At 48.4% G+C, this 56,618-nt stretch overlaps 1 protein-coding gene and 2 long non-coding RNA genes across 9 annotated transcripts; 2 read left to right on the forward strand and 1 right to left on the reverse strand.

The window, feature by feature from the left end:
• Positions 1-7,908: 7,908 nt before the first annotated feature.
• On the reverse strand, positions 7,909-38,093 carry CTCFL (CCCTC-binding factor like). Of its 5 annotated transcripts, XR_012018751.1 has the most exons (12): positions 37,994-38,093; positions 35,555-36,105; positions 34,879-35,104; positions 30,187-30,357; positions 29,745-29,878; positions 27,131-27,251; positions 25,517-25,666; positions 23,494-23,654; positions 20,494-20,676; positions 13,678-13,801; positions 9,270-9,519; positions 7,911-8,738 (listed from the first exon to the last, which is right to left on the reverse strand). XR_012018751.1 is itself a non-coding variant. In XM_072801533.1 (11 exons), exons 2-11 carry the CDS (start codon positions 36,092-36,094, stop codon positions 9,395-9,397), a joined length of 1,935 nt encoding a protein of 644 aa, XP_072657634.1. In that variant the 5' UTR covers positions 36,095-36,105; positions 37,994-38,093; the 3' UTR covers positions 7,909-9,394. The 5 variants fall into 5 exon arrangements, 4 of the variants coding, with proteins under 4 accessions (XP_072657634.1, XP_072657635.1, XP_072657636.1 ...); XM_072801533.1 differs by having other exon boundaries at positions 7,909-9,519; XM_072801534.1 differs by lacking the exon at positions 37,994-38,093 and adding an exon at positions 37,733-37,837 and having other exon boundaries at positions 7,909-9,519.
• Positions 24,468-29,017, forward strand: LOC140618687 (uncharacterized). Of its 2 annotated transcripts, none has more exons than XR_012018752.1 (2): positions 24,468-25,001; positions 25,278-29,017. It is a non-coding gene; the product is annotated as an uncharacterized lncRNA (long non-coding RNA). The 2 variants fall into 2 exon arrangements; XR_012018753.1 differs by having other exon boundaries at positions 25,281-29,017.
• Positions 38,094-48,598: 10,505 nt separating the features above from the next.
• LOC140618688 (uncharacterized) lies at positions 48,599-53,969 on the forward strand. Of its 2 annotated transcripts, XR_012018755.1 has the most exons (5): positions 48,599-48,932; positions 49,102-49,344; positions 49,782-49,897; positions 50,647-51,248; positions 51,554-53,969. It is a non-coding gene; the product is annotated as an uncharacterized lncRNA (long non-coding RNA). The 2 variants fall into 2 exon arrangements; XR_012018754.1 differs by having other exon boundaries at positions 50,647-53,969.
• Positions 53,970-56,618: the final 2,649 nt, after the last annotated feature.

A 56,618-nucleotide genomic window follows, 5' to 3' on the forward strand; every position in this document is an offset into this window, starting at 1 on the left:
AAACCAGCCAATGCGATCCATCATATAGTAGACACAGAGAAAGCATATAATCATCTTAATTGATGCAGAAGAAGCACTTGACAAAATTCAACATTCATTCATGACGAATTCTCAGCAAACTGGTAACAGAAAAGAAATGGCCTCAACCCAATAAAGGGCATTTACAAAAAACTTATAGCTAATATAATGGCCTATAACTCAATGTTCTTCCCCCAAATTGGGGGCAAGGCAAAAATGTCTATTCTCACAACTCCTGTTTGGGGTCATACTGGAGGTCCTAGCCAGTGTAATATGGCAGGAAAATAAAAAACAGACAGATTGGAGAAGGAGAAATAAAATTGTCTCTATTTGCAGATGGCATGATTGTCTACAAAACATAAAGGGGTCTACAAACAGACCACCAGAACTGATTTTAAGTGAGTTTAGCAAAGTTGCGGGATACGAGGTCAATATACAAAACTCAGCTGCACGTTTCTATACTAGCAATGAATGATGAGAAATCAGAATTTCAGAAACGGCACAATTTACAATAGAATCAAGACCCAAAACAAACCAGACAACCATGAAGAACTTTGGTATAAATCCAACATCTGTGCAAGATTTATATGCTGAAGACTACAAACAGTGATGAAAGAAACCAAAGACCTCACTAAATGGAGAGATATACTGTGTTCGTGGATTGAAAGACCATATTGTTAAAATGTTAAATTCTTTCCAAAAGGATCTATAAATGTATATCCCCCCCCCGCCACCAAATGTCTCAGCCACATTTTCTTGTACAAATCAACAAGTGTATTTGATGGTTTCTAGGGAAAGGGAAAAGATCAAAATTTAGGAAAAGAAGAACAGTGTTGGAGGACTCACATTTTCTGTTTTGATGCTTACGCTAAAGTTAGAATAATCAAGGCAGCCTGGTACTGTTGAAAAACTGGATCAGTGGAACAGAATGGAGTCCAGAAATAGATCCCCACATGTGTGGCCAATTTGCTTTGGGCACAGCTGCAAGGAGAATTCAATGGACAAAGGATAGCTTTTTCAGTAAGTGGCACTGTGACAATTGGGCATCCACGGTGAAAAAAATGAACCTGGATCTACACCTTGCAAATTTGACTCAAAATGGATCACAGACTTGAACACAAAGCATAAAATTACACAACTTCTAGAAATAAACCTAGGAAAATATCCTGTGGCCTTGAGTTATGCAAAGCTTACACGTGCCACTCACAGAACGATCCATCAAAGATAGGATAAATTGGATTAAATAAGATAAAGGTTTTTAAAAAATCTGCTCATTTGAAAATTCCATGAAGAGAATGAAAAGGCAAGACCATGAGAAAGTATCTGCAAAACATATATCTGATAAAGAACTTGTGTCCCGAATCCGTAAATAACTCTCCAACAACCCAATTTTTAAAAATAGTTAAAAGGTTTGACCATTTTACCCAAGAAGATAGGCAGATGACAAAGAAGCCCATGGGAGCATTTTCAAAATCACTAGTTATTGGTGACATGCAAATTAAAACCACCAGGAGATATCACTGCATACCCACCCACGAGGATGGCTAAAAACAAAACAGAGCAAACTCTGACAAAACGAAGGGATGGTGAGGCTGAGGAGCACTTGGAATGCTCATCCCCGGCTGGCGGGAGGCCAGAATGGGACACTCACTTGGGGAAACAGTTTGGCAGTTTGTGAGGAAGTTAGACATACATCTACCTTATGACCCAGAACTCTCACCTTGAGAGCAATGAAAATACATGTTTATGCACCAGTGTTTATAATGGCTTCATTCATAATCTTCGCGGACTGGGAACAACTTGCATGTCCTTGAGCTGGTGCACGGATAAGAAATTGCAGAGTGTCGTACAATGGAATGTGACTCAGAAATCAAAAGGAAGGAACAGTGATCCACACAGGAGCAGGGCTGAATCTCAGAGGCATTCTGTTGAACAAGAGAAGCCAGACCCAAATACGTAGTGTGGCTCCTTCTCTGTGACACGCGGGGAATGAAACCAGTAGTTGCTAGGGGCGCGGAGTAGGGTATGGCTGGCTACGAAGCCAGATGGAGTGACAGACGTGCTCTGAGTCTTGACCGTGATGATTTGTCAAAACTTCATCGAATTGTACACAAAAGGAGAATTACACTGTACGTAAGTTATACCTCAAAAAAAAAATATGTAAGAAAAAGGAAAAAAAAAGTGTCCTTGGACAATGGCACTAAGAAATCTGGTATCCATTTCACTTAGATAAAAAGTGTGATTGGTAAACGAATTTGCATTTGGCCGACATTTGAAGGCCCCACCTTCCCATGACTAATTTCTGATTTTTCATGGAATTTTTTTTTAAACAAAAAATTTGAAAACTATGAACAAGTATCTATCTATAGTACACATCCATCCATCCATCCATCCATCCATCCATCCATCCATTCATGCTGGGATCACCCTACCTGGCTAAATAAAAGGTAGGAATAATTTCTTTTACAAGATTTTATTTATCTATTTGAGAATGAGAGAGCACTAGAGAGAGCAGAGAGCATGAGCGGGGAGGCCAGGAGAGGGGAAGAGGGTGAGGGAGAAGCAGACTCGTCGCTGAGCAGGGAGCCTGATGGCCAGGGGTGGGGGGTGGGGGTACTCGATCCCAGGACCCTGGGATCACGACCTGAACTGCAGGCAGATGATTAAACGACTGAGCCACCCAGGCGCCCCTGAAAGGTAGGAATAATTTTTAAGAAGACCCAGCTGGTCTCTTTCTGAAATGGGTCTGTATGACTCAGAGCGGAACATTGCCCTGACATAGGACAGGAAAGCTTGCCAGGTCAGACAAATGCATTTTCCAGCGGTCAATTAGTCTTGTTCGTGCTCTACATGATACATGTCCTGTCAGCCTGCAAGAGTAACTCGTTGCCGACGGCAGATCCTGAATCTTCTGGCCATCTCCCTCCCCTTCCCACGGATTATGCTCTGTCACTGTAAAACAGCTGTCACACTCTCAGGTCACCTGAGTGTGTGATCTCAGTGCTAAACCATGGAGGAGGCCCAGCAAATTCCACAACACGGGTCACATGTCACTTCCAGAGCTCTGCCTTCTTCCATTCCTTCTGGAACAAAACCAGTTGACAGGTCACCAGAGAGATGCTGAGTCGCTCTTTTGGTGTAGAACCACCTAGAATGAGATGCTTAGGGCCTGGCTCCTTAAAGCATCTTCAGTTTTTCCAACATTTGTGCAGACAGGGAAGACACCAGCCTGGAGAGCAGGTGGCCGCCTCCCCATGTCCCCCCAGGGCTGGCTTTGCACCAGAACTGGTTATGGAAAATGCTCATTCTCAGGTGACAGCCTTGCAAGATTCTAATTCTGTGGGTCTTCAGGGGTCTGGTCCCGGAGTCTGTACTTTTCACAAGCTCCCTGGATAACACCCCCCCCCCCCCGCCCCACCCAGAGATTCCTGAACTACTGTCAGTTGAGGGCCTTGGGACAGCTGGAAATTCCCCCCAAGGTGACGGGATCAGGTGAAGGTCAGGTGTGTTGTGTGGCCAGACATAGGCAGAGCTGCACTTCAGGAGGAGCCCTGCTAAGCCAAAGCAGATGGAGTGACCAGGTGACCGGCACAATGACAAGGACATATCCAAGTGCCAGGTGACGCTGCTGCGAGCAAGACCCAGGCACTCGGTACAGGCTGCCGCCCACGCAGGAAGCCCCCCCACCAGACTGGGGAGCCCCTGTAGACCACGGGGGCGTGCCACCCCCTGGCTCCTGCTGCCTGACAGACAGCAGGACAGACAGCAGCCCCCGCGACTCCTTCCTCTCTACCCCACGCTCCCACCTCCTCCAGCAAAGGCACCAGGCTGCAACCTGGCAGCTTGTGAACAATAGGGCTCTTTGCAGTTTCTTGAAAAACTACTTGCATTTAGATTTGGTTTGGACATTCAGCAGTCAAAACAGGGGTCATTCGTGCGGGATCGTGTATCAACATTTTGGGGATCATGTTCTAAATTCCAGGCTGACAAAGTAAAAAAAGATGGAGGTCACCCGTTGTGGCCACTTCCAGGGAAGGTCATGCGGGGCTGACCCCGTGGCCTCCAGTGTTGGCCCCGGCGGGCAAGTGTTCCAGGGGTCTCACTGCTAAGTGGGACGTGTCTGCCGGTGAAGTCTGATTTTCTCCACCTCCTCCAAAAGTGTCCTACTTTCAAATACTAGCTTTTTGAAGGAGGTGGCATCAGAACTGGAGGCTGGTTTAATGCTGCTCCATGGCTGGGACAGAACCAGCATGTTTATTCTTGGATTTCCCTCTTTTTTTTTTTTTTTTTAAGATTTTATTTATTTATGCATGAGAGACAGAGAGAGACAGACACAGGCAGAGGGAGAAGCAGACTCCCTGTGGGGAGCCCGATATGGGACTCGATCCCCAGACCCTGGGATCACGCCCTGGGCCAAAGGCAGACACTCGACGACCCAGCCACCCAGGTGCCCCTTGAATTTCCTTTAAAATCAATTTTTGAACTCCTGAGGGCAGCTGTATTTGAATCTTCCTGTACCAGCCGCAAACCCGGGCAGCATGCCTCTGCAATGAAACTGGTTTCTTTTTCTGCTTAAGACAAATTATTTAACTGACAAAATGGTTGTTTTTATCTAATAGAGAAATCCTAGAATCTCTTTAAAAATGGTTTTGTCAGTATTCCTGGATAATTTCAACGCTGCCAGCATGTTGCTCTCATTTTGGCAGGGGGAAAAGAAGTTCTCATGCGGAGCTTCTCCCCGCAAAAGAGTGCATGCTTCCAGTCTTCGGGTGGCTGGCAAGGGACAGGGCTGCCTCAGGAAAGGTTAAACAGCCTTTTCTACCAATTTAGTGACTGGTGCTGATTGACTTAAAGTGATTCATTGTCTAGCATGATATTTGCTGCTGTTATTTGACCAATTCTGCTAGTCCAGGCCTCGGGATGTAATTATAGTCACTATCAGGATGAGTCTTTTAATCAGCGACCTCTGGACTCATATACAAACTGTCATATTTCATTAGCAGGAAGTGACAGCCACGTGCTGTTTCAGCTCATTTGCTTGCTCCTTTGGGGAATATTTCACCATGACAGCTATTTGCAGCCTCCCTATATGGTCTCCTGTGGCTGGCTTCCAGCCACGGTGACTCAGTTAAGAGGGGTTTTATTGTTGTTTTACCAAATTTTTGATCCTCGCAAGTGCAGTGAGCGTCCCACGCAGGATTCTCCCTGTGACCCCGTGGAAAAACAGGCATGTGAGTCTTTTGAAATCCCAAACCATGCATACTGGAGGACAGTGATTTAATGAGACGAGGCTCATAATCATAGCTATGCCTTGGAAGTGACACCGAAGTGATCACAGTGGCATCATCCACTGAGCAGCCACTTTGAATCTGCGTTTTGTCTGATACACTCAATTAATAATCAACTGCCAGAAGAAGATGGGGGGCACGTGGAAACAGTCGATTATTTGAGGCTTTGACCGGACGTGCTTAGTAGCACTGCCCATTAACGCTGGATTGTCACAGAGAGAATACGTTCGTAGGGGTTGTTTGCTGAGCTTCTCAGTGGTTATCAAGAAGTGTTAACGTTTCTGGGGCACCTGCGTGGCTCAGTGGTTGAGCCTCTGCCTTGGGCTCAGCTCATGATCCCGGGGTCCCGGGATCGAGTCCCGCATCGGGCTCCCTGCATGGAGCCTGCTTCTCCCTCTGCCTGGGTCTCTGCTTCTCTCTGTGTGTCTCTCATGAATAAATAAAATCTTAAAAAACAAATAACAGTGTTAACATTTCTAAAGGAAACACCACCTGGAAAATAAGCATCCCTTGGCATTTTCAGGAGGTGGGCACTTTATAATATGAACCGCTCCCTGCCCCGTCCCCAAGCCTTTCAGTAACTGACTTTGAACAATAAATGGCATCCTGTCAGGCCTTAGGTTTGTTTAAAAAGCATCCTTTGGACAGTAAAGCTGTTGTCAAACAATGTTGTAATCTAAGCACCCTTCCCCCTAGACAGAGACGTTAAATTGTGCAAGAGATGTACATTCCAGAATGGTTTCCTGCTGGATCTCAGAACCTTTTCGAGGCGCTCTGAAACGCAGAGCCGAGGGATGATGTGAAGGCCCCTTTCTGCACCGCCCCGCGTGCGAGAAGCCTTCCTGCTCTTCTAGAAGACGGATCGCTTTCTGTTCATCTTTCTGTACCGCACAGAACTGACCAAACTAACCGCCGAGACTTTGTTATACCTCCGTGTTCTGATCAGTCTCCAGTAGCTGCCGGGGCTGTCCGATGTTGGAAAAGAAAGAAATGCCTGCCCTCTTGTGGGGACTGTTGTCCTGGCTCCTGTCACGGAAATCCCACGTATTCCTGGAGCACTTGAGGCCTCGTGCACTTGAGGAGGAACAGATGAGTCTCCCTTTCCCCCCCGGGGGTCTGTCTGGTGGGAGCCTGGGCACGACTGCATCAAAGCTGAGCGTGTGCATTTGGTCCTATGTAATATTTCCTCTAGGTGTGCCGCATGCAAAAAACCCCCCACAAAAAAACCACCATAAATTACCTATAAAATACTTACCCCTCTTTTTAGTTTCTAGTAATTAAATATCCACAGAAGGTTATAAAATAATTTCAGCACATCAGACCTGCATATCAATAAAAGGTTATAAAATAATTAACAAGCACAGCAATGACTAATATTCACTAATATTAATTAATTAATATTAATTCACTAATATTCAGAGCTCTTGGTGGAGTGGAGATACACACTGGGCTTGCATTTTTCAAACACGCTTCTTTTTAAATTAAAAGAACTTAATTGTAGTAAAATACACAGTGAAAAAATATTTGCTCTCTTCACCATTTCTGTGCATACAGTCCAGTGCGTACAGTCCATTACATTGTTGTGCCACAGGTCTCCAGAGCTTTCACTGTCTTGCAAAACTGAAACTCTACCCCCATTCAACACTGACTCCCCATTCCCTCCCCCCAGCGCCTGGTAACCACTGGGCTACTTTCTGTAGCTTTGAATCGGATGAACTTCAAGTACCCCAGGTAAGTGGAATCCTATGGTGGTATTTGCCCTCTGGGCCTGGCTTATCTCATTGGGTATAATGTCTTCAAGGTTCATCCCTCATCAGAGCTTCCTTTTTAAAAAAAAAAAAAAGATTTTATTTATTTATTCATGAGAGACACAGAGAGAGACAGAGAGAGGCAGGCAGAGACACAGGCAGAGGGAGGAGCAGGCTCCATGCAGGGAGCCTGATGTGGGACTCGATCCCAGGACTCCAGGATCACACCCTGGGGGGAGGGCGGCGCTGAGCCACCCGGGCTGCCTGCTTCCTTCCTTTTTAAGGCTGAATTATGTTCTCCCATATGGAGAGAGCACATTTTATTTATCCATTCATCCAGTGATGGACATTTGGGTTCCTTCCACCTTTTGGTTGTTGTGACTATTGCGCTATTGCCACATGCATGGGTGTGCAAGTATCTCTTCAGACCCTCCTTGCAATTCTTTTGGGTATATAACCGAATTGCTGGATCACGCGGTAATTCTATTTTTCATTTTTTGATCAACGCCACTATTCTCCACAGTTTACATTTGGCTGCACCAGTTTACATTTCCACCACCAGTGCACAAGGCTTCAATTTCTCCACATCCTTACCAGGCAAAGGTGAAGATTTATTTTTTATTTTTTATTTTTTTAATTAATTAATTAATTGATTTTTAAAAAAGACTTTATTTATTCATGAGAGACAGAGAGAGGGAGGCAGAGACACAGGCAGAGGGAGAAGCAGGCTCCCTGCAGGACTGGATCCCAGGTCTCTAGGATCACACCCTGGGCTGCAGGCGGCGCTAAACTGCTGCGCCACCGGGGCTGCCCAGATTTTTTTTTTTTTTTAGAACCATCATTCTTATAAAACAAAGAGCAACTTTAAGTCATTTCATTTTATTAAGTTATGCAAAATATCCTTAAACAACAAATAAGGTGTTACAAAAATTCAGTCACAATAATAGCTTACAATAGGCTATAGAATTTAAGCCTCATTACGTGCACTCAATTAATATGCTGTCATGAAAAGAATATAATGCCCTTCCAGCTGGAAAGTGCTTCTACGTGTTCACTTTATACAGGGCTTTTGGACTTGGAAGACTGGCACGCCAGCATTTTAAGAATATGAGAGATGAGGGGGGAGTCCTTACACAAGGTACCTGTGTAGCAAATCATCGTGAAGCACGCTTTTAATATCTCACAACTTTATTTGCCAAATAGATTTCAATAAATCTGAAAAAGTGAAATGTGGGACCTATGGGTGATTTTATACCAGGAGGAGGAAAGTTCAGAGCAAAAACAACTGCTGAGGTAAGAGGAAAAGTATGAAAAAGATATCATTATAAACATGGGTACTAGTTAATTAGTTACTAGTTAATTAGTTACTAGTTAATTAGGTAATTGCTTAACTAGTTAATTAGGCACTAGTTAATTAGTACCAAAGAGGCATTTCGCAGGCTTCTCGACGCTGAGGAAAGTCTCTTCCACTGGCAAAGGAGAAATACTCACCAATTCTAGGGCATGACACACGAAGCACAAACTCTCCACGAGTACACATTTCATTATCAGTACACATTTCATTATGTTTCTTCTCACTCTGCTAATTATTTAAAACAGTATCAACAAAGTAGTTTTAACAAAACAGAAGAGTGATGAACTGTATAGTAGTAGGTGACAGTAGCTCACCAGGGAAATTTCACACCTGCCAGAAAACATAATTTAGGAGGAATACAAACTCAAAGTGAGCCTTGCCATACATCAAAGTAAAATAACTATGCATTACCATCTAATCTAGAGGATTCCATCTTCTACTCATTCCCCCCCACACACACTACTAAGATCTTTTTGTTGAATTTAGGACTAATTAAACGCATTACAGTAACTTTAAACTCTATGGAAAATTCATTTGTATTAAAATGGATATAATATCAGTTTTTTAGGTTTAGAAAATGCTATTTGGAATAGAAAGGGTGTGTACAATTTAACATATAGTCTCCCAGCTTTGGCTGTTTGCACTGAAGCACTAAAGAGTCTGTACGACAACTGAAATAACTAGTATCCCCCCCAAATCACTGCCCATTCATTGCAGGCCACCTTGCCAGTATCAAGTGAATGAATTGATAGGTTTGAGGTTTTATCCTCCAATTTAAGATCTAGGCCTTTTATAAAATACCTGCAATGTTTTTTTGAAATATCCAGTGAAAAACACATGCAAACAATTCCTGGCACTAACCTCAAACTTTGGAAAAACTGAGACCATCCATTGTCATGAACTTAATTGTTTCAAAGAGATTCTATGAAACTTCTAACTTGCTGAAGAGTTGACCCCTATAAACACGGGCTCTGAATCTCTGTCACTTATCCGTCACAGGTCACTTTGTTCAGGCCCTGGTTTCTGGCTGTGACGCCCCTGCAGCCGACAGGAGCCACCTCTCCCAGGTACTGTTGCACTCTCACAGCGGACACCTCCTTCGCGGCATCTTCTTGGAGAAAAGGAACAGGGTTTGGGCAAATCGAAAATAAAGTCAAGGAATCAGTGCATATACATTTCGGAAATAATCACTTGGTTTTTAAACACAGCAAAAGTCTTAGAAAAGGATTTTTTCCATTTATAAGACATCCATATAAGTATTCTGATGGCACCTATGTGCTTCAGGGGATTTTGCACCTCAGCCCTCTAGCTTTTAGGGCTGGATAATCTGCTGGGGGCTGTCCTGTGCATTGCACAGTGTTGGGAGCACACCCGGCCACTACCAGGGATGGGTGGATGCCAGAAGAATGCTCCTCCTCGCTTGTGACAACCAAAAAATGTTTCCAGGCACTGCCATATGTTTGCTGGGAAGCAGGATCGCTCCCGGCTGAGCAGGCTGAACGCGGATCCTGCGGACCTATATGGTGGCTGAGCTGCTTGCCCGTCTTGTTTTGGTGCTCACGGAAGAACACCACCAGCCTGAAAAAAAAGCCAGCTGCTCGCAGGGCACTTGTCCCTACTGCCAGCGAACACATGCAGAGTCAATTCGGGGTCACGCGTTGTGCTAGGCACCCAGCGTGAGCCACACCCAGATCCAGAACCATCCCTGCCCACCCTCCAGCAGCTTATAAAATAGTCAGCTCCACTTTGGGAGTTTAAAAATAGGTCACTGTAAATCCGATGATAGTCATCCCTCTACCCACTTCCCAAATTACTCCCCAAGAACACCCATGGGACTTCACCGCCTGCCCGGGAGCCCACCCTCCCCAAAGCTCCACCTCCTGTCGGGGCAAGGGTGGAAGATATGTTTGCTGGTGGTTTCCTGAAGCATCCTACGGGGCGTCCGGGGAGAGCACTAAGCTGCGTCTCACGGATGCAAAGGCTGAGCCACTGACGCAGCAAAGTAGAAGCCAGACCATTATCTGGATAATACAGGTCAAAAACCCTTGAAATGCAAATTAAGTATTTTTTGCCAACATAAGCCAGTGTACTCTTTCGATTCATGCTTTGTCTGGGGTGCGACAGCTGACCATCCCACATGCAAGATATGTTTTAATGCACCCAGTCCGTTTTTAACTGCTGTCCGTTTTTAAACCTCTGCTTGCCCACCTCTGCCCTCTGGAAGGCGAGCAGCAGGGCAGGCTGCCTCCTGGGTGCTCTGCATGACCTGGTCCGAGCGATGCCCCTGTTTCAGACACCGGTGTAGGTCCAGCGGGAGGGGGTGTAAACGTGGGTCCACTTTCATCCCTTTGATTTTGTTCATCATTAACTTCAGCGTCACTGTCCTGGAAGGGTTGGCTCGGCCGAGGAGTTGTCATCCCACCGCAGAGGCCCATGGCCAGCGTGGAGGCTCCTATGCTTTAACTCTGCTGCACTACAAGCAGGTCACCAACCAAGGGCGACATCTTCAAAAACTTTTCCGTCGTTCCCTATCATTCGGTCTCCTAGTGAAGGCTAGTCTTATTCAGACAGAATTTGGCCCAAGGTTTTTAGAGGCTTTAATAGATAATTAAAAGAAAACACTGCATTTAGATGTCAAGCGAGAGCCATCAGGTGCCTAATTAGCCGGGAAGTCACACATTTGTAGGGACATTATAGGGTCCCAGTTAGAGCATGGATCCCAGTAGCCTGGCCTCTGGATCCCGTTATGGTGGTTGGAAGATTTGAGGTGGATCGCACCTGTTTATTATCTTCTCCAATAAAGGGCTGTGTTCATTATTTGCTTGTTTGTTTTAGTGGGAATGAATGAACCCTGCTAACGCCAGGCCTGGTGTGGACTCGAGGGCCAGGCCCACCTTGGATGGGAGCTCAGTGTGGGTAGAGCTGGCACTTACTGAAGAATCAGATAAATGTGACGCCGAGCACCAGGTGGGGATGTGCAAAGCAGAGGCACAGCCTTGGGTGTATGTGAGATGGGGCTGACCGGTTCAGGGGTCAGAGCTGAGATCTCTGGGATCCAGAGGTGAGATCCTGGGGATCTGTGGGTGAGTCAGCAGGAATCTCACCTGGCTGGGACGGGTGGGATGCCGCTAGCCACACCCAAGGTCCCAGTCCTCAGAGCCCTGGGTGCACAGGGAAGGTGTTCAGGTGGTGGGTAGCAGGGACAGAGGGGAGAGGTGCTGAGATGGGGTCCTGGGCTTTGGGGAGACAGGGTGGATCCTGTCCTGTGTCTGTGGCCTTGAGAAGTGGGCGGGGGTGCTGCTAGTGTGTCTCATCTTCAAACACCAGCATGGATCAGGGTGGCGGGAGAGAACGAGGCTGAGGGTCAGAGCGAAGGAGAAAGGTGTCAAGACTTCAGTTGTAAATGGACTGAGATTGAGAGAGCGGAGAGGGGACACTCACCAGGCAGTGGGACACTCGCTCCCAGCCTGTGGGGGCTGCCTCGGGGCTGCAGTCCCAGATCACCAGGGACCTGCCACGGAGAAGGTGAGGGTCACCCAGGCAGGTATGGAAGTGGGTGCAGGTGTGGACACGGGGCCAGGTGTGGCGGTGGTTACAGGTATGGAGGTGGTGCCGCTGTGGATGCAAGGTGAGGTGAGAACAGCTGCGGGTAGGACAGGACAAGGTGAGGTGGCTGGGGAAGCCAGCGAAAACACCAGGAGGCTGGATGCATGCTGGGCAAGCGGGAGGGGAGAGGGTCAAGAGGGTGACCAGTCCGGGGTGCCACGGCGGCGGAACGTGGTAACAGGGAGCTTCTGGTGAGCTCAGTGGTGTGATGGAGCAGAGTAGACGGAGGGGCCTGGCAGGGGCAGGACTGAGTCCGTCGCGAACACGGTGGCAGTTTCATGGGCCAGGTGGGGTGGGCGTCGTGCAGGGGTTCATCTTTTCTTAGGACACTTGAGTGTGTTTAAGGCTGGCGGGCAGGAGAGGCTGGGTGCGGGCCACAGGCCAGTGGGAGAGGGCGGGGAAACATGGGGTTAGGGACAGGAAGGCAGTGCCAGGCAGCGTCACCACGGGCCTCAGACCTCAGATGGGAACGGCGAGGGGGGTGGGGCTCCTCCATAAAACTATGAAGAGTAGTATTTGATGACATCGTCAATGCAAAGACAAATCGGGTCCAGGCCGGAGTCGACATTTTTATATGTGTATTGTCACGTTCATTTCTCTTCTGGCTTCACCCCACACCCCGCAGGCCGACCTGTGCCTGGGGATGGGGAAGCCTGGGAGCTGGTGGAGGAAGGTCTGAACAGCTCGTAGTGGCCCAAAAGAGAACTCCAAAATATAGGGGATTTAAGAATGAGGATGTCATGCACACATTTTCCATTTGTTTTCGAGGTAACGTCGAGTGGTTTCCAATCGTGCTTTCCAGTTCTGAGACTCTCATATGACAGGAACGCAAAACACAGCACAATGCCTGCCTAAGAGTTAGGTCTGTCCCCTCGTGGCACAGAACCTTTCACAGGGCAGTGGGGACGCAGGCTTTTTGCCCTAACCTGGGAACCCACATCTGCCCCCCCTCCCCTGGCCGAGGATAAAGACTGTGATGCCCGTAATGGCCCCCAAAGAGATATGTCCACATCCTAACCCCGTTAACACCTGTGAACGTAACTTTCTGTGGAATAAGGATCTTTGAAGATATATAATTAGGTTAAGGATCTCAAGATGAGACATCCTGGATCTTGCAGGCACCACGACCAGGGACAAGTGTCCTTGGAAAGAAGAGGAGAGACAGAACAGGGAGGGAAGCTCAGGTGATGTGTCCACAAGCCAAGAGATGCTTGGAGCCACCAGAAGCTGGAAGAGGCAGGAGGGCATCTCCCCAAAACCTTCAGAGGGAGGTTTGACCCCCTGATGTAGGACGTCGGGGACCCAGAACTAAGAGGCAGTGGCCACTGCTGCAGCAGCCCCAGGACACGCACATGGCACCGGGCGCAGGTGACAGTCCACGGGCTTCCAGAGGGGGCAGCCTTCAGCCTCTCTAGACCCTCCCACCAGGACCCCCCCATCCCGTGATGTGCAGAAGCAATCACCCCCACCGTGCCAGTGCCCCGAGGTGGCAGGGGGCAGCAACAGAGCGGGGCCCGGGCCCAGGCCCAGGCCCAGGCACCTGTCGGGGCCCCGCACTTCGGGTGTCTGGGTGGGTGCCCTGCGCAGTAACACTCAGCACCCGAGGGGAGACACGGGGAAAATCACTCTCAAATTAAAATGTAGTTTGTTTAAAATGAGTTACCGTCTTTCTTTACTGCCGCCTCTTTCGGGCCGGCCGGCTTGCTCTTCATCCTTCCTGTTTTCCCCGAGGCAGCTGGCTTCCCTGGCCCCGCACTGCACTTCGCCAAGTGTCTCTGCATATTACTCTGTCGGAGAAATGACACAGAGCACGCGGTGGAGTCAGCAGCACCGAGGGAATGTCATTTAGAACGCCACGGGGAAAGGCCCGGGCGCAGGAAAGCAGGGGACATGGGCCTGGTTTATTCTTTCTTTCTTTCTTTTTGATTATTTATTTTGATTATTTCTTTCTTTCTTTTTGATTATTTTAGATCGAGAGAGAAAGAGAGGGTGCTGAGCAGAAAGAGAGTGGGCTGAGCAGAAAGAGTGGGCCAACGCAGGGCTCGAACCCAGGACCCCGGGATCATGACCAGAGCCAAAGGCAAGATGTTCAACCACTGAGCCACCCAGGTGCCCCCAAAAGGTAGATTTTTAAAAAGGGGGGGCCCCCTCTGTTGTGTTTAGGTCTAGCCAAAAGTGAGCTTATTTTGAATATATGTTATTTTTTTATCATAGAAGTCAACGAAAAGACATTTATTCTTCTAGAATGCATCTACTTTCCAAAGTGAGGCTTGATATTGAACCAGAAATTCAACAGATTGTCAATTTTAAGAAAATCAATAATATACCATATGAATTTTCCTGCCCTGCCAGCCTGCCAGCTTCTCTCCTGACCTACCATGCATGGGGTTACTGACTGGATATTCAATATTCTGAATTTAACAGCAAAGTCAGAGGTTCCCTGGTCAAGCCTATTAACAACGCATTCTTACATAGGAACACTTAGGATGATTTAAATGAAGCTAGAAATGTTTCACCATTTGGAAAATTCAGATGATACAGTGAGAAAGTGGTGATGTGTCATTCAATTTGCTGAAGATAGAAGGTCTCCCACCTAACTTCCACTCTGGCTCCAGTGTGATGCTCTGTGGGCCTGTCCTGGTTCATGGGAAGAAACAGAAGGATTCGCATGAAAGTGGAGGGGAGGATGTTGTAAGTTATTGAAACTTGTTCCATTTTGGGTTGGCAAACAATGGCCCAGGGGTCAAATCCAGCCGGCCAATGATTTTGTAAAACAAGTCTTCTGGAACGCTGCTGTGTCTGTACATTTACGAACTGTCTATGCCTGCTTTTGTGCTACAACATCACGCTTGAGTAGTTGGGCCAGAAACGGGTCTGCGAAGCTGAAACTATTACTACCTGGCCCTATACGGAAGAAAATTTGCCAACCCCTGATTTATATGATGATTATGCATCATCATAACTAAACTTTTCAGGGCCAAGGATTCCTCGGAGGATATGATGATCGCAGTGGCTCCTTCCAGCAAACCACAGACTCGTGCACATGGACACACAATCTCCCTCCAAATTCACAGAGTTCATGGCTAACGGCTCCGGACGTCGGCTTTGGGTTAATAAACAAACAACCCCTCCACCCCCCCCACACACATCCAGCCTTTAAAAAGTAAGTGTGCTAAGATCTTAAGTAACTGATACGACATTTAGGTTGTTTGGGGTGCAGGAGCAGAGCTGTATGACAGACGTGTGTCGGAGGGACGCTTCTCAAGAGAGGAGGGACCCAGCACTCGGAATCCCGAGCAGGAGTCCTCACCAGGAAGGAAGGACGGCCCGACGACCTGGTATGGAGACACACTTGACTACTGTGTGTTAAAGAATGGGAGTTTGTGAATGATGTGCTTTCTAAGAATTTAAATTGGATTCAAGTATCCAGAAGGGCACGTATTTCTCTATTTTTCAAGGCTTCGTATTTTGGGGCAGTTTCAGGTTCAGAGCATAATCGGGAGGGAGGGAGGGACTTCCCTTGTGCCCCCCGACCCCCCCCCGGCCCCCGCCACGCACAGCCTCCCCCATCATCACATCCCCACAACAGGGGGCACTTTTGTTATATTCGATGAACCGACGTGGACACATCACGATCACGAGCGCTCCTGCTGCTCCGCATCCTGGCCAGCATCCGGTGTCATCAGCGCTCCGGATTTTGGCCATTTTTGCTAGGTGTGTGGTGGCGTCTCGTTCTACTTGCATTTCCCTGCTGATGTACCATGTGGAGCATCCTTTCGTGTGCTTACTGGCCGCCTGGACCTCTTCTCTGGTGCGGGGTCTGTAAAAGTCCCGAGCCCATTTTGGCATCGGGTTACGTGTATGTGTTTTCGTAGGATTGCCTTGTAAGGGTTGTGTCTTCTGGACGACCGTCCTGTACCGGGGGGACCTCCGTGTGTCTTTTCTCCCTGTCTGTACCTTGCCTTCTCAGGTCAGAAGCTGTGCATTTTAGCGAAGGCCAGCTTGTCAATGATTTCTATAGAACTTTGTTCTCCTCCCTCACTACTGTGTTGGCTATGCTGGGTTTTTTGCGTCTCCACATAAACTCTAAAATCATTCTCTCGGTATTGGCAAAATCGTGCGCTGAGATTTTTTTAAAAGATTGATTTATGGGGGGGGGCATGGGAGGGGCTGGGGGAGGGAGAGAGCTGCCCCAGCAGACTCCTCGTTGAGCGCAGATTCCCATGACCCTGAGATCACGACGTGAACAGAAATCAAGACCCAGTCGCTCCCTGGCCTGAGCCACCCAGGCGCCCCCAATGTGCTGAGATTTTGATAGGAATCGCCCTGAATCTATAGACCCAGTTGTAAAGGAGTGACACCTCGGCATTATTTTCTTACCCATAAACATGGACTCTTTCTCCATTTATCCAGGTTTTCTTTGATTCCATTCACCAGGGCATCTTTCATTTCCATTGTAGGAATTTTTTTGTGGTTCTTTCACAGATTTCCATCTCTGCTGATGTCTGTTCTCGCGTGCCATCTGCTGTAGTCATTAGCGCCCTTAGCACGTTAATCAGATTTTTTTTTTAATTTTAAGATTTTATTTATTTATTCATAAGAGAGACTGAGAGAGAGGCAGAGACACAGGCAGAGGGAGAAGCAGGCCCCATGCAGGGAGCCTGATGTGGGACTCGATCCTAGGACTCCAGGATTACGCCCTGGGCTGAAGGCAGGTGCCAAACCGCTGAATCACTCAGGGATCCCTAATCAGGGTTGTTTTAAATTCCTGGTCGGACGATCCCAGCGTCCCTGCCACACCTGGTTTTACTGTTCCCTCCCTTCCAATTGTGATTTTGCCTTTTGGTGTGCCGGGTCACGTTTTCCTGGTAGCTGGACCTGACGCCCTGGGGCAAAGGAGCTGCTGTGAACCAGGCTTTAGTTAGTGGAGGGGAGGCGCGGGGAGGGCGTGATCTGTGGCCCGTGGCCTGGTCTCACTGTTTCCGTGAGCCGGGCCTCTGGACTGCGAGCCTCACAAGTGTTTCCCACCTCGGGTGGGACTGGATGGCTCTCGTGGGCTGGAGTTGGGTGTCTTCCTTCCGCCAGGTCTGTTAGCCTCTGATGACACCCCACTGGGTTAGACTCAGGTGAACTGGTTTCCCCAGAGGGAGACCTTGTTAGGGAGAATGGAGTGTTCTGGGCTGTTTCAGATGGCCTCCTCCCCATCCCCTGCTGGAAGGAAGCAGGAGGGATCCTTCTTCAGACACTCACCGTGGGAACCTGGTCGAGCTCCTGGTGGTAAAACTCACAGTACTGCGGGGGCCCCTCTGACTGGGCCCCGTTTTAACTCTCACACTTGTCCACCTGAGCCTCCAGCAAGTCCTCAATTCCACTCAGGTTTCCCACCCCGGCGCTGGCCCCCTGGAGGCCTCTGCCCACTGAGTGTCTGCCCTGGGCAGCCGTGACTCTGTGTCCACCTGTCTGTCTCCGTTCTTAGGGGCAGTGGTTGGCCCTGTGTCCTCTCCTCTCCCACACATCCTAGAAGAGTTGATTTCTCAATCTATTCAGGTTTTTACTTGTTCTTAGGACAGACTGGAGACTTCCAAGTGGAACTGGAAACGGGTTCTTTAATTTTTTTTAACAGCTTCATTGAGACTGAATTTGAAAACTATATAATGCGTCCATGTAAATTGGATAATTCTGTGGTTTATTCGCAGAGTCGTAAAACTACCACCACAATCAATTTTCGAACATTTCAAAAAGAAATCCTATTTCTTTTCACGGCAATCCAATTTCACGGCACTCTCTGTGTTCTCCTCCCCCAGCCCCTGGTAACTGCTAAGCTACTTTCTGCCTCTATGAACACTCTGGACATTTCCTAGAAAGGGAATCATATAATATATGACTTCTTTTAAGGTTCACCACGCTGTTGAATCTACCTGTACTTCATTTCTTTTAATGGCGGAGTGACATTTCGTTGTATGGACACACAATGTTTTATCTGTTTATCAGCTGACATACATCTGGGTAGTTTCTACTTTTTGGAGTTGTTATGAATAAGGCTGCTATGAAAATTTACGTACAAGTTTTCGTGTGGTCCTGTGTTTTCAGTTCTTTTGACTATATGCCTAGGAGAGGAATTGCTGGATCGTACGCCTACGGTATGTGCCACTTTCCGAAAACCAGCCAGACTGTCTTCCAAGGTGGTATCACCATTTTAAAATCCAACTGGCGATGTTAGGGGGCTCCGATTTTTCCACATATTTTGTTACCTGTCTTCTTTGATTGTAGCCACCCTCATGGCTGGCCCTAGGTGTTATTTTTTTTTTAAAGATTTTATTTATTTATTGACATAGAGAGAGAGGCAGAGACACAGGCAGAGGGAGAAGCAGGCTCCATGCAGGGAGCCCGATGTGGGACTCGATCCCGGGTCTCCAGGATCACACTCCAGGCTGCAGGCCGCGCCAAACCACTGTGCCACCAGGGCTGCCCGGCCCTAGGTGTTCTTGCCATGATTCCACTTTGTATCTTATCCTCAGCAACGAACGATGCTAAGCACCTTTTCATTTGTTTACAGGCCATCTGTATGTCTTGTTTGAAGAAATGTCTATTTAGATCCTTTGCCCATTTTTCATTGGATATTTATCTTTTTATCATGAAGTTGTCAGAAGTTTTATATATAGCTCACCTCATTTTACTGTACTCTGCTTTCCTGTACTTTGTAGGTATTGCATTTTTTTTGTTTTTGTTTTTTTTGTTTTTTGTTTTTTTTTACAAATTGAAGGTCTATAGCAATCTTGCATCGAGCAAGTCTACTGATGCTGTTTCCAGAAAAGCTTACACAATGTCTCTGCATCACACTTTGATAATTCTTGCAATATTTCAAACTTTTTCATTATAATTATATTTGTTAGGTGATTTGTGATCAGAGATTACAACTTCCTAAAAGCTCAAATGATGCTTAGCATTTTTTAGTTATAAGGTAATTTTAAATTAAAGTATATACTTGTTTTTAAGACATAATGCGACTGCACACTTAATAGACTAGAGCATAGTGTAAACGTAACTTTTACATGCACTGAGAAACCAAAACGTTCCTCTGACTCACTTTATTGCAACATGTGCTTTATGGTAGAACTAAGATGCACAGTATTTCCAAGGTATGCCTGTATTCTAGATGCAAGTTGAAACACACTTTCGTGAACGCAGGAAAAAGTTTCAAAACTACTGATTGGATGTTCCGAGGGATTCTATGAGGTGGATTCATTCTTTTTCTCCATTTTCTGGCTCTTCACACCCAAGGGCAGGTTCTTGGCCATGTTGACTCTTTGCAATGTTAACTCAGTAGGAACACGACCGTGTCTGGAGTGTTGCCACTACTTGTATTTGAAATGGCGAACTTCAGAGTATTGACGCTCCAGGATGACCCTACGCAACCCGGAAAAACCACAAAGAGGAAAGATAAAGCGTTCCCCCCCAGAAAAAGTGTCACTTTCAGATAATTCAAAACTTGCATAAAGCCAGCAGGGAGCATGGACATCGTCTAGGGACCTGGCTCATCATCTGTGGTGGTTTTTCTACAAGTTCCACATGCTTCCTTTAAAAAGGAACCTTGATCCCCCGCCTCTTGAATCTTGGCTGGACCTAGTGATTCGTTCATAACGAATAGAAGTAAGGGGTCACTTTTAAAACCAGGTGACAAAAGGCACAGCGGCTTCCCCCTCGCTCTGTCTCACTTGCTCTGGCTCATGAGGACACTGGAGCAGCCCAACGGAGAGGTCTATGTGGTGAGAACATGGCCAACAGCCATGGGAGGGGGCGTCATCTTGGGACTGGAGCCCCCACCCCCACCACGCCTGGGGTGATGCAGCCCCCAGTGGACAACATGTGGACTGTAACCTCGTGAGACAGTGGGCCAGACCCACTCAGCTAAGTCCCTCCCAAATTCTTGCCCGAGAAAAAAAATGTGTGCTAATAAATGTTTAAGTTACTATGTTTTGAGGTCGTTTGTTGTATAGCAATAGAGAACTAATACGGCGCCTAAAAAAAAAAAAATATCACAGAAGACTAAACGTATTTCTTAGCAGAGTTCCAACAACGCTGTTCTAAGAACATCTCTGAGATGTTCCGAAAATTGCATTCTCTCTGTGAAGCAGCCTAAATCTAATTCACAGGAACAATGTTAAAATGTTACACTCAAAGCAGGGGTTCTTGCAGATTCTGGGGAATATGAGAATTCCCTGAAACTGTTTGCGAAGTTTTGTTTGTAGATTCGTCTTTTTTTTTTTTTTTTTCACGGAAGGAGAGACCACACTTTCATAAGATTTTCAAGAGCTTTGTGACTCCAAAAAACTAATAAGCACTTCCCTGAGGCAGGGTGGATGCCATCTTCGGCCCCGGCAAGTTTCTATAATTGGGTTTGAACTCCCCGAGTGTGTCAGCGCCTGTGAAGCAGAGGAACCTCTTGGAGGAGGATTTCCTGTGACTTAAGTAAGCTTACCCAGCGGGAGAAGCCTTTGCCACACTTGGGGCATTCGTAAACGGTCGGGATGAAATTTGTATCATGGTATTTCTTGAAGTGCACGTTTAGAAGTTGCTTCTGTCGGAAACATTTATTGCAGGAGAGGCAGGTAAATGGTTTCTCGCCGGTGTGGGTACGTATGTGGACGGTCATATGACGTTCCTGGGAGGGAAGGGAGGGAACACAAGCAGTTTAGCTACTTACGGGGATTTTTTTTAGTCCTTGACATTTTCTATTATATGCCTTTCCTCCCTCTCCAAAGACGAGTATGTGATTAAGAAAAATCACAGCACATACACTGTCAGCCTGGGGCTGCTACGGTGACAGCAGTCTGGCCAGCTGTGACACAGACTTGTGCACCGTCCCTGCCATCAGGCCACCAGCGGGTCGTGCAGCCCCTTGGGGCATGTGGTGGAATGTTCCTTGGGGAGTGAAATGATAAACTTCTGTCGCTCCAAGAGAGCTCATGGATTTGCAGCCCGACTTCTATAACTATTTGCAACGACCTGAGTTTACGGAGGGCAGATAGAACCTGCACACTTAAAATCTAATGTCAGAGGGGCACTGGGGTGGCTTGGTTAACATCCGACTCTTGGTTTCGGCTCAGGTCATTATCTCGGGGTTGTGGGATCCAGCCCTGCATTAGGCTCCCTGCTCAGTGGGGAGTCTCCTGCTGCCCCTCATCCTGCTCACGCTCTCTCTCTTTCTTGAATAAATACATCTTTTTTTTTTTTTTAATAAATACATCTTTAAAAACTTTTTAAACAAATCCAATGTCAGAGTTTCAATTCAGTGGCTATTTGGGGCTGGAAGTACATTAAGCATTTAAACATTTCCCCTCCTACTTCCTGATAAATACTAGGACGCATCTTAATATCTCTTTAAAAGCTTAAAAGTGATAACAACTGTTCTTAGCAAAGAAATAACCAGAGATTTTAACTAATATTTACATGAGTTAATAATTTAGAAAAAGCCAGGTGCAGATATAAAGTCAAGCAAAAGTACTAATTTTATCTGTTTTACTTAAATGCTATGATCACACAAGGGAGATACACACTCATGTCGACATCACTGTTCACAGCAGAACCGACTGTGATTCTCCAAGGCTCTCTCTCAAGGGCACCCTCTTTCTCAAATGCCTGTCCTCTCTCCCTCCTTCCAGGACAGCGTGGTGCCCCGTGGGACCATGATGAACTCATTCCGGGGAGGTATGAGCCACACTGTCCTGGGAGGAGGGGGAGAGGACAGGCATGGCGGGGGGGGGGGGGGGGGGGGAAGAAGGTTCTTTTTGTATTCCATCACTTAAAAATCCCCTGATCTGATACTTTGCATGAATTTTTTACCTACACGTGATTTTGTGATATAAGAGACTGATCAGTCATTTGGCAAACATCAGTTTACTGAGTCATGGAGAGCTTCTAAATGCTGACACATTTCATAACGCTCTATTAAAAAAAATGCTTTCTTAAAATCACTCCAATCTCACTAAAAAAGCCTTAAAGTGTTAGAAAGCTGTCGAACTCATGGTGGTGGCTACACAAATTTCTAATTGTTAGTTTTCTCTTGACAGCTGAAATCATATCCTCGGCAACACATTTTCCTCGAAGTGATGGACTCGCTGTATTTATTTTCAAGAAAAAGGCATGGAGTCCTGCCAAATGTCTCAGACTGAAGCAGTGGAGTCCATCACTTGCATTTTCAAGTGAAAACAGTGGTTAGTGAAAGAGTGGCTAGTTGAGCTGGCAACGCCAACAACGCCACTTGAGCTTCCCTCCAGACAACTGCTGCGCTCCGGAAGATGGTGGAGGAGCTTCATCGTTACAAGTATTCAGGGTCAAGACTGAATGTAGCTGGTAATTGTTCCTGCCTCAACAAGGACATTCTTTTTTTTTTTTTTTTCATTCAGAGGTGGAGAGAGAGGCAGGCAGAGAGGCAGAGACACAGGCAGAGGGAGAAGCAGGCTCCATGCAGGGAGCCCGATGTGGGACTCGATCCCAGGTCTCCAAGATCACACCCCAGGCTGCAGGCGGTGCTAAACCGCTGCACCACCGGGGCTGCCCAACAAGGACATTCTTAAATAAAACTGCCTTTTATCTTTAGTCCAGCACAAGACGGCGAGAAGAACACAGCCCAGACTAGTCCTGCCTGGTGTCTCTGCTCTGCTTTGTTCTGAGGCACCTCTGCTGCTTTGGCACCATCATGGCCCATGTCAACATAGTGAAAAGGGCAAATAATGCCCTGGTGTTAATTCATTAGCTAAAGATAACTTTGATCTTAGGGCCCTGACTGGTTTCAAGGACATGCAGAGGTCTGTAAGCTATACTTTCTTTTAAAAAATATTTTATTTAATTATTTTAGAGAGGAAGAGAGAGAGTGTGATGCACACGTGGATGGAGGGGCAGAGGGAGAGGGGAAAACCCGAAGCCAACTCCTCACTGAGTATGGAGCCTGACACGGGGCTCCACCTCAGGACTCTTAAGATCATGACCTGAGCTTAAGCCAAAAGTCAGACTCTTAATCAACTGAGCCACCCAGGTGTCCCTGTAAACTACACTTTTAGGAACCATAACTTTGAAATATTGGCCCCAGACTGCTTACTGCTTTCTGGTTATTCTGAATACACTCTTTCAGGAAAGCATGACTTTTATCAGTATTTTTTATTTCTTCTTTCTTTCTTTCTTTCTTTCTTTCTTTCTTTCTTTCTTTCTTTCTTTCCTTTATTTATTCATGAGAGACACAGAGAGAGAGGCAGAGACACAGGCAGAGAGAGAAGCAGGCTCCTGTGGGGAGCCTAATGTAGGACTTGATCCCGGGACTCTGGGATCACGCCTGAGCCAAAGGCAGATGCTCAACCACTGAGCCACCCAGGTGCCCCTTTTTTTCAGTATTTTCAAAGTGACAGAGAATCCCCTTCCAACCACCCCTGCTTCCGTATACCACTGCCTTCCTCCATCTCCTAAACCCCCTGAAATGTAGTACCTGCTTGCAGGCATAACTGCAGTGTTCACATTTGAATCTTTTCTCATTTTTATGGGTTTTCTGGTGCTGAATGAGGGCATAGCGTTCATGGAAGACAGAAGAACAGTAGTGGCACTTCATCTCCATGGCTTTGTAAGTATGCAAGTTGCTCAAGTGGACACCTAAAACCAGTGATAGAACGTTAGGCGCTGAGATGGTATTATTTCTCTCCCGGGTCCTCTGTGTCAGTGCTTCTCCATCTCAGCACTATTAGCACTTGGAGCTGATTTCTTTTGGGGTGGGCTGTCCTGTGCCCTGGAGAAGTGTAGCGGCATTCCTGGCTTCCACCCACTAGATACCAGCAGCATCCTTTCCTGTGACAACCAGAATGCCTCCAGATAGTGCCAACTGTCTCCTAGGGAATGAAACCATTCCCTGCTGGGTGCTGCTCAAAATGTACCTCACGCTGACAACTCAACCGAATCCCCTTTCACTACAGAGTGAGACGGCACTGAAGGTGGGGCATGTTGCATATTGGACCTAACGTGTTCATTTAATGAAGCGCCCTGAGAGCTTTATCACGGTGTGGGCAGGTCTTTAGGATGATGTTAAGGTGGTTTTGCATAACAGAGCTATAACGTCTCTATTTTTACTTAAAAAAATTCCAGATGTTCTGTTAGAAGTCAATGCCCTGTTTGTTTTTCCTGTGTTGTAACTGACCTAGGACCTGTCGTAAGGTCTGATGGGACATGCTCTAGAATAATTCCTGCCGAACCGAGTCTAACGCATGGTGGTTTGTGGTCCTTTGTGTAAAAGGCCAAACCCCAGTGGATGACTGGAGGAGGTACACCCTAGACATGCTGACTCAGTCACAGAGGAGCCTGATTTCTCCCATTGTGGCAGGAAAGAAGACCCTGCTGGTTCACAAAGCATCATACGGGGTATGCGGAGTGGGCCGCCTACCAGGGTGAGGTGTAACCTCCATCACTTTGTCCTGTGGTCAAAGTCTTGTTTCCTTTTTGGGCAATAGGCCTGTGGCCCTTGGGTCCTACAAGGTCCCACTGGGCTATGTTTTCTGGCATGCAGGCAACTATAGGAACATTGACAGAATGTTCCAGGTTAAAAAAAAAAATGTTAAGGCTTCATCAAACACCCTCACTCTTTCAGAAATGTTCTCAAAATGACACACCTTGTCACCAGGCTTTCTCCGGGCAAATTGGTGACTTGTGTTTGGGCCACCGTGTTCTGATCATCACGTGTTCCACACTTTGGAAAGAGATATAAGATCATGGAACATGGAAGGCCCGGGAAACCCCAAAACTGAGAGGCTCATTCATTCATGGTTGCTGCTACTTCTAGATCCTGCCTGGCTTTCCTGGAGGGCAGGATAAAACCCCAAACTCCTAAATCTGCCCTTCAGAGTCACTCACAGTTAGTTCCATTCTTGCTCCGTGGCGTGGTGTGTCATTAAGAGGGCGTACGATGTCACTGCAAGGATTTCAGGCCAGAGGCTGGCCTCTTTTATTCAGGTGAGTTCCTTAAGGGGAGGGCTGTTTTGGTGCTTCTTTTTGTAACCTCAGCTCCCTGAACTCTTTAGTAAGAGTCTAAGGAAGGTTTGCAGTGATAACTGGTGAGATTAATAGTGTCAGAACTACTACCTGGCACCCGGGCACCTCCTAGCTTGCCTTGAGGCAGCTCACTCTGTGTCTAAGCCCCTTCATCATCAGTAAAAACGGGCCCGGTACGGAATAAACCAGTATCTGTGGACACGTTTTAGGAGCTGAACTACCTGTGTGATTGCTCAGCAGGTGCACCCAGAACTGAGCGGCTCCAAAAACAAGCCATGAGACGGCACTTCTGCAATCTCGCCACTAGATGGGGCCACAGGACCTCTGGAAAAACCCACCCTTTCCTGTTGCTGGTCCCGCAAGGCCAGCTGCCTCCTGGTCACCAGCCCTGGGATCCACAGGTTTCCAGGCTGTGCCCCGCCCCGAGAGACAACAGATACCGTAATTAAAAGAAGTTCATTAAGCCAGACACTCACGCAGGTCACTCTTCCTGGCGATGATGGTGTCACAGTGCGGACACTGGTATTTGGGGACATTCTCGCTGTGCTTCTGTAGAATGTGTATTTTCATGGTGCCACTCTGGGTGAAGCGTGCGTGGCACACGTGGCATTCGTAGGGCTTCTCCCCTGTGACACGGATGAACAAAAGTGACCCTCTGCACGGTGGCTGCACCCAGCAAGCCCTGATCCTCTCCAAAGGTCATGAGAGCCGAAAGCTTTTCTTTTATTCCCAGGGTCCCTTCTCAGTGCCTTCCCTGTACACTTAGCTCCATAATTAGTGCCAGATGCCTACATCAAGCCCAGACACGTGACAGCAGGTACAGCCGTGTGGACAGTCGTCCAAACAGGCAGCTCCCCGAACATCTCGTGGCTACTGCTCTGTTAGCTACCCAGTTCCCTGGTATAAAGAACCGAGACACACACCTAAACATATTCTTTATATATATATATATATATATATATATATATATATATATATACACACACACACACACATAGTAAAAGCTATATTATATAAAAATATAAAGTAAATGGCATATAGTCCACTAATTCCACTTCTGGGTATTTACGCAAAGGAAACAAAAACAGTACTTTGGAAAGATATATGCCCCCCTATGTTGACTGCAGCATTATTGACAAGACTTGAAATACGGAAGCAGCCCAACTCTCCACCGGTAGGTGAATGGATAAAAAAGATGTGAGATTTTATATCTATCTCTCTATCATCTATCTATCTATCTACCTATCTATCTGAGATATATGAGATATATATATAAATGTATATACACGCACACACACAAAGGAATATTGCTCAGCCATAAAAAAAGAATGAAATCTTGCCACTTGCAATGATATGGATGGACCTGGAGGGGGTTTTGCTGAGTGAAAAAGTCAGGCAGGGAAAGACACCCTATGGTTTCACTTAGATGTGGGATCTACATAACAAAATCAACGAAACAGACTCATAAATACAGACAACTGGTGGTTGCCACAGGAGATGGGAGTTGAGGGACGGGCCGTCGGATGCAGGGGATTAGGAGGTCTGAACTTTCCGTTAGATAATAAATAAGTCCTGGGGATGAACAGCACAGCACGGGGAATGTGGTCAATAGTACCGTAATCGTGTGGTAGGCGTCACCTCGTACAGTGGCAGAAGGTGAGCATCACGTCAAGTATGTGACAATACCGTCACCATGTGGTACCCCTGAAGCTAGTGTCTATGTCAGCTTCAGGTCCACTAAAAATAAATAAAAAGTAAAGTAAGCGCATCACGAAAGCAGAACGCTTTACGTCTTGCCTTGCAATTGGAGGTCCCGTGAAGCAGGTGACTTTTAAAACCCCGACAACCCTACAGAGGCAAACACGTGGCAGCGTTCCACTTCTCCCCGTGGGGTCACAGCCCGGCATTCACGTGGGCTCCCCCAGTGCTAAGTACATGCAAAGGTGCAGACCCAAATCCCCACCTCGGAAAGGATGGAGAAACGCGCTTCGACATCGGAGCTTTAACTGTGCCGCAAGGAACCTTCTGCACGGCTCGCTTGAACCTGGGGGAGCCTGTGCTGCTGTCGCGGGGCTTGGGGCACGCGTTACCTGAGTGCGTCCTCATGTGGCGCTTCAGCTTGTAGGTGTCCTTGCTGGCGTAGCTGCACAGGAGGCACTGGAAGGGACGCTCCCCGGTGTGCGAGCGGATGTGGCGCTTCAGCTTACTCGCCTGGTGGACAAATGAAGGGCATTGAGGGCCATCGGCACTTAAAAGTCCTAAGAGCCTTCAATTAATCAGCATGATCAAAGATCTGGAAATTGGTCAGATGTTAGGGTCAGGGCGGATTTCACACACTGAAAACTGGGAACCCGTCTTTACTTTTTATTTTCCGCGGTGGATGTTGTTCTCCATTTGATGTGTGCGTATAAGGCCCTTTGTGGATAACGAGCAGTAATTTCGAAAGACTCTCGACTCAACTTCCCTTTACAAAGGGAGAATTGAGGTCTAGCCGCTCGGAGCCGTACACGCACTGATTTTCATTTCCAAGGCAACATACATTCAATAGTGCAAAGTTGGGATCACGCAGCAGCGCGCGGAGGCCAGGAGACTTCTGTTCGCATAAATAAAGCCGGGGCCTTGAAACGGCGGGTCTTTAATGGACCAGCATCCTTAAGAGGTGCTTCACAGTTCTGTGGACCCTAAATGGCCCATGAATGGAGGAAGGCTGTCGCTGTCAACTAAGGACAAGTTCTAGGTGTTAGGGGTTTCTTTAGAAGAAGAAACTTCAAAGTAAAAGGAAGCAAAGTCTAATTTGATTAATTACATATCCCAGGCAATTAATTAAAAGGCAAACCACATATTCCCTCTCGTTTGATCATTTTCTGCCTGTCTGTCTGATCACCTTCTAGAACTTGTTCTTCTTCTGTAAACACTTACAGCAGGCCCTTATCTGCCTGCAGCAGAACACAGGGCAATCAGCCACACTTGGGCGACAGATGTCGGAAAGCCTGCGTCAGCCCTGCCTTCGATCTCAGGAAGGCTACGCTTCGTCTGACTCCCCAGTATGGGACAAGCATACGTAAGCCTGGAGAACATTCAAGAACTGCAGAAGTCTTAGAATGGACGATGAGGTCCACACCGAAAACTTCAGCTTAGATTTTTAGAAGGAAACTGGAAGTCTTCGAGTATATGAGAAGACAAAATAAAAAGTTTTAACAGCTCCAGCACGAAAGGCGTGATGAGCAGTGGGAGCAGCAAAGGCAGCTGTGCACAGATGTCCTCTGTGGCTCCGAAGGGAGCAGGGGACGAGGGGTGTTCACAAGCTTCCAGGAGTGTTGTGAGGTGCCCACAGCCTCTCTGCATCCCTGCTGGCCCCAGCGTCGAGAGATGGTGCTGGGGGAGCTTAGGCTATGTCCCCCTCTTAAAACAGCAACGGGGCAGGGCTTGGAAACTGTACAGAAAGGATGATGGCAGTGGCAGAGGGTCCCTACGGTGAGGCCGACCACCCCTCGGGTTGTGTGATGGCTGCCCACCCCCCGAGGAGGGTCTCCACCAACATGCAAGCCAGGCACCAACATGGGGGCCTCTTGGGGCCTAGGATTCTCAGGTGGCTTTGTACTTTGAAATCTTCACTGTGGGTTTCTATCCAGAGCCATCACCTTTAACTCCGAAGACAATTTTTAAAAATAGTAATAGTGGGAAAAAATTCTTGGAACCCAATCCTGACCCTGTCCGTGAGCTTCCCTCATTTGCGAAATATGGTTGCATCATGACTGCATTTAAACTTCAACCCTCCCCTTTAACTCCGTTCGTGGGAGTGTGCGATTCCTTTCCCAACTGGGCTCGGACTCAGGACCCAGCATGTATGCTGACGGAGCTGTTCATTGTAGACAAGTGGCTTTGTAAAGTTAAGTGTTGCATTAGGCTGTCATTTCATTTGGGGTGTGGTCGAGCTTGCCTGAAGGTACAAATAAAACGTTGAAATGACCGTGTCACATCACTGACATTTAAGAAAGGTGGTCTTTCTGTAATTAAGAGAGGAAATGGGCCCTGTCTGAACCTTCAAACAAGCTTTGTATCTGACCAGGTGCTGCTGAGCTAAGATCCAAACCTGCAGCAAAAACTCATACTGGATCTGGGTTCTATGTTAGAGCAAATGCCTTTGGATTTTGTAGAACTGAGTACATTCCATAAAACGCCATACAGAACTTTTTAACACACTTGAGAGTTATTTCTCAAGTAGAAATGATTTTATTTATAATTTGTACACCTTTAAGTGTTGCTTTCGCTAATTGATAATCAAAGAAAAAAATCCAATTTTCTTTTCTTCTTCTTCTTTCTTCTTCTTCTTCTTTTTTTTTTTTTTTTTTTTTTTTCCGAGAGAGAGAGTGTGTATGTGAGTGGTGGAGAAGAGGGAGGGAGGATCTTAAGCAGACTCCACACCCAGCACAGAGCCTGACACGGGGCTCAATCTCATGACCCCAAGACCATGACCTGAGCGGAAATCCAGAGTCGGATGCTTAACTGACAGAGCCACCCAGGTGCCCCTCCAACTTTCTATGTTAAATTCAGAAACTAGAAGGAGTTTTATTTCCTGCATAGATTTTGTACCAATAATACCTATAGTAAAACCTATTTTGTAAAAGATTCTATGATGTAACTTAACTTATATGTCAACTTCTTAATAACTCCATGAAGCTTTAAGTACAAGAGTGAACTTACTTCGACACTGGCATACTTGCACATGGAACATTTAAAGGGTTTCTCGTGAGTGTGTTTATAACGTCTGTGTCGGACAAGTTCTCCACTGGTGACAAACGCCATATCACAGTCACCACACTTGTAGGGCCTGGTTCCTGTAAAATCCCATATTTATCCTATTAAATGAGACTTAACCACAAGTTTTCCTAGGAATTTATAACCTATAAATGAGCCTCAGTTTCAGAACACTTTAAAAAATTAAGAGGCCCTTTAGAGCATAAGTATCCTAGACATATACAAGAAAAATCTTTTTAATATTTGATGTTTTTAGGCAAAATTGAAGACAAAACTAAAGTTTTTAAACCAAACACATTATTTTGATGTGCAAACAGGTGGACTCACATTTATGTATAAACTTTAACACTCATCCTTAATGGCAAATATCCTTCTCAGCTGGGCTTACCTGTGTGGGTATTGACATGATTCCTCAGTAGAGTGACGGTGCGGAAAGCTTTCAGACAAAGGTGGCACATATGGGGCTTTTCAGCCGTGTGAATTTTCATATGACGATTAAAACTTGAAATTCGAGAAGAGGTGTACATGCAGATATCACAGCGGAAGGTTCGTTTTACTTCTGCAGGAAGAAAATACAGAGTTCACATGTTGATAAAAATCTTCCTTGAGATGTTTAAATTCCACTTCGATACATCAAAGTAACTCAGCACTTCTTTCTTTTTTAGAATAATGTGGTAACCCAATGAAAGACATTCCATGCAAATGGTACCTGGAAAAGCTGGGGCAGCTCTAGTAATAGATAATAAAACAGATGTAAGACAATAATTGTTACAAGAGACACAGGATGGTTACTCAATCCATCACATAAGTAGAATAATTATAAACATATATGCGCCTAATAACAGAGCCCCAAAATACCTGAAGCAAACAGAACTGAAGGTAGAAAGAGGCACTTCAGTAACAGCAGGAGACTTCAATACTCTACTATTTTTTAAGAAGATTTATTTATTTATTCCTTCATGAGGGACACACACAGAAAGAGGCAGAGACATAGGCAGAGGGATAAGCAGGCTTCCCATGGGGAGCCTGATATGGGACTTGATACTAGGACCCTGGGATCATGATCTGAGCTACATGTGAGACAAGAGTCCATCAAAATCCTAGAGGAGAACACAGGCAACACCCTTTTTGAACTCAGCCACAGTAACTTCTTGCAAGACACATCCACTACGGCAAAAGAAACAAAAGCAAAAATGAACTATTGGGACTTCATTAAGATAAGAAGCTTTTGCACAGCAAAGGATACAGTCAACAAAACTAAAAGACAACCTACAGAATGGGAGAAGATATTTGCAAATGACGTATCAGATAAAGGGCTAGTTTCCAAGATCTATAAAGAACTTATTAAACTCAACACCAAAGAAACAAACAATCCAATCATGAAATGGGCAAAAGGTATGAACACTAATCTCACAGAGGAAGACATAGACATGGCCAACAAGCACATGAGAAAATGCTCTGCATCACTTGCCATCAGGGAAATACAAATCAAAACCACAATGAGATACCACCTCACACCAGTGAGAATGGGGAAAATTAACAAGGCAGGAAGCCACAAATGTTGGAGAGGATGCGGAGAAAAGGGAACCCTCTTACACTGTTGGTGGGAATGTGACCTGGTGCAGCCACTCTGGAAAACTGTGTGGAGGTTCCTCAAAGAGTTAAAAATAGAGCTGCCCTATGACCCAGCAATTGCACTGTTGGGGATTTACCCCAAAGATACAGATGCAGTGAAACGCCGGGAACACCTGCACCCTGATGATTATAGAGGCAATGTCCACAATAGCCAAACTGGAAGGAGCCTCGGTGTCCATCGAAAGATGATGGATAAAGAAGATGTGGTCTATGTATACAATGGAATATTCCTCAGCCATTAGAAACGACAAATACCCACCATTTGCTTCAAAGTGGATGGAACTGGAGGGTACTATGCTGAGTGAAGTAAGTCAATCGGAGAAGGACAAACAGTGTATGTTCTCATTCATTTGGGGAATATAAATAATAGTGAAAGGGAATATAAAGGAAGGGAGAAGAAATGTGTGGGAAATATCAGAAAGGGAGACAGAACATAAAGACTCCTAACTCTGGGAAACGAACTAGGGGTGGTGGAAGGGGAGGAGGGCGGGGGATGGGGGTGAATAGGTGACGGGCACTGAGGGGCCCACTTGACGGGATGAGCACTGAGTGTTATTCTGTATGTTGGTAAATTGAACACCAATAAAAAATAAATTTATTTAAAAAAAAGAATTAACATCGATTCTTTTCAAAGTTCACACAGAAAAAGTAGGACACTTCCTAATTCTGGCCTAATTGGCCGGTATTACTCAGATACTAAAGCCAAAGACACCAAAGGAAAACTATGAAGCAACATCCCTTATATATATATTATTTTTTGCCTTTTTTTTTTCAAGATTCCTTATAGATGGAAAAATCTCCACTAGAATATTAGCAAACCAAACTCAGGAGCTTATTAAAAAGATTGTGCACTGAGACAAAATAGAACTTATCCCAGGAATTGGAGGGTGGTTCAACATACGACAACCAATCAGTGCAACACACCCTATTAGCCAAAGGAAGGGGAGGAAAAGCACCATCATCTCAATAGAGTAAAAAAACCGCTTCACAAATTCCAGCAGTCTTCACAATGCCACACCCAACAAACTTGAAATGGAAGGTTTATGGGTTGAATTGTGATCCCCAAAAAGATACACTGAAATCCTAAGGGTAAGTATCTGTAATTGGGACCTTACTTGCAAATACGGTCTTTGCAGATGTCATGAAGTTTAGATGATCATATTGCATGAGGGTGGGTATGACTGGTGCCCTCAGAAGAAGAGGAGAAGAAACACAGGTAGAGACACACAGGGAGGGAGAATTTTATGTGACAACAGAGACAGAGACCAGAAATACATCCGTAAGCCAAAAATGCCATGACTGTGACAAGGCCTGAAGCTAAGAAAAAGCCCAGAATTCTTCCTAGAGCCTTCCAACACCAGGATCTCAGACTTCCAACCTTCAGGACTGTGAAGGAACATATTCCTGTTGTCTAAGCCACCCAGTTTGTGGCATTTTGTTGGGGGCGGTGCCAGGAAATGAATACAGGTACCCATTAAAAAAAAAAAAAAACAGGCAAAGGATTTCAACAGACCTTTCTCCAAAGACTTACAAACGGCCAATAAGCACATGAAAATATACCATCCTGCAGTTAATTTTTCACCACCTTCCTACATCATTATTAGCATCATGGAAAAATGCAAATCAAAATCGCAATGGGATAGCTCTTTATAGCCACCGGGATGGCTCTAATATTTTTTTAATGGGAAATAAGTGCTGTAAGGGCTTGGGGACACTGGAACCCTCCCACATTGCTGGTGGGAGTTTAAGTTGGTGCAGCTGCTGGGGGAAACCGTGAGTTCTTCAAAAAGTCAAATATAGATTGACCACATGACTCAGCAGTTCCATTCCATTCCTAGGCACACACTCAAAAGAAGAGAAAAGAAGTGTGCAAACAAAAACTTGTACGTGAAGGCTCACAGCAGCATTACTCACACTGAGTAAAATGTAGAAACAGCCCAAATGGTGATGGATGGCTCGGAGCATAAACAAAACCTGCTATATCCACATGACGACTGACCACTCAGGGATGAAGGCATGAAGCTCTGATAAATGCTAAGTGAAGAAATGTGAAGGCCACATTTTATGTGTACGAGTCCATTTAGATGAAGCGTCCAGAAACGACTGTTACGTGGGTACACTTCTCTTTCTCTCTCTTTTTTTTTTTTAGATTTTACTTATTTATTTGAGAGACAGAGAGAGAGAGAATGAGCACAAGCAGGCGGTGCAGCAGAGGGAGAGGAAGAAGCAGGCTCTCCACTGAGCAGGAAGCCCTACTCAGGGTTTGATCCCAGGACCCCGGGATCATGACCTGAGCCGAAGGCAGATGCTTCACCAGCAACTGAAGGCGACTCAGATGAGCCCTCCAGACGCCCCATGGGTACACTTTTCTTTGGGGGATGAAAGGAGCCTGGAATTAATGGGGATGGTTGCACAAAACTGTGAATAGATTAAAAATAAAATGAACTAGGAACTGGGAGTTTGGGGGGTATGTTCTCTCGATTTAAATATATGAGAAGCATCATATATACGCATATATATTAGAGCAAAGACTGCAAACTCAGCCACCTGAAGCCAGACACCATAAACCTAAATTAATGACTCGAACCACATGTAAGAGCAGTCAGTGGTAGTGTGACTTTCGAAACTGAGTCACCTTCCAGCCCCAGCTACCTGTTGCTGGGAGGAAACAGCTGGGTGTTGCCAGCTGGGACTTTGTACCAATGAGCTGGAAACGGAGATCTGGGTGGGGGTGGGGGTGGGGGTTGAAACTAGGATTTTCTAAGAAGCTAAACAAGTGATTTTTGAGGGTCACCTTCACCCCGTACCTGCTGCGATGCAATCTCAATTTTAATATGACTTTAATTGAGCTTCACCGTCCTTCCAAACCTGGCCTCATCTCCCTCTTTGAGCACCCATGCTCGGGGCTCTCCTGATGCCGGAGAGTTGCCCACCCTCTCTGAGAAGCCACACACTGCCGGGGCTGCCCCCACAGGCCACTTCCTGCTGCCTGGAATGGTGATCCCCAGGCTTAATGGCTTCTGAGTCCTCTTCCCTGGCTTCACCTAAGCATCGCCTCCCTGGAAGATGCCTCTGCTGCCTTCTGGACTTCACTCCTTCTCCTGGCCCCGAGGCCTCGCTCTGGCCTCCATCAGCCTCGCACCATCCCTCCACCCCAAGGGGCTGCAAACCAGAGGCAGGTCAGGGGTCCACCTTCTACGTTCCTACACAGCACTTTGCAAGAATGTTTTTCCTCTGTTTTAAAACCCCTTGTATCCGAGACACAAACTCTTTCAGATTTGACTCACAACACAGGACACTACTTTAAAATTTCTCCCATTTTCTGGCATTTTGAAAGCAACTAAAAGTCAACCACATAAAATTTCAACCACCATCTCGTTCCTCTAAAGGGAAACAGCAGCCCCCTCATACCCATGGTTGCCTAACGCTAAACGAACTGGCCTACCCTTCGCCTTTTTTTGGACTTTTGTAGAATTGGCTTTTTCAACGTGTCCTTGACCGGATGCTGGTTTTTCTTCTTCTTCTTCCACGTTTAAGTTTGAAATGGTCAGAACGATTTCGTCTCTTCTTTCATCTCCCGGCTTTGCCTCCACAAAAAAGAGCTGCTCTCCTGCTTGTACATCGAATCTTCCTTCGGCTGGCTGCTGGTCCTCCTCCTGACCTTTCTTGAGCTAATGGATAAAAGTGAGTATTCAGACAAATCCTCTACTATTAATGACAATCGACGAGACTCTGCCTTGATGAAACCATGGAATACATAAAGAAAGACAAGAATGAAGGAAGCACAGAAGATCATCTCTTGCACCCAAACACCATAATTATTAAGTAGCCAGGGTTTTGAGAACGAAACCAACACTGTTCTTTTAAAAACGCAATGCATCTTGCAGCCTTCTGACTGGCATAACTTTTTAGACTCTTGGAAAAGAACATGAGGTCTCCCAAGATTTTCCTATGGCAGTCTCTTTACTCTTTACTGTTTACCCTTTACTTACTTTTATTTCAAAGGCCATTTCTAAACCACTTGTTCATACCTAATATCACATAAAGGGCAACTAAAAACCAAAAGCAGTCTGAGCTTTTTTTCTCCATGGAAAGGGTCTGTTTATTAAAACCCACCATACCTTGACCAATCCGGTGCTTTCAGCCGGGTTCACCACAAGCTTACTCTCTTCACTGGCCACGGCCACACTGCCCTCCAGAAGGTGCAGCTTCATCACCTCTACCTCCTGCAGGGAGTACACCTCCTCCTGGATGCTAAAGGCCATGCACTGCTGGGAGCCCTCGCCCAGCCACAGCAGAGACTGCAGCCCACCGCTGGCCTGCTGCACCATCACCTGTACCCCTTCCTGGTGCTGCGGGGTCAGCCAGCTGATGTCCTGCTGCTCCACATCTTCGGAGAAGTGCACCGTCTGCAGGGTCAGAATGTGCTTCTCGCTCTCCTCCGTGGTGACCGGCAGCTCCTGCTCGGCCTCCAGCACCTTGGCCTGGAGGGGCCCGTAGGGGCACTGGGCTTCCACGGCCCCATCTCTGGGGCTCAGGTGCTCCCTCCCCCTGCACACTCCACCTTCTTCCTCCTCTAACAGGATTTTTTCTGGTATCAGCTCCAGTTCTTTGATTTGGGTAAACTGTTCAGGAAGGACAGAAATCTCAGTCCCCGCCATTGTGACGTGGCCTGTTTGAGAGAGAAGAGAGCAGTCTTGGTAGGGCACAGTGCGATTTGGTTAAGGCATGACAAGGTGCTGGCCTCCTAGGAGTCAGGACTAAGTTGATTTGACCTAGGCATAGGAGGGACTGGGGCTAAGCAGAGTTTAGGCAAAAGCAGGAGTTAGTCCAGAAGATTCTAGAAATAATAGGTTTGGGCCTGAGTAGGCTTTTGGGAAATAGACATTCTAGGCTTAGCAAGGTGGGGCCCCAGCAGGGTCTGGGCCAGTGCACACTGCCAGACCTAAAAAGCTGGGGCCTGAGTGGGCTTGCATCAAATGCACTAGGACTAGCAAGGGGGCGCCCCTGCAGGATCTGAGCCAGTGCACGTGGCCAGGCCTGAAAAGCTGGGGCCTGAGTGGGCTTGCAGCAAATGCACTAGGACTAACAAGGGGGCGCCTCTGCAGAATCTGGGTCAGTGCACGTGGCCAGGCCTAAAAAGCTGGGGCCTAGGAGGGTTTTCAGCAAATGCACTAGGACTAGCAAGGGGGCGCCCCCTGCAGGGTCTGGGCCAGTGCACATGGCCAGGCCTAAAAAGCTGGGGCCTGAGGGGGTTTTCAACAAATGCACCAGGACTAGGACTAGCAAGGGGGCGCCCCAGCAGGGTCTGGGCCAGTGCACACTGTCAGGCCTAAAAAGCTCGGGCCTGAGGGGGTTTTCAGCAAATGCACCAGGACTAGGACTAGCAAGGGGGCGCCCCAGCAGGGTCTGGGCCAGTGCACACTGCCAGACCCGAAAAGCTGGGGCCTGAGTGGGCTTGCAGCAAAGGCACTACGACTAGCAAGGGGGCGCCCCTGCAGGGTCTGGGCCAGTGCACATGGCCAGGCCTAAAAAGCTGGGGCCTGAGTGGGCTTGCAGCAAATGCACTAGGACTAGCAAGGAGGCGCCCCTGCAGGATCTGGGCCAGTGCACATGGCCAGGCCTAAAAAGCTGGGGCCTAGGAGGGTTTTCAGCAAATGCACCATGACTAGGACTAGAAAGGGGGAGCCCCTGCAGGGTCTGGGCCAGTGCACATGGCCAGGCCTAAAAAGCTGGGGTCTGAGGGGGTTTTCAGCAAATGCACCAGGACTAGGACTAGCAAGGGGGCGCCCCAGCAGCGTCTGGGCCAGTGCACACTGCCAGGCCTGAAAAGCTGGGGCCTGAGGGGGTTTTCAGCAAATGCACTAGGACTAGCAAGGGGGCGCCCCTGCAGGATCTGGGCCAGTGCACATGGCCAGGCCTAAAAAGCTGAGGCCTAGGAGGGTTTTCAGCAAATGCACTAGGACTAGCAAGGGGGCGCCCCTGCAGGGTCTGGGCCAGTACACATGGCCAGGCCTAAAAAGCTGAGGCCTAGGAGGGTTTTCAGCAAATGCACTAGGACTAGCAAGGGGGCGCCCCGGCAGGGTCTGGGCCAGTGCACATGGCCAGGCCTGCAAAGCTGGGGCCTGAGGGGGTTTTTAGCAAATGCACCAGGACTAGGACTAGCAAGGGGGCGCCCCAGCGGGGTCTGGGCCGGTGCACACTGCCAGGCCTAAAAAGCTTGGGCCTGAGTGGGCTTGCAGCACACGCAGTAGGGTAGGACTAGCATGGTAGGGCCTCTGCAAGCTTCCCACCATTACCTAACTCTAGATTGTGCACCCCCTGCGCCAGCGGCCTTGGGCCCACGGCATCCAGCTCACAGAAACTTGGCTGAGCAGCCTTGCAACCCGGATGGCGCACCCTCAGAGCCCGGGGCCCCCCCACTCCCGGTCCCTCCCCGGCCCGTCCCTCCACACCAAGCCCGGGCCTCTCCCACCCGCCCCAGCCGCCCGCCCACGCCCACGGGGAGCAGCCTGAGTTCTGCAGGGGGCTGGAGTCTAGTCCCTGGGGCGGCCCCTCACCCGGGAGGCGTGGCCTGGGCGCCCAGCCCACCCGGTCTTGGTGGCCTCCGCCTCGCGCCGCGTGCTGCCCGCCGCTGCCTGTCGCCCGCGAGCCGCCTGGGTGCGAGGGTTAAGCGCAGCAGTGCGCAGGCGCGGGGTGGGAGAGCCGGGGGTCCACGTGCAAGGGGCGGAGCCCGGGGGGAGGGGGTAATGGGCGATGGGGGAGCTGAGACCTGAGGAGGATGGCTATGGAGGGGAAATGGGGGGGCCCTGCGGGGTGCACAGGGACCTAGGGGATGGATGTGGAGGGAGTGTAGGGGCACCGGCAGGGGGCGCTGAGATGGAGGGGGATGCCTGCGGAGGGGACCTGCAGGGGGCGCTTAGAGACCCTGGGGGCAGATGGAGGAGGGGGGAGCAGAGGGGGCACGTGCGAGGGCAGACAAGGTGGGGGAAGTGCCAAAGGAGTTTGAAGGGTGGAGGGGTGGAGGGGCGGGGAGGGGGTGGAGGGGCAGGGGGGTGGAGAGGAGGGAGCCCTGGAGAGGCCGGTGGGCGTGAGAATGGCAGGGAGCCCAGGACACGGGTGGGGGTGGGAGTGGAGAGGAGAAGTGGGGAGGCGGAAAGGGCGCAGGGCTGAGCGGAGCAGGGGAGGAGCAGGGCGCGGAGGGCAAGGAGGGTGGGGCGTGGGGGGGGGGCTGCAGTCCAGCTTTGGTCTTTCCCAGAGCTTTATTTTTTTTTTTAGTATTTGGATGTCTTTATTTTTTTTTTAAATAATAAATTTATTTTTTTATTGGTGTTCAATTTGCCAACATACAGAATAGCACCCTTGCAACGCACTTCCCCAAACATCCGCAGCTGGGTGGGAGAAAGGGGTTGGGGGGCACGCCGCGGGACTGGTCACAGGCCCTGCCTCTTGTGCCGGTTGCACCTCTGTGCATGCTTTTTCATGGAAACTAATAATTTTGATGGTCTCCGGGAGGAGTTGGGTTGGTGTTTCCAGCTAGATGCAACATAAAATACAAGTTCAGAGAGCTAAGAGGGGATTCAAATCATTTGCAGGTCACTGATTTTTTTTTTTTTTTTTTTGTTAAGGTACAGTTTTACAACATCCCAGGCAATCGCTCTATTCTGTTTTTACTTTTTTTCCCCCAAAATTGCGATGTAATTTTAATAGAATTTTCTTGTTTGATGATTGTGAATAGATTTGTTTGGATGATGGGGGGGAGGGGAGGAACCCCTCCAGACAACTGAGGAGAAAGCAGAGTGTGAGGAGGAAGCTGTGATGGGGTTTCCCATAGGTTGATGGAGAGCTGGCTTTTGTTTGGTCTGAGCATGTTTTCCAGCAGCTCGGGATGGGTTTCTCTTTGGGTCCACCGCCAGAGAATTCTCTGTCCACAAAAGTGCTTTCCACCTGCCAGGCCTTCTCTCCCTCACGTTTGCTTCGTATAGCTCTCTGGATTCATATCCTTGTGCAGAGTGTGGATGCCTTTTTTTTTTTTTTTCCATTTTCAATGATACAAAGAACTAAATTCACTTTTTAAAAGAGCCTCATGTACCCGCAGTAATGCATTTGTTAGCTAGATGGTTGGATCTGTGTCTGGGGTTTCTATTACAATCTGTGTACTATATGGAGAAGATAACTATTTGAAGGTCACTGGGAAAATAGTGTGTTCTAATAACTTCTTTTAAATCATTTAAATGAGTTTTTCTGCTTGAACAATCACCACCTATTTAGTGCCTTCTCTGGTAATTTTGCATTTATTGCTCCAACACGCATGCAGCTGGAAAGTTCTGCTGCTATTTATGTTATAAATTTGTGATTAGAAATTTGAACTACCGATTAAAAACAAATGTGTTAAAGGTGATGTAAGGCCAACGGGAGAGGCTGGAGAGGGGAACCGAGGTGCACTATGAGGGGAAAGGTAGGGGCTTAAGGGGAGAGAGGGGGATGTGAGAGGGGAGGTGCCCGGAATGAGGGGTTGGGGGAGAGGGACATGGATGAAGGAGACTGGCAGGAGGAAAAGCAGATTTCCTAAACTTTGCTCCTGAGGTGGGAGGTTGCACTAAAGATTGTTTTGCTTACTCTTGGCAGATGTTCCTGGGAGTGATTTTGAGAGGCAGCCATCTCGGGACCCACTAGGGGGCCTGCCCGTGAAAGATGTGTCCCTTTGGAGCCCCTGAGGGGCCTTGTTTGAGCAGGTGGGGCTGGTGGGGACACCCCAGAAGGTCATCTTCCCTCGAGAGTGTCCAGGCAGCCCCACTGACTGGGGAAAGGAGAACAATTATGAGTGGATCATGAAAAAAACCCATTCTCAGGGCTGTGAGGCGGCCCACGTGGCAGCAGCATTCCCGGGCCAGGCTGCCAGCCTAGTTGTGCCTGTGGATGGCTTTTTTTTTTTTTTTTAAGATTTTATTTATTCATTCATGAGAGACACACACAGAGAGAGGCAGGGACACAGGCAGAGGGAGAAGAAGGCTCCATGCTGGGAGCCGATGCGGGACTCGATCCTGGGACTCCAGGATCACTCTCTGGGCCGAAAGCTTAATGCTTAACCGCTGAGCCACCCCGGCGTCCCTGTGAATGGCTTTAAAAGATCTGGGTGAGTGGCAGTATTTGGAGCCCTCATGTAGGCTGGCCTCGATCCCAAGGCAGCTGGCATGTCTGACAGTTTCTGGAAGAATCTGGAAAGTCAGGGCTTCGTTTCAGCAGTGCTGCCTGCCCAGCAGGTTCCTTAAGGTTCTCACAACCCTCTAGCATCGTCATTTTAGCGTTTAAGGCAGTGTGGTGTTCCTTGGTGCTTCCATGTCACCAGCTTTTGATCAGTCAAAGTGGCTCAAAGTAGAGAAGGGCCCTGGCCAAGTATATGGATAGTGCATACCACACAAAAGGGAATGACTGGAAGGCCATTCTAGTGCTTGGCTGCCGAAAACATGTTCTAGTACCTTCTACTCAGCCCACTTGGCTACCAGCCTTCCCTTGGGGCTCCGGGGCATGGTTTTGACCACGTAGGCATAGGTTTTGTGTGGGACAGATAGGATCTATAATACCACTCAGAAATGTGATGGATTTAGGAACACCTGGGTGGCTCATTGGTTGAGCATCTGGCTTTGGCTCAGTGTGTGATCCCGGGGTCCTGGGATCGAGTCCTGCTTCGGGCTCCCTGCAGGGAGCCTGCTTCTCCCTTTGCCTGTGTCTCTGCCTCTCTCTCTCTGTGTCTTCATGAATAAATAAATAAAATCTTAAAAAAAAAGAAATGGAATAGATTTAAACTACGATAGATACATGGCCAATATAAAACTAGTTTGAAAATTAAAGATAGGTGAGGGTTTTGCAGGGCAGCAGGGAACGAGGTAGGCCAGCAGGTGCTACTGCCATCTTTTCAAAAATCCTGACTACTCAGTGCTTCCAGAGTGAAGTGTCACGAGCCTTAGCACTTCATAGTACCCTGACCCCCTAACTTGAGTGCAGAATCATTCCAAGGCACGTGGTAAGCACATCAGTGTTTGAAGCTCCCAAGTGGGAAAAGAGTTCAATAGTGAAATGGTGCGAGAAGGCCAGAATTGTCAGCAAGTCTGCATCAGGAAGCGGGTGCGAGCTGAGCATGCTAAGCGCTTGGTGTGAGTTCTCTCTCGCAGCGTCCAGAGAGCCTCGGGAGGGGGCAGTGTCATAATCCCCTGTTCACAGAAAGAAACAGAAGAGCTAAGAAACTTGCTCAAGTGATGGGAACTGTGATTCAGGGCATCTCTACCTTGAATACTGTGTAATTGGCTCCTTTCGTCTGTGTATTTATTGCCACATGAGGGTTGATCGATCTGTCTTCCATCTGTCTGTCTACCTATCTACCTATGATGTTCAAAGACAGGAGGTCTTTGTTTTGCTGGCCGTTGTACCCAAGTGCCTCGGACAGAGAGGGGCCTTGACAGCTCTTTGTGGCCTCACTGGATGTCGGAGTCCATAGCCCTTAACTATTTTCTTTTTCATTTTTAATTTTTTTAGTGAGAGAGAGAGAGAAGAAAATGGGAAAGGGCAGAGGGAGAGGAAGAGAGAGAGAACCTTAAGCAGGCTCCACGCTCAGCTCAGAGCCCGATGCAGAGCTCGATCTCACGACCCTGAGATCGTGACCTGAGCCGCAATCAAGAGTCAGATGCTTAACAGAGTGAGCCACCCAGGCGCCCTTTAACTATTCTTTTTCAGTGCCTCTGTAGCATTCAGGAAGGGTGAAGTTGATTTTTATATCCTAGAGTCTTAAGTAAATGTCATGGTGTTTTCCTCTGCTGCTCGACAGTGATATTTACCCAAACGGTATCTTTGACCTCTTCATTTCAAGAAACCTTCCGGAAACTTTTTTAACTCACACAAAAATTGTTTGTTCATGCTGTACGTATTTATAACAAACTCAATTGTCTCCCCTGTCGGAAAATAGGTTGCTCAGAGGGCCTTTCTAAAGATGGGATGAGCACTGGGTGTTATTCTGTATGTTGGCAAATTGAACACCAATAAAATTAAATTTATTATAAAAAAAAATAAAAGTAATCCAGTGCCCAGGATTTCCAGCTTGGGCACTGGATGTGGCCTTTCCCAAAACAGACTGGGCCTGCTTGGGGTTAGAGAGAGTGGAACATAGACTAGGTAGCGTTCTATGGTACCGGGGTAGTACTAAGGCCTCGTGGTACTGCCCCAAGTACCCGGGCTGCCGTAATCAGCTCAATCCCAAGGAACGGAGCCGAAAGTTAAACACTACTTTGTCCAATGTTAGGATCAGAGAGGAGGCAGCGGGTTTTTCTTCTGCATGGCTGGTTGTTCTGTATTTATTTATTTATATTGCTCCGGGGCACGATAGCAACCGGCAAAGAAACCGAGATTTAATCCACTCTTAATGATTAATTGGACTTCCCCAAGTGTCATAAAGATAACTTGTTCCAAAAAAGTATGTAAACAGGCCAGCTCTTTTTGCTTAAGGCATGATTGCTGTCACTGATTTCAACCGATGGGTTGCAAAGGAGTGTCCATTTTCAAACACGCCTAGTTAGTCTGTTAGGCAAACAATTTTTTTTTTTTATACAGATCATTATACTTTGAACTTTGGTATGAACACAGAGTGTATTGAATGAACAATTCAGAATTGCTCATGGACTTGGCCACAGGGGTGAGGCATATGGGGACATAGGAGGCACAGGGGGATATTCTTAAAATCATCTGGAATGTTTATGAGAAGGGAAGAGGCAGGGTCCACACATGGGAATTTGACTATTGTGCAAAAGTGGACCAGGTGTTCTGGAACTTTCGAGAATTTTATCACTATAATCTCTTCGTTGTCCTGCTTATACAAGAAGAAGCGTTTGGAAAATAAATAGATCATAAATAAAAGCTTTATTACAGTTCATCTGGTTAAATGGAGTCCAGAAACAAGCATCTGGGGGGAGAAATCTGGGTCTGTGTACTCCAACCTATTGATGGTGGTTCATTTGGGGGCTGGAGAGCCAAAGGAGCCAATTTGGAGGATTTTTATTGCTCTATGTAATTTCTTTCGGTAGTACATATAGCTAGCGCAACAGGAAAGGTGATCTATCTTTATGTTGTTGGGAAAAAAATCTTGGAGGATCAAGTGTCTACGATAAATCCTGGTGGTTTATGGACTGTATTCCATTTGTCCCTACTTCCCGAGCTTGCAGCTGCCATTTGGCCGCAGGAGACAGCATGCCAGGTCAGAAAAATGATTTCACCTTCCCAGCTGTGTGGCCGTCAGCGGGCCACTCACCCTCTGTGTGTTTTTCTTTTCTCATCTGTAATTTGAACCTAGTAATAGTACCTCCCTAATGTTATTATTGTGAAGAATAAATGCAACAATCCATGTCAAGTGCCTAAAAATAACACATTGCCTGGGATATAGTAGGTGCAGAGTAAATGTTAACTATTTTATGATTATTTGCAGTCAGGTATATAGCAATTGTTTCTTAGAATAGAATTATTTAGCATCACTGAAATCCTACAAATCTTCTGAATTTCGCTTTCTAGATTTCTTTTGCCGGCTCCAAAATTAAATCATCCTTTAAAAAAAATGGCATCCCTTGATCTTCTGGTATAGGACAGGTCAAGAGGTATTATTTTACATTTTTGTATTTCTCAAATGGGGTTAGCGTTAGGGAACGGTATTCGGTGGCATAGTTAGATCACGTCTAATTATATGCTAACCAGAGGATACGCCGAGAACTTGAGAAGGATGATGCTCGACGTTGTCCAGTGCTGAGGACGGTTTGGGAATGTCCTGCTTTTCCGCAGAAGCTGGTCTATTCTTGCTCTTGCCGAGGTCAAAGGTGACTCCAAACTCACAGATCCATGCTCAGTTCCCAGGACTCACCTTACTCGACCTTTTGGGGCATTTGATACTGTTGGCCGCTTGCTCCTTTTTTTTTTTTTTTTTTTTTTTTTTTTGATACAGAGCGTGCATGCATGAATTGGGGAGGTGCAGGTGGAGAGGGAGAGAGAGAATTTCCGGCAGACTCCACGCACAGCAGAGAACCCAACGTGGGGCTCGATCTCATGATCCTGAGCCAAAATCAAGAGTCACACGCCTAATAGACTGAGCTGCCCAGGTGCCTCAGTCACGCTTCTCTCATGCACTTCCTCCGCTTGTGCAAATAGGTTACATGGCGAAGGGGACTTTGCAGACGTGGTGAAGGCAAGGATGTTGAGACGGGGAGATCGCCCTCATCTCTGGGTGGGCCCCGTGTGGCCGCAAGGATCCTTGTAAGAACAAGGCCAGAGGGGCCCAGCCAGAGAAAGGGACATGTGGTGACGGGAGCAGAGAGAGGTGGGTGGGTGCCGCACTGCTGGCTTTGACGGAGGAAGGGGCCGCGAGCTAAGGCATGCCGGCGCCCCGGGAAGCTGGGAGAGGCCAGGAGACAGATCCTGCTCTGGAGCCTCCAGAAGGAGCGTGGTTCTGCTGACTCATTTTAGACTTCGGACGTCCAGGGCTGTAAGAGAACACATGGGTGTTGCTTTAGGCCACTCGGTTTGTGACAGTGTGTTCCAGAAGCAGGGAGAAGCTAATACTCCTTGTACCCAGGATACCCCACCCCTCCGGGCCTCTCCCCACTCAGGGCTGCCCCTCGGTCTACCAGGCTGCTTTCCTGACCTCCTAGCGAGAGTCGGGGTCCCAGGGCACAGTCCTTGGTCTTTTCCTCTCCGTGTCTTCTGCCTCGGGGGGTACCAACATTTTCAATGCGCCGCTAGTGCAAGATGGCTCCCAAGTGTGCATCTGCAGACAGGAGACTCCTTTGCCCACCTGTCCACCTTCCGTCCCCATCACGGCAAACCTGACGGGCAAACCTAACTTGTCCAAAGCAGAACTCTGGAGCCCCTTCACCCATTCCCGTTTTTCCTTGCCTTCCCACCGCAGTTAATGGGATCCTCTTCTAGGTGCTCCAGCCAAACACCTTGGGGGGCGGAGGGGATCATCCTCTTTCTCTCACAGCTGCATGTAATCATCAGCAGATCCTGTTGGCTCTACGTGAGAATATTCCCAGAACTGGCCCCCTGCCTGCCTCCCCAGCCCGCACCCCAACACAGGCCGCTGCTGTGGCATCACACCTCCCCTCAGAGCGCCACCAGGGCCCACGCAGGACCCTCCAGGCCCCCCGAGGGCTGGTGCGCCCACCCTGCTTTCTCCTCTCAGACGTCGGGCCACCACAATCCCTTGCACCCTGCTCCCATCACATGGCCCCTTGCTGCTCCTCACCCGCCAGGCAGGCTGGGGACTCTGAAGGGTAGCGGAATGTGTCACCCCAAGTGACGCCACCTTGGCATGCGGATTCTTTTGAGGCGAAGGCAGTTGAAGAAGAGCAGAAGAGCAGTCTGACCTCTCCCTATCGTCCTGAAAGTGGGAGGTGAGAGCCCCGCACGGATGATGGGCTCCAGGGACCAGGGAGAGAGTGGCGTTCCTGTCACCAAGGACGGGTCGTCGAGGCCAAGAGAAATCCGTCCACACAGGCCTTGCTAAGATCACTCCAGTCTGCCTGGCGTCTCCCTGAGTGAATCGCTGCTTTGCTCCGGGGCTTCCCTCTTCGCTCAGCTTGGCCTGGAGACGCTCGGGCCGGGCCCGTCTCCCCTCTGGGGCTGGCACCTGCGCCGCACGCGAGCCTCCTGTTCCTCTGCCTCAGGTCGGCTTCATGCTTAGGCCCTGCTGGAGGCCCTGTGAGGGCAAAGGAAACGTATCGCCTCCCCCGTGCCTCCATGTTCCCTTCCCGTGGAATGTTCTGGAAGTGGAAAGTAGGATGGCTGTTCTTGCAGCCCCGGCAAATCTCCCCTCAACCCTCCTTTCTCCGGGGCCTTCCTGACTTCCCTGATGAAAACCGAAGCCCCCCCCCCCCAGCCCTCCGTCAGCGTAATTTTCCTCTGCGTGTGAAAGCGGCTGGTCCCTCGGCCCCAAGGAGCGCTCGGGGTCTGCCAACAACACGTGTATCTAGACGCAGCTCCCCTAGGGCAAGGGTCCTCTCCGTGTCACCTTCGGCCTGTTTGTTCCCTCCCCGGGGACGGGATCAATGCCCGCCACCTGCGAGGCACTCGGCCGACGGCTTCCGAATGAATGAATACGAGTGAACGGTTGTGCAATCCCGTGACACAACAGTTTCACCCGGTTCTAGGAGCCGAGCGTTCAGAATCGACGCGTGGTGCGTTCGGTTTACCCTGACGTTGGGTTGTCTATGTTGTCGGACGTCACAGGCGTCTGACGTTTCTTCACATCCTCCGTGTGTGAAACTCCGAAGGCCACGTGCCGGGATAACGCAGCGTAAAACGGCATCCGGGCGGCTGACGGTAGCTTCAGGTTTGGCTTTCTTTGCCCGCAGAGGCTCTGGCTTCCGATCGCACGTGCCCAAAATTCGTTGTCTACAGATTAAACGTCAGAATCGTTACTGTGGCCACGGGAGGGCCGGCGTTCATTTGGAAGGAAGTTCTACGTCGAGGGTGACCGAGGACGCAGGAGGCGCGGCCTTGTCCTCCGTGCCTGTGGGTGCCGGCCTCGTGCTGCCCCGGGGCGCGCCCGGCCCCCTCCACGCTGGGGTCCTCAGGCCTGCGCTTGGGATCTGTGGGGGGAGGGGGGGAGGAGGGAGGGAGGGAGGCCACAGTTTGAAAAGCAGACTCGGGGCTCTGGATGTGGGGGGCTGGCAGGAAAACCGGGGATCCTGGCCCTGGAGGCCAGGCGCGGGCCTCTGACCCGCAGGGTGACGACTCTTAGGAGCGGCTCCTCTGGTTCTTCTCCTGAGGGTGGAGCCGAGCTGACTGGGGAGCTCCCCCCAAGCTTCCGGTGGCGGGGAAGGGAGACCCCAACCACGCTGGAGCCGGCCTGCTCTGCTTAGGAAGGGAGAATTCACTTGTTTTCGTTTTGATTTTTGTTGGTTGGTTGGTTTGGAAGGAGAGGGCGGGGGAGGAAGAGGACGGAGAGGACGGGGGCAGAGGCATGGCCCGCAGCACCGCGGAAGGGCTCCAACATGGCTTACGGGGCTGTGCCCGTAAACCAGGTCCTGGGACTCTCCTCCAGCCTCCAGGGAGCTCTGTGTGCACACAGAGACCTTGGAGCGTGCTGTGTGCGCTATGTGTAGCGTGTGTGTGTGTGTGGTGTGTGTGGCATGGTGTATGTAGTGTGTGTGTGGTACGTATGGTATGATGTAGCACGTATGTTGGGTGTGTTGTAGGTTGTGTGTGAGGTGTGTGTGAGGTGTGTGTGAGGTGAATGTGTGTGTCTGTGATGTGTGGTGTGTGTGTGAGGTGTGTGAGGTAAACGTGTGTGTCTGTGATGTATGGTGCTATGTATGGTGCGTGTGTGAGGTAAATGTGTATGTGGTGTGGGTGCGTGTGGTATGTATGAGGTGAATGTGTGTCTGTGGTGTGTTGGTGTGTTTGGTGTGTGTAAGGTGAATGTATGTGTGGTGTGTGGTGTGTGTGTGAGATAAACATGTGTATGTGGTGTATTGGTGTGTGTGGTGTGTGTGAGGTGAGTGTGGTGCCTGTGGTGTATGGTGCTGTGTGTGGTGTATGTGTGAGGTAAACGTGTGTGTATGTGGTGTGTTGGTGTGTGTGGTGTGTAAGGTGAATGTGTGTATGTGGTGTATGGTGCTGTGTGCGGTGTGTGTGTGTGAGGTGAATGTGTGTGTCTGGTGTGTGTGGTGCGTGTGAGGTGAATGTGTGTGTGCGTGAGTCACAGAGCAGGCTGGGCTCCACACGCGTGTGAGCACTGTGCAGGCATCCGCAGGGTTGGGAGAATGATCCAGACGTGAAATCAACCTGCAACTGGGCGCCTGGACGCAGAGACCCCCACGAGGATTTTGGTTTGTTTTGAAATTTTTTTGTGTTGAAAATAATCGTAGCTGCACAGGACGCTGCCAAGAAGCGGCCCCTTCACCCACCCGCCCTCCGCGGTTACGTCCTCGGGCCGACGGCGCTCTCAGGCCCGGCACGCTGACGGGGCCCCTCAGTCGCCCCGACGTCGCCATCACAGGCACCCCGTGGTGGGCGTGTGTGAGCTCGGATCCCGCGTGTGGACCTGCGCGAGCATCGGGGCGCCAGGGGACCCTTGCTCCCTCCCGGCGCCCCCGGCCTCCTGCGCGAGGGCGCGGGCCTTTTCCACAGGCCGCCTGGGCCCCGGGGCGCAACCCGGCAGCTCCGCGGGGGTCACGGAGCCGACACGGATTTGGATCCCAAGGGGCTCAGGCTCCGAAGGCCTCTCGGCTCACGAAGTCCGCGGGGCCCAGGCCCCGTCTATGCCGGGAGCGGCCTCGGGCCCCGCTTCGGGGGCGGCACAAGGGCTAGGGTCTGAGGTCCGGGATCCCTGCGATGGGAACCAAGGCTTCAGGTTGCCGAGACCCACGGAGGCTCCACTCTGTCGGATTCGTGTCCCTGCACCCCAGAACCCGACTTGCTGGCCCACGGCAGCGACCGCTTACGTCAGGCGCCCCGAGACTGCGGGTACGTTGTAGGTCAATCAAGTCATCGACATGTAGGGAGAGGGTTGCAAAGCCTCTGCCTTTGGGGACCGGGCGAGCCACTGGCTCTCGGCAGCTGAGTGGGATGGGGGTGGCGCTCCCAGCTCCACGGCAGCCAGCGGCAGGCGCGCACTTGTCTTATTTTTCTGCAGAAGCCGAGACGGAGACGGGGAAGTAAATTCTCCTGATTCTTAAACGGTGGCAACTAATTTAAAGAAGATGTTAAGTCCTCTTGTCCACCGAGCAACAGGGATCTGGAACCTGACTTGGCCCAAGCCGGCTGGTGCCCCCGACTCTGGGACATCTTCCCACGGGTTCTCGATTTCTCAATATTCAGTCACAGAACGAGAAAACACAGAAAGAGGAATTGGCTGGTTGGCGCGTTGGTGGCCCTTGTAAGCACTTGATTAACTCATGAAGTCATTGTGTTTCCCAAATGAGAGCTCTGGAAGGACAGTAATTATCGTTTGTCTGGTGCTCTACAACTCACCATGCGTGGGATCCTGTCCCGGGGGGCACGGATAGCTCGTCCGAGGGTGCAGGCCCGGGGGGAGGCACAGCCCGCACTGCCACGGCAGGAGTGGCCGGGATCAGGGGGGCGCGGGGCACCCGGGGGCACCCACCCGAGCCCCCACCACTCCAGCAGGGCCAACCGAAGACGTAGTGAGCTTCTCCCACTTGAGAGGAAGCGTTGGCGATGCTGGCCCTGTAGACTTGACGTCGAGAGGCTATCGGAGCTTCTTGAGGGACTTTTGCATGGAATTTATTTATTTATTTATTTATTTATTTATTTATTTATTTATTATTTTTTCTTGTCTTGCATGGAATTTAGACGACCGTGTCAACTACCGAGCCTCGTCGCTCTCCTAGAGCAAACTTTTCTCACCACCCTCAAACAAGCCTCGTAGCAGCCATTGCCCTCCGTGCACGCACATAACCCGCCCACAGGTGAATTTACATTTTACAAAGTCCTTTCCTCCCTTTAATTCTTGTCTCGTGGCTTTGTCTCCTCTGGAGAGCCCAGGACAGGTGCTTTAGACTTCAAAATTGTAATTGCGATCCTCGCGGATTTCCATCTGCTTTGAGGGATGATGGACGGCAAAGTGTCGCCCCGCGGAGGGTGATAGCCAGACTGGCCAAGTGGAGGCGAGGCAAGCCGCCGTCCGCGTCTGCAGTCCTGAGGCGCCCCGACTGCTTTCCCGTCCGTCGGGCTACGCTTTATGGGATGCTTGCTGGGGATCTATTTAGCCTTGACTATCTGAAGCAGCGCGGGCTGAAGCGGAAGGATGTTAGTCTTTGGTTCGTTGACCTTGAACATTTGATCTAGAAGGAGGCCAGGATGTTGGCTCCTTCTTTTTGGTTGGCTTCCCTTTGGGATATGGCCCTGGGAGAGCAGGGGCCCTATCATCCTTGTCCCACACAGCCTTGAACCATACCCGGGGTTCATTGGCCGAATGAACCGGAAGAGTCCAAATACCAACGTGCTTTTAACTCCGGGTTCCTGCGGTGAACTGGAGTCAAGGCACGTTTGATGCTCTTGACCTCGACAACAGTCCAACTGGCCCAGCTCACTCTTCCCCGTCGTTATCCCTGTGTGAGCGTTTTGCTCGGGCAAGCGAACCCTCTCCGAAGTGCAGCTTCCCAGAGCCCATAGTTAACGTGGACCTACACATCTTCTGTCCCTTCTGTCCCTACAGAGTCCTGCTTTCTTCCTAAGAGTTGTCTCTGGCCTGCCTCCAGCGATCTGCCAGGAAGTTACAGGCTACGCACCCTTCAGCAATGCGACTGAACTTCCGTTGTTTTTGGAAGATGAATTTAGAGGTTCTTTTCCAATTACCAGCAGTGGTCAGAGAGACGGAGACAAAAGACTGCTGACTCTTTGCCTTGGCACGCACGGGCCCTCGCACCAGCGGGAGCTGGTTGTTGTGTCTTAGTGATGAATGCAGGGAATCAGCAGCTTAAAAACCAATTAGCTTTCTGCTTCTTTCGCTCATGCGGGACAGCGCTGCGCGGGGTTTGGCTGCTTGAGAGTGGAGTTCAAACCGGGCCAGGCGTGGAAGTTAAGCTAGCAGAACTGATGAAAGGAGCTGGTTTCAAGGACGTCCGTGCTCTTAGCGCCATCAAAATGTTCATCTCATTTCATGGAACACTTCTGAGTCGGAATCGTCAGTACAGATGTTAAGGATGCAGCAGCTATTGACGCCTGTTCTAGGTCATCACGCCTGAAGACACCATGGGGCTTTAATCTGAGAGTGGAAGTTTTTCTGTATAGCTGTTGCTATCTGCAAATATTTATAAGGTGCTAATATTTATAAGGTGGCGTTTGTGTTTTTCCTGCAGTTGTTTGGGTGACATTCGGCTTTGTTAATTGTTGTGTTTTGTCATGGGTGGATGTTCTGGGGTGACTGATGGCACAGGGTGATGGGGACCGGGGAGGGGGGTCACCCTAGACCTGTTGGGCTGGCTCAGGGTCTGACTCGTAGCCTTGAATATCCAGAAATTTGATTGTTAGGACTCCATAGTGGAACAATCTAGACTCAAAAACTATTAGGGTGTGGATCAGGATGCCAAGGTCTTTATTCACAATAAACACTCCTTTTCTAGGGGGACAGGCCTCAGGGCGCCCGATTCATCTCAGCTGTTAGGGTGAAGAGACAGACTTGGTACAGAAGCCCAGCTCCGCGAACGGCTTGGGGTGAGCCAGACCTTTCTGATCCTCAGTTTCCGTAGTTGTAAGGTAGCCACGTGCATCCCATCCTCAGGGCGGGGGAGGGGGGGAGATTAGTGGAGAATAGGTGTTAACGCACAGGGTCCAGGAAGAAGGTTTTGTTGAGACAGCCGGATGCAGTGGTGATGAGCATAGACACGGAGCCGGTGTGTGGACTCCTAGCCCAGCTGCAGTCCCCTGAAATATGCTGCTTCATATTTCTGAGATTCAGTTTCCTCATCTAGACATTGGGAGCAGAATGTTATGTCCCTCGTAGACTTGCTGTTGCGTTGAATGAGACACCGTGCGGAAAGCAAGTGGCATGTTGACCATGGCGAGGGCTCTGTTGAATGGAGGCCTTTGTCATCAGGAACATGAGTAGCTGGGGCTGTAGAAATCGTAGCAGCTACGTAGCACCACCGGCAACAAAAGCAAAGCGTCCTAGAGATGAAGGTCGCTCAGTGAGAACAAAACCGAATGGAGGGGTGGACAGTCTAGGGCAGAGCTTTCCAACCTTGGCATTCCTGATGTTTGGGCTGGAGGATTCTCTTGGGGGAGGCCGTCCCATGCATTACAGACAGCTTAGCAGCATCCCTGACCTCTGCCCACGTGCAGCCAGCAGCACCACCCAGCTGTGACCACCAAAGATGTCTCCAGACACTGCCAAATGTCACCCTGCTTGAAAAGCACTGAGCTAGGTGACCACTTCACCCAGACCCTGGAGAAGCCTGTGGTCTTCCATGGATGCTGCATCGCCCACACCCGTACAGACTCCCACCTGCCGGTGTTTTGCTTTGCTTCTCCTGTTCTAGACTTAACCTGTCCTCTCCTTTGTCCACTTTATGACAAATTCCAAATGGTTATTATGAGCCAAGGATCTGGGGAACAGGCTCAGCCTCCACCCTCAGGGACATGCCCACAGACCTCTTACCTCCACTGGCTTCCGTCAGCACTGCCCTTGCTCACGTGCCACAGACTAGACCACAGCTTTCTGAGGCTCACTGCAGTCTGGGCAGGACACCTCTGGGCCCCATGGTGACAAACCTTCTCTGCGTGGATCCACTTCTTTAGAGGATTCATCGTTTTCCTTGTGTAGATGGCCACTACAGGTACTGGCATTGTAATCTCAGGGACGTGAGTTAACCATACTGGATCACAGATTCCCGTGCAAAATGGGGACGATGACAGATCACCAAGTTGGGTGCTTGCAAGCCAATTAACTGAGATTCCATGGATTCTTACCTCTTTTCTCTCCTTTCCAATGATAATCTTATTCTAAATTGCAGCAGCACCTCATCTGGCCTCTTGATATTTACCGCAAAATGGTTTTTAAGGATAGAGTCTAACTTAATGTGTCTAGGCTTCGGTTTTTTTTGTTCTATTATCCCAATGCCTATATTTGTCTGCATTACTGTCCAATTTAAAATGTTCCTTACCAGCGGAACTCAGTGGTTTGTAAATCTCTATATCATGACTGGAAGAGTTTGTCCCATTGTAATTTGGATTAATGTCTGAGCAGGCCCGGCTCAATGAGTAAAATTTTAAATTATTTTCCAATTAAAAGAAGATATTTTATTACCTTCAAACCAAGCAAGAATTGGCCTAGGAAACCATGACAATAAAATTCTTTAGGGAAGTATTAAGTAAACAGATAAGAATGACTCAGAACTTCATTTTGTGAGCTCTATATCAATTGCTCATTTTATGTCCAGCTACAATACCCACCAAGAGATAAGTGCCTATGTGATCCCTGCTGTGCTTTAATGTGTTTGGAAACAGCTTGTGCTCTTAAGTAGTTTCAACAGTCAATAGGAATCTTGTTGACACTTTTCATTTGCTTACCAAAGCCTTTCTTAAAAGATCTTAAGAGGTAAACTTTAACCCAGCGCCTGTCAGAATGACTAGCAGAGGTCTAGAGCTGATGTGGTCTGCTAGCTCACTGCTCACTAGGGGCGATCGCTCCACATACGTGAGCTGGGCAACGTTCGTATCATGACACCGTCTTTATAGATGCTTCCCATCACTTAGTTTGGGGTATCCAATGTTAATTATGTCCCATTTTACCTATTGATTTTTCATTGGAAAAGAAATGAATTTTTAAAAAGAGTTATTTATTTTAGAGAGAGATAGAGAGATTGAGAGCATGAGCTGTAGAGGCAGAAGGAGAGGGCAGAGGGAGAGACAGAAAATCAAGCAGACTCTGAGCTGAGCACAGAGCCTGACACGGGGCTTGATCCCATGACTCTGAGATCATGACCTGAACTGTAACTAAGAGTTGGATGCTTAGCCGACTGCACCACCCAGGCACTCCTGGAAAAGGAATGATTTTATTTTTATTTTATTTATTTTTTAAAGATTTATTTATTTATTTATTTATTTATTTATTTATTCATTTTATATATATATATATATATATATAGAGAGAGAGAGAGAGAGAGGCAGAGACACAGGCAGAAGGAGAAGCAGGCTTCATGCTGGGAGCCTGATGCGGGACTCGATCCCGGGACTCCAGGATCACACCCTGGGCCAAAGGCAGGCGCTGAACCGCTGAGCCACCCAGGGATCCCCAAGGAATGATTTTAAAATGAAATTTTAATTCCCTTTCACACGTACCAGCACTCTATTGGTTCCTGGTGAGTTGAATCATCGCTGCAGGGTCTACTGGAAAGCTCGCGGGAACTGAACACTAACAGACCCTGGTGAGGACCAGGTTTTGTCTCTAATAAGCTATGTTCATGTCTTCGATATTCAGCTTCATTATTTTTGCACAGTCTTTGATTTTCCTGGCTTCCACTGTTGTGAAGATTGGCTTCAGGAAGCGAGGGGATCCGAAGACCGAAAGCAGAAATGTTCCATACAAAACCCTGTCAACAGGGTCTCACGGATCTGCGAAATGAAAATGGATGGGTTGGCATATCAGAATTTTAAAAAGATCTTTAAGCAAGTGTACAGAAAGGGAGCTGTAGAGAAAAACAGAAATGTCACAAGGGACATTTCACAAAACACGTTGCCATTTAGAGATAATGTCAAGTTTAAGACAGGAGACGCAGCGCCTGCTAAGGAGGACGGAGTGGGGAGGGGGTCAGCCCAACGATATTTGGTCTCTGGTCACATCATGACTTAGTGCCAGACAGGCAAGATTAGGAGAAGGCTGGGCCAGCTGCAGTTACTAAGTAAGTTTATGGAACATCATTAAAAGATAAAAAGAAATGGTCAGTGGCATGATCCATAACAGTTCCCAATGGAAGCCACCCTAGCGTCCACCAGCAGAGGAATGGATAAACAAAATGTGGCACATCCACACGATGGAATACTATCTGGTCATAAAAAAGTTGAGGTACTGATAATGTTCTACAACATGGATGAACCTGGAAAATATGATGCCGAGGGAAAGAAACCAATCACAAAAGACCATGTGTTATGGGATTGCATGTACATGAAATCTCCAGAATAGGTGAAAGTCTCCATAGAGACGAAAAGTGGATTGGTGGTTGCCAGGGACCTGGGGGGAGATGACTGGGAAGCAACTGCTATTGGGGAAATGTTTTCTTCTTGGGGGATGAAATGTTCTAAAAGTGGTTGGGGTGATGGTTGCAGAATTCTGGGAATATAGTAAAAACCACCGACTTGTATACTTTTAATGAATTTCAGGGTGTATAAATTGTGTCCCAACAAAGCTGTTATGGAGAGGGAGGGAGAGGGGAGAGGCACCCCATGGACAAATAAATGAGAGAAAGCAAAGAGAGTGTGTGTCATAGGATGTTATGATCATAAAAACTTGAGATGGGAATTAAAGGAAATCAATAGAAATTCTGCTTCCAGGTACTGAATTGCTGGGAAGAGTTTGGGTTTTGGAGCTCAGAGATCTGGCTTCAGTCTTCAGGCAAGCTTCTCATCCACCCGGGACCTGTTTCCTCATCTGAACATTGGGGAGCTGGGGGAGATGATTCATGTGCTCCTTTCCAGCCTTTACCACCCGTCGACTTCCAAGGATCTCTTGCTGTCTGTCCTCTTTCTTTCTTAGCATCCCCCTGGAACATCCCACCCGACACCTTGTTGCTGGCACCCGTAGGAATAGAACGCACTGCCTTATGTAACTGTGATGTTTTATATCTGGGGTCTGCTTTGGGTGGGGCATCCTTAAACCAACAAGATTCCTCTTTTTTCTTAACCTGTCACATTCAATTCTAAAAATAGTTAGAAGCCCCAAGTGGCGGATCATCAGGATGGTGATCCTGGACCTACACTTGTGTGACCCTCTGGATGCACCTTTGAGCAAGTTCAGGGGAAAAGCAGGAGTGTCTTGACTTTTGTCTTGGGTCCAATAGGTGCCTGTGGGACCAATTGATCACCTTATTTTCCTTCTTGATTCCTGTTTATCTCTTCCGATCTTATTCAAAAGGACTTGAAAGCATTAAGTACAGCACTTCATTTGATTAAACTGATTGCTCAGTGAAAAACAAGACTGTCAGCTGGGAGCTGCAGATAAGAGTGTTTTTCCAGGCCTTAACTGAAGCTGTCATCTGAAAGTTAAAGGTTGAGGGGGCTGGTGAGGAGGAAAGAAAGAACACCAAAGGAGTTACGTTATAGTCAGTAAAGGTTAGAAATGAATCACAAGATCAGGGTAGGAAACCAAATAATAAAATAAGTGCATAATAGCGGGTTGCCAGGCAGACAGTGGGCTAATACTGAAGTGACAAGTGAATACAGCGGGGGCTGAGCCATGGAGAAAAGCAGGCGAGATGGAAAACCAGAGGGAAAAAGGCTAAAAGCCAACACAGAGTGCGAGAGCAGGGGAGGCTGTCACTCTGTCTTAGGAGAAACGAAGAAGCCAGACAAATTATAAGTGTACTTTCCTTTGGAAACGTGATCAGAGAGCCTGAGATCAGCACTGCTGGGAGGGTGGGTGGTGGGACGTGGTGGGTGGGGTCCTGTGGGTACCCACCCCTCGACTCAGCTCGG

This window comes from Canis lupus, chromosome 26 (genome assembly GCF_048164855.1).
Source record: "Canis lupus baileyi chromosome 26, mCanLup2.hap1, whole genome shotgun sequence".
Lineage (NCBI taxonomy): Eukaryota > Metazoa > Chordata > Mammalia > Carnivora > Canidae > Canis > Canis lupus.

Coding starts and splice junctions, on each gene's coding strand:
- CTCFL (XM_072801533.1), bottom strand. CDS start 36,094: ATGGCGGGGACTGAGATTTCTGTCCTTCCTGAACAGTTTACCCAAATC. Junction 29,879..30,186: donor TCATGTCAATACCCACACAG/GTAAGCCCAGCT, acceptor GGGATTTTACAG/GAACCAGGCCCTACAAGTGT. Junction 20,677..23,493: donor GCAGTTATGCCTGCAAGCAG/GTACTACATTTC, acceptor CTTCCCTCCCAG/GAACGTCATATGACCGTCCA.